General features: G+C 40.4%; 2 protein-coding genes and 1 long non-coding RNA gene across 37 annotated transcripts in view; all 3 read left to right on the top strand.

Annotated features, from left to right (window-relative positions):
- The first annotated feature begins 932 nt into the window (after window positions 1–932).
- On the top strand, window positions 933–34,998 carry PNPLA8 (patatin like phospholipase domain containing 8). Of its 4 annotated transcripts, none has more exons than XM_059655719.1 (10): window positions 933–1,080; window positions 9,117–10,128; window positions 10,279–10,428; window positions 13,643–13,794; window positions 16,392–16,486; window positions 18,633–18,804; window positions 21,658–21,715; window positions 22,414–22,608; window positions 28,148–28,343; window positions 32,957–34,998. In XM_059655719.1, the coding sequence occupies exons 2-10, from the start codon at window positions 9,370–9,372 to the stop codon at window positions 33,229–33,231; spliced, it is 2,052 nt and encodes a 683-aa protein (XP_059511702.1). In that variant the 5' UTR covers window positions 933–1,080; window positions 9,117–9,369; the 3' UTR covers window positions 33,232–34,998. The 4 variants fall into 4 exon arrangements, with proteins under 4 accessions (XP_059511702.1, XP_059511701.1, XP_059511703.1 ...); XM_059655718.1 differs by having other exon boundaries at window positions 944–1,080; window positions 8,983–10,128; XM_059655720.1 differs by lacking the exon at window positions 933–1,080 and adding an exon at window positions 1,463–1,612.
- Window positions 28,350–30,349, top strand: LOC132211136 (uncharacterized). The gene is made up of 2 exons (XR_009447424.1): window positions 28,350–29,324; window positions 29,431–30,349. It is a non-coding gene; the product is annotated as an uncharacterized LOC132211136 (long non-coding RNA).
- An 18,207-nt stretch (window positions 34,999–53,205) lies between the features above and the next one.
- Window positions 53,206–60,948, top strand: part of NRCAM (neuronal cell adhesion molecule) — a 246,870-nt gene continuing 239,127 nt past the window's right edge. For 31 of the 32 annotated variants that reach the window (XM_059712821.1, XM_059655684.1, XM_059655682.1 and 28 more), the window contains exon 1: window positions 53,206–53,387. The gene's annotated coding sequence lies outside the window, so the exon portion shown is untranslated. The remainder of the gene's footprint in view (window positions 53,388–60,948) is intronic. The other variant, XM_059712842.1, reaches the window with a different exon arrangement.

Here is a 60,948-nt window from a genome sequence, read left to right as displayed (position 1 = left end):
ACTGAGAAAAATGTAAAAACCATTCTTAGCTCACAGACGTCACACCACACACACACACACACACACACACACACACACACACACACACACAGCAGCGTTCTGGCTCAGTGGATATAGAGTATGGGCCTGCGGGCTGTAGGGTCACAGGTTTGATTCCCGTCAAGGGCATGTACGGTTGCAGGCTTCTCCCCGCTGGGGCCCTGGTCTAGAAGGTAACCAATCCATGTGTTTCTCTCTGTCTTTCCCTCTCTCTTCCACTCTCCCTAAAAATCAATAGAAAAATATCCTCGGATGAGGATTAAAAAAAAAAACAAAAGAGGGAGTGGGCCATATTTGCCCTAAAGGCCATCTCTAGTTTGCTGACCTGGTGTGCACAGAATGTCAGCGTTAGGAACATGTAAGCGTTAAGTGTGGGGCTTTCTGCGGGGCGGTGCATGCTAACTCCGCAGGCTCCCTTTCAATGAGCTAATATATGTGCAGGCGTCTCCCAGCGATGTTTGGTCGGTCTGGTGGCCAAGCCCGGGTAAGGTGCCGGCTCAGCGTTAGGGGCGCGGGCGCCTGCTGCTCGCCACCCCCTGGGCGGTCAGCAACCCAGCGTCCAGCTCCCAAGTCCAGACAAAACGCAGCCAGGGCCCTCAAGGACATGGGCACGGAGGCTGCGGTCAGCTGACGGGGGATGGAGGCCCAGAAACAGAAGAAAACAAACTCCCTCGCCCGCCCCCTCGTGGCGCCACTCCAGGCGCTGGCGGGCGCGTGCCCACACGCACGCCCACTCGCACGCCGCCGCCTCGCGCTCAGTCATGCTCTACTGCGCATGTCTCCGGGCGGGGGCGGCGCGGCCGCCGAAGGGGAGGCAGAGGCCCGAGCGAATCGGAAGCGCTCCTCCCCGGTGGGCGGGCCGACGCGGGCCGCGTGCGCGTCACTTCCGCCGGGGCGGGGCGGAGCGGGGAGGGGTGGAGCCCGGCTGCTGCTCCCAGGTTTATGTTGGAAGCTCAGCTGATGCGAGCCGCCTGGGTGGACGTCCGTGCCGGGAAGTGGCGCGTCGCCGCTGCCACCGAAGTAGTCGCGGCCTTCATTCGGGTGAGTGGCCGCTGGGGGCCCGAGGAGGAACGATGAGTTTGGGAAGCTGGAAGCCTGGGCGCGCCGGGCGCTTGTCCGGCCCTTCTGGTCGCCTCTGTCCACGAAGGGCGTTTCCAGAGGGAGGGCGGGGAGACTCCCAGGTTGCGGGAGGCCCGGGGACCGAGGTTCCGGAAGGCCGCCGGCCACCGGCCGGAGCTCGTGGGCGCTGAGGCTGTTGGCTGCGCGGTGCCCTTCGCCTCGCCCGCCCCCGTGCGTTTTGCTGGCTCCAGACGCGCAGGTTGTTTTGGTTCCTCTGGTCCCACCCCCACGACTCCCGGCCCAGTGACCCGGAGTCTGCTTGGCTCTCCCGGACGGTAGGTTTTCCAGCAGTTTGCTGGTGACGGTCAACAACGGTTTTCCCGTTCTGCCGCATTCCCGAATGTCAGTGCTCCGGGTGACCCCGTGGCTTGGTACTTTTATTTATCATCCACTTTTTTTGATCGCCACCTACGTGGAGCTCTGTCCCCAACTACGGCTGCTTACGCGGGCTCAGGTGTGTGCTTATTAAAAGGTGAAACTCTATGAATCATTACGTTGCATTGCTTCCCGTCATTGTCTTTTCTATCATCACACTGGGAGGAACCTGGTTTCTGTGCCTAATGCAATAATGTCAGAGAAGAGTGGTGACTCCTAGGAACAGCGGAGAGGTTTGGCATCGGGGACTGTGATCCTATTTAAAGTGGTGGTGTTACTTCCAGGAACAGTCCTAATGGCTGAGGTTTCAGAAGTGACAGCACTGTTTCTGTGCATCGAGGAAATGCTGTTAAAACAGTGAAATATTAAGAATGTAAAATATAGCCGAAACCGGTTGGGCTCAGTGGATAGAGCGTCGGCTTGCGGACTGAAGGGTCCCAGGTTCGATTCCGGTCAAGGGCATGTACCTGGGTTGCGGGCACATCCCCAGTGGGAGATGTGCAGGAGGCAGCTGATCGATGTTTCTCTCTCGTCGATGTTTCTGGCTCTCTATCTCTCTCCCTTCCTTTCTGTAAAAAATCAATAAAATATATTTTTTAAAAAAGAATGTAAAATACAAATTTTTAAAGCATGTTAAACCGTGAACTGACAGTTTATGCCTCTGATGAGGCAGTTGTTTCAAGCCCCAATTGTAGTTATTTTGTTAAATTGTGCAAGTTAGTTGTACTTGCAGTGTAAGAACATGTTCTGACTTCATAATTTTTATTTTTAAAATATTTTTAAGTTTATCTTTATTGTTGAAAGTATTATAGATGTCCCCTTTGTTTTTCTCCCCGTTGATCCCCTCCATCATAATTTTTATTAATCAAATTTTTTCTTAATGTTGCTACTGTTTTCTATTTCTATATGAGATCTAAGTGAAAATCTTGAAAGCAATATCCTTTTAACGAATGATGTTGAATGAAAGGATCAGTTTCACTAGTGTATATATTTACTTCCAGGAACATGCAAAGTTAAAAGTACCGCTTGTACTTTGACTTGTTTTTTTGGCTCAGGAACGACAAAGGAATTGTGCTGAGGGTACATATTGTCTCACTTGTGGGTCATATGTTTATGAAAACGTCAGAGTTAGAGTTTTGGGCCCCTCATGTCTTAGTTCTCATCTTTCCCATTTCTTATATTTTACTTTGTTCATTGTCCACCTCTCTTTAGACCTTGCTGTTGTATTCATTGCCCTGACTTTTTTCAGGCTGTCTCTCCCCCAGTGCTTTTTTGTTTTCTGGAAGATTTCCTCTTCCTAACTCTGGATGGCAGTCAAGGCTCTGCCCTGTTCTTTTGAAATCAGAGTTTTAACATTTGAAACCAAAGGAATATATTAGTAAGTCTATGAATATCCTGAAATGCCATGGAAAATGTAGTGTATATATGCAAATACGCACTTTTCAAGGAAGTTTTTTTTTTTCAGGTCCTGTGATACCCAAATGCTCAGTAATTATTACTGTAAATCCAAACATGATTTCAGCTGTCACTGTGCTGATAACTCCAAATGTACATCCACAGCCTGTGTTCCCATAGTACTCCTACACTTGAATGTCCCACTGTAAATACAGGAGATTTTTCTTTCATATTTAATTGAACCCCTTCCCATTATCTCCTATTTACAAATGACATTCTCCTTGTGTCTCTGATTAAAAATCCTTAAGTTGTCTTGACACCTCCCTCTCCTTACGCCATTCTTCTCTGCCCTGTGTTGTTGTTTCCCCACTTTCAAAGTGTGGCTAAGAGTAGCCCTCTATTCCATTATAGTACTACTAGAGGCCCAGTGCATGAAATTGGTACACAGGTGTGGGGGGGGAAGGGGTGTCCCTCAGCCTGGACTGCACTGATCACCCCTAACCACTCACCTGCCTGCCTGATCACCCCTAACTGCTTGCCTGCCTGCCTGATCACCCCTAACCACTCGCCTGCCTGCCTGATCGCCCCTAACCACCTCTGTCCCCACCACCGCGGCTTTGTCCAAAAGGATGTCCAGAAGGATGTCCAGAAGGTCGTTTGGCTGTCGGGTCTAATTAGCATACTGCGCTTTTATGTTTATAGATAGATTATCTTAATTAAAATCCTTGTAACTTTGTCTGCATTATTGCAATAACTAAGTGAAGTCCCTATAAATTCATTCTTTCTGTCCTCAGCAAAGCTTCCACTTAGAAATTCCCACATTTCTTCTTCATTCTATTTATACCTCCATTGTATTTATACAAACTGTCTTTGTATAAATAGGTAGTCTAAAGAGAAAATTTGAGACTAGAACACCCCTCCCACAATACTTTAAATAACAATGTATTACTGATGTCTTCAGTAAAGACTCATTGGTACACTGATAAAAAAAAATCGTCTAATCTCCCCTGTTCTTCTCCAAGTTGATGATGGTACCTCTCACTTTACATTGTTCTCGGTATATTTTTGCAAGCTAACCTCTTTCCCAGCTGAATTTACTCTCAAAACTCTTATCTACATTTACTGGCTTTGTGATTTGGAAGCAGTTAAATTAAGCGTGTTGGTTTTGTTAATAACTCTCTCTATTTAGTAATTTTTTGCTTGATAATTGTTATTTCTAATGAGGTACATTAAAATTGTTCCCCCCTTTTTGCTTTATATACTATATCTCAATGTCAGATTTATAGGCGTATTTATAATTGGTTATGAGGGTTATATCTTGTTGGAAAGAAACAATTCAGACCCCTTACTCTAGTCTGCGCTTATGTAGCTCATCTTCTGCTTGACTCTTGGCCAATCTCTACAATTTTTCCTTCAACCACCTTGTTGTTTTTGCTATTCTTGAATAGACATAGTTTATTCCTGTCTCCAAAGGTTGGCTGCTTTTCCTCTGCCTTGAAAGCTTTTACCCATATACTTTCAATAATTTGCTTCCTCACTTTATTCAGTTTGTCAGTAAAATGTCAACTCAATTCTTCTCCCCTCCTCTACTAAAATAGCACTCTGTGCCCGTTCTCCCCAATTCCCAGCTTTATTTTTCTTTATGGCACTTCTCCACCTGATATTATACATTATATTAGTTCTTTATTTGTTAATAGATTGTATTGTTCTCCAAGGCCTAAAAGACTGCTGGAGATTTAATAAATAAATGGATTATTCCTTTTACTATTATGTAGTAACCCTTTTTAAAAAATCCTTATTTCATGATTTTGCTTTAAATTTGCTTGAAAGTGCTTTCTTTTGGTTAGTATACCAGTATGCCTGGAATATTATTTTTCACATTCCATTATTTTCCATCCCATTCTTTGTCATTATGGTATAGGTGTGTCTAGTAACTACCATGTAACTGAAGTTTTCATTTCAAAAATTTATTTTTCCTGTTCACTCTTTGTATAGTTCTCTCTTTTTTGTCTCATTATTTTTATTCCCTCTGTTATATCATTGACATTGTCAATCTACTTAATGTTTTCTATTATTTCTAAATCCTGGTTACACATTACCCTGTTTTATAGCATGTGGTAGGATTTCCTTTCTTTTTAAAGGCTGCTTGTTATTGTATTTCTTTGCATATTTTATTTATCTATTCATCTATCCATGGACATGGGTTGTTTCCACCTCTGCTATTGTGAATAGTGCTGCTATGAACATAGCTGTGCAAATATCTCTTTGAGACCCTGTTTTCAATTCTTTTGGTGATACACCCAGAAGTAGGATTCATAGGATCATATAATAGTTCTATTTTTAATATTTTTTAGAAGCCACCATCTGTTTTTCATAGTGGCTGCACCATTTCAGTTCCACCAACAGTGCTCAATGATGTTGAGCATTTCTATAAAATAAAAGGCTAATATGCAAATAGACCAAAAGGCGGAACGACCAGTCACTATGACGTGCACTGACCACCAAGGGGCAGACGCTCAATGCAGGAGCTGCTCCCTGGTGGTCAGTGTGCTCCCACAGGGGGAGTGTTGCTCAGCCTGAAGCCAGGCTCACAGCTGGCAAGTGCAGCGGCGGTGGTGGGAGCCTCTCCAGCCTCCGTGGCAGCACTAAGGATGTCTAACTGACAGTTTAGGCCTGCTGCCCGTCAGTCGGACATCCTCCAAGGGCTCTCAGACTACGAGAGGGCACAGGCCGGGCTGAGGGACCCCCTCTCCCCCGCCCCCGAGTGCATGAATTCATGCACTGGGCCTCTAGTCTTTTCATATGCATGTTGGCCATTTGTGTATCATCTTTGGAGAGAAGTCTAGTCAAGTCCATTGCCCATTTTTATGATATTTTAAAAATATGTTTTTAGCTCTGGCCGGTTTGGCTCAGTGGATAAAGTGTCAGCCTGCAGACTCAAGGGTCCCAGGTTCGATTCCAGTCAAGGGCATGTACCTTGGTTGCGGGCATATCCCCAGTAGGGGGTGTGCAAGAGGCAGCTGATTGATGTTTCTCTCTCATCGATGTTTCTAACTCTCTATCCCTCTCCCTTCTTCTCTGCAAAAAAAATCAATAAAATATATTTTTAAAAATATGTTTTTATTGATTTCAGAAAGGAAGGGAGATGAGAGACAGAGAGAGATATCTATCAGTGATGAGAAAGAATCATAAATTGGCTGCCTCCTGCATGCTCCCTACTGGGGAACAAGCCCACAACCCCTGCCTGTGCCCCGACCAGGAATCAAACCATGTCCTCCTGCCTCATAAGTTGATGCGCAACCACTGAACCATACCAGCTGGGCCCTTTGCCCATTTTAATTGGGTTGATTTTTGTTGTTGAGTTGTAGGAATCTATAATTGGTTTTGAGCATGGCTGTTTAATCCACAAGTACTTTAATTGTATTTTATCAAATATTTCTGTGTTGGGGATTGTAGAGCTTTCATGTTATTTCAGCTTATTACACTGACTGCAAGTCCTGAGGAGTTCAGAAGAGCCAGGTATGTTTGCTTCTTTTCTCTCCTTACCACTGTGAAATTGGTGATTTTAAAATAATATGCTCACATGCAATTTAGAAAGAGTTTTAGTTCAGGCTACCATCTTCTGAACAGTCACAATAACTTCTTGGTTTCTGTCTTTCTCAGTTTTGTCCCATTATTCCATTCTGGCACAGATCTCCTGGAATCATCTTTTAATGTGATCCCTTTGCTTAAAATATTTTATTGATAGTTTGATTTTCAATTTCCTTGGCAAGATTTATAAGACTTTTCATGATCTGGTCCAAACTGTCTTTGTAATTGCATCTTCTACCTCTCCCTATTTATTCTTTTCAGATCCTGGAGCGAAATTACACTACTTGCAGTTTTTGCTGATTTTGTGTATGCTTTTTTAAATGCTTTTTTGTGTTTATTTTTTCTGCATTAATTAGAATTCTCTCCTTTCCTTCTCATCTTTATCCCATGATGAATTTCTTTTTACCTTTGCCCAGTTTTTAGCATATTTTTTTCAGACTTACCTGGATATTTACTCTTGCCTTGTGTCTTCCATTCACAAGGCACCATCTATTAAAGTGCTTTAAATTGTTTGATTTTTTTAAATTATAAAAGTAATACCTGTCTCATTGTAAAAAAATCAGACATTACAAAAATAAAAAGTAAGAGTCCTTCTGTTCTCTTTTGATCCTGTTCCTCAGTTCATAAGAATACATTAACTGGTGCTAATCCTTTCAGAATCATTCTCTCTGTGTCTATGTGTGTGTGCTTGTAGCAACAAATTTAAATTACATAAGTAGGTTTTTGTTTTCTTTTATTACATAATGTCTACATCTCCATGTCTTCATGTGTCTGTACTACATATAGTATTACAGCTTCTTCTTTTTTCACTGTATTCTGTATGGAGGATATGTCAGTGTACACAGATCATCTGGTTCTCTTTAACTTGTATGGTATAATTCATTCCATTGTATGTATGTACCATAATTTAACCATCCCTTGCCAGAAGACATTTAGAGTTGTTTTTCAGTGTGTTTTTTTATTGCAAGCAGTACAGCAGGGATTGTGTGTATATACCTTTGCATTCTTATGCAAATAATTCTTAATAGGAAAATTGCTGATCACAGAATATGCACCTTTAAAATGTCATAGATTGCATTTAATATTTCATTAGATACTGTCAAATAGCCCTCTGAGTCCCATTTCCCCCATCCATTATCAGTACTGGATATTACCAATCATTTAGATTTTTACCAATTGCAAAAACAAAATATCTGTTTTAATTGGCCTTTTTCTTTGATTCAAAGGATGTTTTCATAATTTTACTGTTTGTATTTATTATTCTGTGACTGGCCTGTTTATGTTATTTGCCTGTTTTTCTAGAGGATTATTATTTCCGTTCTTATTTATATGTGTTCTTTTTCTTTTCTTTTTAAATTTATTTTTTTGTATGTGTTCTTTTTATATTGTGGTTATGAACCCCTGAGCTGTTAGATGTTGCATATAGCTTCTTCTAGTCTGACTTCTTTAATTTAATAAGCACTTATTACTAGATAGTAAAATTCTATCTCTAGTTCTATACTAAAGTTCCTTAGTATCCTGTTTGTCTCTACGGTCTCAGCATCTAGCAACTTGTAGTATAGATTAAATATTCTATAAATGATTTGCGATGAATGAATTAGAAGACCTGACTCTTGTCTTCAAAGAATGTAAAGTCTAGCATCACACAAATTTGGCAAGACTTTAACAATAAGGAAGAAAAACAGCATTGTATCTAAATTAGCATATTCAATTAAGTATTGTAGAAAAACTTACCTTTGGCCTTAGCCTGTTTGGCTCAGCTGATAGAGAATCAGCCTGTGGACCAAAGGGTCCCGAGTTCGATTCCGGTCAAAGGCACGCACCTTGGTTGCAGACTCCTCCCAGCCAGGGACCTGGTCAGGGCTTGTGCAGGAGGCAACCAATCAATGTGTTTCTCTCACATCGATGTTTCTGTCTGTCTTTCCCTCTCTTTTCCACTCTCCCTAAAAATCAATGGAAAAATATCCTCGGGTGAGGATTAACAAAAAAAATAAAGCTGGGCTGGCATGGCTCAGCCTATGAATCAGGAGGTCACGGTTCAATTCCCAGTTAGAGCACATGCCTGAGTTGCTGGCTAGATCCCACGTGCAAGAGGCAACTGATCAATGATTCTCTCTCATCATTGATGTTTCTATCTCTCTCTCCCTCTCCCTTCCTCTCTGAAGTCAATTTTTAAAAAAATATTTAATAAATAAAATAAAATAAAAACTTACCTTTGAATAGCTTTTCTAAATTAGTGCTCATGAAACATCCTACTACTCACTTTCTTTTTTCATTGACTTCTGTACTGAAAGATGAATTCTTTTCTATTAGCTTAAAAGTGAAATCTGTAAAATCATAATGGAAATACTCTTTTTTTTTTTTAAACAAGTTGCTGAGTTTAGTTCATGTAGTGATGTGTTTTTCTTATACCCAATTTCAATTAGCCCTTGAATCCTAATTTTTGTTTTCTTGCCATTTCAGGTAAGACCATGAATTATGGCATTTCTTAAATGAAGCATTCAGGACTGAAGTGACAGTCATAACAGATAGAAAATAAGTGATTTTTAAGTTATGTCTATTAATTTGACTATAGATATATATATTTACCTCCTTAGTAATGCCCGAAGTCTTTATGGGAAGCAGAAAAGCAAGCAACTACATTTCTTGTGCTCACCTAAACATTACTGGAAGATAAGCCACATCAGTCTACAAAGAGGTTTTCATACAAACAAAATAAGATGTAAATGGACCAAAAGTGAAGCGCATTCTTGCAGTAAGCACTGTTACTCTCCAAGCAACAATGGGTTACATGGAATTTTGAAACTTAGCACTTCTGCTCCCAAAGGACTTACAAAAGTGAGCATTCGTATGTCCCGTATAAAAAGTACTTTGAACTCTGTTTCAAAGGCTGTTTTTGGAAATCAGAATGAAATGATCTCACGTTTAGCTCAATTTAAGCCAAGTTCTGAAATATTAAGAAAAGTATCAGATGGTGGTTGGTTAAAACAGAAAAACGTTAAACAAACCATCAAATCTCTGAAAAACTATAGTGACAAATCAGAAAAGAGTTCTGTTTTAGAAAAGCAAAGTCACGTTATAGATAAAGATAAAGATAGTGGCAAACAAAGCCCTTTACCTTACACAAATAGTATAACCACGAAATTTGGAGAGTCGTTCTATTTTTTATCCAATCATATTAATTCATACTTCAAACGTGTCGAGAAGATGTCTCAAAAAAAGGAAAACAAAGATTTCCAGGACAAGTCAAAGCTTGAAGGTAAAAAGGGTGAAGAAGGGAAGTCCACATCTGCAACTCCTGGTATGCTGACTGACAAGAAGCGAGGCTCAGAATCCTCTTCAGATACTGTGGACAAGCCCAAAAGTCCCAGTGGGACACCTGAGGTCCTTCCAGTTTCTACTAAAAAAAGTATTGCTAATTTTCTTTCTTATCCTACTGAAGGCGTACAAGCTTTAGTAGGTGGATATATTGGTGGACTTGTCCCCAAATTCAAGTATGATTCAAAGAGTCAGTCAGAAGAACAGGAAGAAGCCCCCAAGGCTGAGCAGGCTGACGGCGACGATAAAAATGCACTGGAGAAAAAGCATTTGATTCTTCAGAGAGAAAAGGCAAGTTGTTATTCATGCTGGTTTTCAGTTTTAATTTTTGTCAAATTGATGTTTTATTTTCTAATAGGACCTTAGAAACTTTAACCATTTGTTAGTACTACTAGAGCAGTTTCATTTTATAATCATATATATTTAAATATGTCTCTGTAGATTATAGCAAGAGTGAGTATTGATAACAGAACCCGGGCATTAGTTCAGGCATTAAGAAGAACAACTGACCCAAAACTCTGCATTAATAGGATTGAAGAACTGACTTTTCATCTTCTAGAATTTCCTGAAGGAAAAGGAGTGGCTGTCAAGGTAATTTTAATTTATTTACTCTGGTTTTGTTTTGGAATAAAAATACTAATAAACCTTCTAATTATTTATTTAAATATTTTTGTGGTTTTTATCATACATTTGATCTGTAATATCCAGTAATTGCCCCATTTTTTCTATGATATACGTAATCCTAAATGCTCCCTTTTATATAAATTATGCTATTGGTACTGATATCTATACTTTGAGATTAAACATTTTAAAATGGGAGATAAATCTCAGTGTGTTAGCTTCTCTTTGCCTCAGTTTTGTCAAATATAAAATAGTCAGAAGAATTTATACCCATTTAAATAGTCTGTTTTCAGAGAAGTACTATAAAATATGAATGATGTGTCTGGGCTGAGTCTCTGTACATCTGCACTACTAGAATTATTTGTAATATTTAACAAACAATTTGAAAACATAGTGAATAGATGATGTTGACATTTCATTGGAGATCTGTAGTGCTTATTTTTAACTTGCCATTCAGAAAATAGTATGTATTTCTTAGAGTTCTGAAAGCTAGAAGTTCAAGATCAGGGTGCTAGCATGATCACCTGGTGAGGACCCTCCTCCTGGTTAATAGCTGGTGCCTTCTCACTGTGTCCTTGTGTCCTGGAAGGGGCAAGGGATCTCTGTGAGACCTCGTTTGTAAAGGCACTAATCCCATTCATGAGAGCTCCGCTCTCATAACCTGAGCACCTCCCAAAGGCTCCACCTCCTAATAATGCCATCTTTGGGGATAAGGATTTCAACATATGAATTTTAAGAGGACATAAATATTCAGATTTCTTTGGTCTTACACATTCAGTGTCAGTGTCTTACACATTTTTCATTTGATTTTTAAAACATTAATTGCTATGTCTATGGTGTTTGGGGATGGTAATTTTGTTGTTACTTTAATTTATTTTATGTATTTGTTACTGATTTCAGAGAGAGGAACGGAGAGGGAGAGAGAGAGAGAAACATCAACGAAGAAAGAAAATCATCCATCAGCTGCCTCCTACTTGCCCCCTTCTGGGGAAAGAGTCCAAAACCCAGGCATGTGCCCTGACCCAGAATATAACTGTGACCTCCTGGTTTATGGGTCGAGGCTCAAGCACTGAGCCACACCGATCAGGCTGTTATTTATTTTAATATATTTTGTTGGTAGTTATATCAGGATCAGCTCTTGGTCTTTGATCATTTGGTACTGGTTTCACATACCATATATTTTTCTGGATGCTGGACTGTGAATTTAAAAAAATTGCTTAGGATCTAGATTATATCAAGTGATTTCTTTTTCCAGAGACAGTTTACTTCTTCCTCTGCTTGAAGCATAAAGTGGGGGTACTGATGACCTCAATTGAATTTGGGTCAGAGCTGGGTCAAGGCTGCATCACAATTTGGTGAAACCTCTAGTTTGCCCTCTTTTTAGGGTGTATTTCTCTAGGGCTTGCAGCTGAGAGCCCGATGTGTTCACTATTACCGCCCTCCTGAAATCTCGAGTACAAAAAAGTGTACTCTCATCTCCAGAGTTTTTCAGCTTTAACTTCCCATGACACATAATGAAAGAATTCACCTTAGGGTGAAACCAGCTATGTGGTTGAGGCCCCTCAAGTCCTCAGTTTTGTGGCTCCAAACCTGCGCGACTCTAAAAGATGGACTGTTTCTTTGTCCTCCATTATGGCCCTCTTTTTGAACCAAACCCAGTTTTTCAATCTTTAGTTTCTTCTCCAACTCAGCAAATGCTTCAAGGGAAAACAAGCTGTAGTTTATGAACTCACTTTCCAGCAATTATTCCTTCTCCAGAATCTTAGCCCCTCCTGTTCTTATTGCTTCTGCAGCTCTTCAGTACATTTAAGCAGATGACTTTTTTTTTTTAATCAAACTTTTTAGTTCTTACAAAGAGACTGTTCTACCCTAACTGGATTGGATAACATAGTCATGCTCCACCATTGCTCAGGTTCCTCTAGTGCAGTGGTCGGCAAACTGTGGCTCGCAAGCCACATGGGGCTCTTTGGCCCCTTGAGTGTGGCTCTTCCACAAAATACCGACTTCTGCGCGTGGGCCACGAAGTTTCAATCGCACTGTACATGCGCGCCCGCACATGGTATTTTGTGGAAGAGCCACACTCAAGGGGCCAAAGAGCCACATGTGGCTAGGGAGCCGCAGTTTGCTGACCACTGCTCTAGTGGGGCCTTTAAGCCAGAATAAATAAAGCAAAAAAAAATTAGAATAGTATGTATCTTAGATATGATTTATTATAAAAAAGAAACAAAATGAATGCTACATTGGGAAGTTATTTGATTTACTGGAGGTTACACAGCACAAGTGTAGCTGCCACTCAACTTATTCCTTTAAACTTTAAATCTGGGGTACTGACCAGGTAAGATACTTCAGTGCACAGAACCTAGAGCAGGGGTCCTCAAACTACAGCCCGCAGGCCACATGCGGCCCGCCGAAAACACTTATCCGGCCCGCCGGGTGTTTGCCACCGCTGTGTGCATAGGAATTTGTTCATAGTTTTTTTTTAAACTATAGTCCGGCCCTCCAGCCGTCTGAGGGACAGTGAACTGGCCCCCTGTTTAAAAAGTTTGAGGACCCCTGACCTAGAGCGTCTTTGAGAAACTCAACATAGCACCCTAGGATTTAAGTTCTTGCCTCTGATCAACAGTATGAAGTTGAATGCTTAAAATCTTGAATTCCCAGGTTTGTTTAAGCTAATTTTTTAATTGTAATGGTCAGCTTTTGCCTTCTACCTTAATTTTATTTATATATTTCATTGTGAGGTACCCTTGTGTCCCATGTGCAGTGTACACGAGATTTTTTTTTTCTTTTAATAGCAAGTTTAATAATTACTATGAAGCAGTTTCATCTTAACTTTGGAATTTAGACAAAATACTGTATAAAATTTATAATAACCTTTTGTTGTAACATTAGTAGTTTATAAATTTGTGTTAAGCAAATTACATTTTCTCTAATTCTTAAGCATTCCATTTTTTAAAAGAAATATTTGGATATAGGTTAATTTTTTACCTAGATATTAGGACAGATATATTCTAGATAGTAATTGACATTAAAATGTCAAAAATTAATGTATCATTTAAGATTGCTTAGAAAATAATAAACACTTGCACCTTGATTGTGGAGGTCTACACATGTTGGTTAAAAATAGTCATACATTTTCACATTTGATTTCACAAAAGCAACAAAAAGTCTTTTTTCCTCAATCCAGGAGAAAATTATTCCATATTTATTACGATTGCGACAAATTAAGGATGAAACTCTTCAGGCTGCAGTTAGAGAAATTTTGGCTTTAATTGGCTATGTGGATCCAGTGAAAGGAAGAGGAATCCGAATTCTCACAATTGACGGTGGAGGAACAAGGTAAGAATAGAAAAATGATTTTTAAAAACTATAGCTCCAACCTGGCTGTTGTTGCTCACTGGTTAGAGCGTTAGCCTGTGCACCAAAGGGTCAGGGGTCAATGCCTGGTCAAGGTCATGTACCTAGGTTGCAGGTTCAATCCCTGGCCCTGGTTAGGGTGAGTGTGGGAAGCAACTAGTCGATGTGTCCCTCTCAAATTGATGTTTCCCTCTCTGTCCCCCTTCTTCTCTCTGAAATTCAATGGGAAAAAAAATCCTCATTTGAGGATCAACAAAAAAATAACACAAAAAAACTATAGTTCCAATTCAGTCATAGTAATGTTTTTAAACTAATTTGGTATAATTATATCATTACAAAATCAAATTTTTTAAATAAAAGATGAAATAGGTTTTTTTTAATTTACTTCTTTATCAATCTCAAAGCTTCTTTAACATATCTGAATTTCTTTAACCTAGTATTTATATTTTATTTGGTCTTTTCAGACATTTTGGGTAGTTTAGGACAGTTTATCAACCAAGATTCTCTTAAAATCTTGGCAGTGTTTTATAATGTTTGCTTTCTTATATTTGTCTTACCCATATGTCAACTAGTCATTTGGTAAAGTAATGTTTATAAAAGAATTTTTTAAAAATATATTTTTATTGATTTCAGAGAGGAAGGGAGAGATAAAAACATCAGTGATGAAAAAGAATCATTGAACGGCTTCCTCCTGCATGCCCTCATTGGGGATCCAGCCTGCAACACGGGCATATACCTTGACCGGGAATAGAAGCGTGACCTCCTGCCTGGTTCATAGGTTGACGCTCAGTCACTGAGCGACACCACTGGGCTAAATATAGCCTTTTTAAATAGTTTCTCCTCATTATACAAGTAAAACTTGGGAGAAAAATATATAAACAAATCATAGCTCAATTTCAAGATTATTTTTAATATTTTTATTCAAATATTTTTCTATGACATATATACGTTTTATTTCATTTTTATAAGTAATGGAGGTCACATTATTAAACATATTTTTCTTCAGCATTATCTTTAATTCTTCATGTCTCACCTTGAATTCATAATGTGTATCTCTTATAAGCCATCTTATGTACTCGTATTACTCTTCAAATCCACATTACTTCTTGCAATTAAAAAAAAAAAATCAACATTTTTGATTTTTTACTTGAATCTTACAGTATTTTCTGGTGACTTCCTTTTCACAGTATCAAAGCACAATTTGGCACTCCAAATTTTATTTTGTGGTGTCTGGCTACCATTGTGTTCCAGGACTTCTCTACCTCACACCTTGTGTTGGGATTATAGTGCTTAATTATTTCTGTATATTCTCCTAGTATTAAGAATTATCCACATTCTAGAGAGCATTGTGCTAAGTGAAATAAATCAGACAAAGACAAATACCATATGATTTCAATTACATGTGGAATCTAAAAAACACAATGAACACACAAAACAAACTGATGGTTGCTGAATGGGAGGTGGTTAGGGGAATGGGTGAAAAGGTAAAAGGATTTACAAGTACAAATTGGTAGTTACAAAATAGTCACAGGGATGTAAAATACAGCATAGGAAATATAGTAAAAAATATTGTAATAACTATGGTATCAGGTAGGTTACCAGATTTATCAGGGTGAGCACTTTGTAAGTTACATAATACCTAATCACTGTTTTCACACAGGACACTAACATAATATTGTACATCAACTATAATTGAAGAATAAATTTTTTAAAATAAAAAAAATTATCAACTTGTTACATTCACCCTGAATTCGCCTACACTTCCTAGACTATTTCATCGTTCATATTCATTATGAAGCTATTTGCCACCTTTGGCAAGAATCCAGAAATGAATAAAGCCAGTAGCATAAATTAATACATCCTTAATGTAGAGTATTGTCCTAATATTGTTAAGTTTTAAAAAATGAATAAAAGCTTAAAAAATAAGACAAAATATATAAAACAAAGCCATATAGAAGCATCAGTGACCAGCTACATTGGTGAGAGAAGAAACCAATATATGGCCTCCCAAACTGGTGAGTGGAGGCTTTAAGTATTTTCCCAGTTGGGGTATATATTTTTAATCTTACATTGGATTATCTTTGTAGTATAGATACTAGTATAAATTTAAAGACGTGCAGCTATAGCACAGGTTTTGTACCATTACTTAGCTATTGGATATTCAGCCCTGGCCAGTGTGGCTCAGTTGGTTGGAGCATCCTCCCAATCACGAAATGGTGGTGGGTTTGATTCCTGGTCAGGGCACATGCCTAGGTTTCAGGTTCAATCCCTGGTCCAAGCATGTGTGGGAGGCAACCAATCAATGTTTCTCTCTCACATCAATGTTTTTTCTCTCTCTCCCTTCCTCTTGCAAAGTCAATAAAAGCATATCCTCGGGTGAGGATTTAAAAAAAAAAAAGGAAATATCAGATATTCAAAAGTTACCTTAAAAACTTAAGCAACTTTTACTGATGCTAAATTGTATTACTAGTTTTCAAGTTTGCATATAAGCTAGAAATGCCATTTTTAGGATTGTTTTGTTCAATAACTTAGCTTTCCTTGAAACATGAATTCTCATTTTGTCTTTATCTTTTCTGTAGGGGTTTGGTTGCTCTTCAGACACTGAGAAAATTAGTTGAGCTTACTCAGAAGCCAGTTCACCAGCTGTTTGATTACATCTGTGGTGTAAGCACAGGTAATTATCATTATGGGAATGCTACATCCCCAGCAGTGCATTAAGAAAAAGAACATTAAGGACTTATATTCAAGATCATTCTTTGAAATAATGGGTATTAATTTCATGTTTTGATGAATAATCCTTTGGTTTACCTAATTAACTTTTAAAAATATTTATTGGGAATAAATTAACATTAAGAGAATAGTTTGTACTGCGTTGTCTAATATTTTTTAAAAAGTCACAGTGACCAGTTATGAGTTATGAATTATTGCCTTATGGTATAGTCACCTTCAGTGATGAAATGTAAGGAAAGTAGGTACTTAAGTTGTACTTCAACCAATAGAATATTAAAGATGGATAAGATTGTACTTAGTTGTGAGAGGTGTCCCTCTGCGAGGCACTATTCTTAGTAGGTGGGTGCTCATGAAAGAGAATTTTAAGTCACAGAGATTTACTCATGGCATAGAATATCAGTTTATTTATTTATTTATTTATTTTATTGCTTAAAGTATTACAAAGGGTATTACATATGTATCCATTTTATCCCCCCGCGCTAGACAGTCCCCTAGCCTCCCCTATCACCCAGTGTCTTATGTCCATTGGTTATGCTTATATGCATGCATACAAGTCCTTTAGTTGATCTCTTACCCCCCTACCTCCTGCCCCCCAACCCTCCCCGGCCTTCCCGCTGCAGTTTGACAATCTGTTTGAGGCAGCTCTGCCTCTGTATCTATTATTGTTCAAAAGTTTATAATGGTCTCTATTGTCCATGAATGAGTGAGATCATGTGGTATTTTTCCTTCATTGACTGGCTTATTTCACTTAGCATAATGCTCTCCAGTTCCATCCATGATGTTGCAAATGGTAAGAGTTCCTTCCTTTTTACAGCAGCATAGTATTCCATCGTGTAGATGTACCACAGTTTTCTAATCCATTCATCTACTGATGGGCACTTAGGCTGTTTCCAGATCTTAGCTATGGTGAATTGTGCTGCTATGAACATAGGGAATATCAGTTTATGAAATATGTACATTTCTGTTTTAACCACAATATATCTTTTCCATTGTTTTCTAGTTTATGTTAAACTTAATTTATAATACAGTACTTTTTTCCATTTTGTATATTCTAATGTAGAAATTTTGTTTCATAATTTCTGAAAAGTTAATAAATTTATACTTAATTCAAGGTAACGTACTTACCAGTTTGATAAAATTCAGTTTTTTAAATGTCTGCTCATCTTCATAGTAGTTCTGCTTAAGAGGAAAGGAACTTACATTTTTGGCAAGTTATTTCTTATGTTAATTACAACTTTTCCACAAATTGAAAAATAGCAATTTCTATTATATACTTATGCCATACAGTGCATGCTATCTTACCTTTATTAGAATAAGACTTTTACTGTAATAAAACATATGAAATATTTAAAATACATTATGATAATAATTTTCTGGGGTTTTTTTGTTTTGTTTTGTGTTTTTTCTTTCTTTGCAATCTCAAAGCAAGCAGTGATGCTATACAGGTCTTTGCTTTGCCCCACCCTCTTCCCATTCCCTTAACCTTTCTCCAGTTTCTTGTTAGTTCAGGATTAGGGTAATTATGTACACTAGGTGGCAGTGTGTCCTACCAATTGCAGCTAGGATATGAAATCTGCTGTTTAAAAGGACATCCCAGAGACCTAATTTCTTTAATTACATTGGTTCCCAGGACCAATCTGAAGAAGCAGTTTTTTAATGAATTGGCAAATTGTTAAGTATACTGTATTCTGTGACCAAAACTAAGTAATTTATTAAGGTTAGAAAGGATATTCTCTACCACAACATCTTAATTATATATCTTAATTAATGTAATGTAAAATAACACATTTTTATATGTTTTTAAATTGTCATTATCATCATTGGTTGCCATTTATGTATCCTTACTGAGGCCTAGTAAATAAATCCCTTTACATCTGTTATCCTAATATAAGAACTTTATAAATTTTAGTTGTTGTAATTACCCTTATTTTTTAGATGAAAAAAATAGGACTCTGATAGGTTAAGTAGTTTGTCCCAGGTGACACAGTTTGAAAGTATCAAAGGCAGAGTTTTAACAAAGTCAGTAATTCAGAATATCTTATAGTATTATATCATCAACACTGACAAAAACAAAAGATTTTTTCTTTCAGGTGCTATATTAGCATTCATGCTGGGATTCTTTCATATGCCCCTGGATGAATGTGAAGAACTTTATCGAAAATTAGGAACGGATGTGTTTTCACAAAATGTCATTGTTGGGACAGTCAAAATGAGTTGGAGCCATGCATTTTATGACAGTCAAACATGGGAAAATATTCTTAAGTAAGTTATAATTATTCTTTTTAAAAAACATTTTGATGATCTAGGTAACATGTGCATATTAATTTGAAAAAATTCTGAAAAATATAAAATTAAATTATTGATCCTACTAGTTAGATATAATCACTCTTAATATTTTGGTGAATCTATTCTAGTCACTATTTTCTTGAGTTCATGCATGTGAGATTTTCATGTAAAAGTTGCAATTGCCTTTTTAAAATTTGAGACTATATTGTATATACACCATGTTTTGCATCCTATTGTTTTTACTTACCACATTAGTCTTTCTCCAGAGTCATTAACAGGTATTCTTTTAAAATACTAATTTTTAAACATTTTTTTCCTAAAACACAACAAAGCATTATACTCACTTTCCAAAAATGAAAGCCCCAGTGCAAAAGTACTTATCAAGCCTCCTATTTATTTATTTATTTATTTATTTAAATTCAAAGTGAATTGACAGCAATACACCATAAATTCTTTTTGACACTCACCAAAATTGTTACCTGGTAAACCGGCGTTTTGTAACAAAGTACAGAAAGCTTGGTAATATTAAATCACAGAGAACTAGAGAAAAATACTATGGCAAACTATAATGGACATGATATCCATAAAAAATTTTCCCAGTCTTTTTTGTAATGCACAGTACAATTGCTACATGGCAAATAAGTGTAGAATAGAAGTAAAAGCAAAAACAAACAAACCATAGAAAGAAAGCCACAAGTCTAAAATGGTTAGTTAACAGTTCAAACTCCATAATCAAATCTATCATTGGGTTCATTAAAACAAATCCTCCTACACTTTGCTGTGTATGATTCAGCTTTTACCTTACATGAACCAAGTTTAAAATTAGTAGTAGAGATTGTAAAAATTAAAAGCTTTTGCTAATGGTATGCCTGCTGATGTTCAGTTGACCAAAGCCACTCTAACTCAGCGTTATGTGGAAAGGAACTATATACAGGGATATAGATATCGGGAAGTGTGATTCATTGGGGAGCATTATTATTATAATCTGCCACACCTACTCTCTGGACTTTTTCTTTTTTTCTCTCATTGTTTATTTTTATCGGTGTTTTCTGTGATTATTTTATTTTAGGGACTTTTTAATTATAGCATCAGTAAAATCTAGAAATGTTGAAACTTTTTTTGTTTTATCTCTGTGAAATAAACAATGTTCCTGACTTTATTTTTGAATTTATATTTATAACTTAATTCACTAAGCATTTCAGTTCAGTTAATAAATCAAGGTCTAAACAAAAAGCAAATGCGAATTTTGCTTAAACTGTGAAAGCAGCTTCTAGATTTCTATGAAAAGATAAAGTGAAATACAGTGGGGCCCTGACTTACGAGTTTAATTCGTTCCGTGATGGAGCTCGTAACTCAAATTACTCATATGTCAAATCAGAAAGTGAACGAGTGAGACACGTGATGCTGGGCTGATGTTGTGGCGTTCACTGTGATATTCGCTACGCCAACTAGCTGTGGGGTATCTGAAGCTGGCTCATAACCCGAATTTTAGCTTGCAACTAAAAGCAAAAAATCGGCCGAGAGACGGCTTGTATCTCGAAAAACTCGTTAGTGAGGACACTCGTAATTTTATCCTTTACATTGATCTTCATGCAGAAGATCATAGGTCAAGTTGAGAAAGACAAAGATCTTGTCCGTTTTAGAAAGTATTTTACTTTGATATTTTTAAAAGATTGTGAAGGGTAGGTCACTACCTAATTTGTAAATACTACCCTTAGGTGAATTCACTAACATTCTAGTTGAAAAATATGAGTATCTTTTGAGGAAAATGTATTTGTCTTATGGAGGCAGGTTGGTAAAAAACATAGTTTTTATATTCAACTAGAGGCCAGGTACACAAAATTCATGTGTGGGTACGGTCCCTAGGCCTGGCCTGCAATCAGGGCCATCTTCCCCAGCTTCCTGCAGTTGGACTCACCCCTCTCCCCCATCCACCCCTGGTTTCCCCATCACCATCAGGAGATAGGTGCCGGACCGCCAGGGGAAGGGACCGAGAGGTAGGCTGTTCCCGCCTGCTCCCTGGCCCCGCCCCTGCCTCAGGTGGCCATCAGGCGATCGGAGCCTGCTGGCTGGGGAAAGGGACCAAGAGATGGTCAGTGAGCCTCATAGTGACTGGTCCAGCGGTCATTCTGGTCATTCTGCTGTTAGGGTCAATTTGCACATTACCCTTTTATTATATAGGATACAAGGGGAAAACATAATTTTTAAGTCAGGAAATAATCTGCACTGAAATAAAATTCCCCTATAATGAACTTGTAAAAATTGCTGCCCAAAGCACAATTTCTGTAATGTTGCAGTAATTCAAATGCCAACTCAGATGACTTAACAAATATTTTTTGTGGGGTGACATTGACTCTGTATTGCTAATACAAGCTTAAAGGCTGACTGTCCTGATGTGGGTTTTGGACTACTCTAACCAGCCCACCCATCCTACAGTCCAGCCTCAGCACAGCAGCTTTATTCTGTCAGGAGGACTCTGGAAACAACAAATTGATTCTGCCTCTGTGCCTTTCCCCTCGTAGGTCCTGACTTTGAATGTGTTACTTGCCATGTTTTGGAGTCCTTTTCAAGCTACACCTCCATGCATCTTTCCCAGATACTACAGTAGATACTTGTAGTTTGAGTAATAAATTAATAAATACTAACCACATATTGTTTCATATACATTAATTGGATGATAAGCCTCCTAGAGGAGATTCATATACTTTTTTTTAAATTTGGTTCCTCAGCACTTCGATAAAACCATGCGCAAACAGTGATTGCATAGCATATATTCCCTAATGTTAGGAGATAATTTTGATATAATTTATTTCTTCTCCTTTAATAAAGGGATAAAATGGGCTCTTCACTAATGATTGAAACAGCAAGAGACCCCACCTGTCCTAAGGTAAGTTTCAAGTATATAACACCTCGTTGGAATTGAAGGTTAGGTGAAAATAATTACGCTAAGGCCCTTTACTAAAGGAAAAATTTCTTAGGAACCTCTTTTTAAGGGTTATATTGTTCATTATATATTGAGTAATTCTATGAAGATATGGGATGTGATCATTAGACCTTTGCTGTATATAGTAAAAGTACAACAAAAGTTTAAGAACATAAAAAAACGAGACTAAAGATAAGGAAGACTTATCATAAGGGTTAATCAAATCCAGTGACTTAAGAAAAATTGTGTCATTTTCTCTCCTAGATTTTTAAAAAGAAATATATATATGTATCTTAGATATATATTATATACAAATGAAATCCCACTTTTAAAAATGTAGTTGTTACTAGAATAAGTCTCAGCATGGCTTCTCTTTTGATTTTGTTTGAAACACAGTGATCTGAGCATTGCTTAAGTTCCATGTTCTTTGATAATACTTACTTGATTAAAGAGTAGGATTTCTGCACCTAGGAATTCCATGCAGTTTGTATTTATTTTTGGATAACAAGCTGAAACCATGAAAAATCAAATACAGCTCCCTCTAGTGCTCTTTCACTCTTGCTTATTTATATTTTCTTTCATACTACTAAATAATATTTAATTTTTACAGATTCCAAATATTGCTGCTTACAATGGATATTATTCACTTTTTAATTTACTAGGTAGCTGCAGTAAGTACCATAGTAAACAGAGGGGTCATACCAAAAGCTTTTGTGTTCAGAAACTATGGTCATTTTCCTGGAATCAACTCTCACTATTTGGGAGGCTGTCAGTACAAAATGTGGCAGGCCATTAGAGCCTCGTCGGCTGCCCCCGGCTACTTTGCAGAGTATGCATTGGGAAGTGATCTTCATCAGGTAAGTTGAGCCTATGGCCTATCTTGTAAACCTTTACATGACTGAAAGGAATTAGCACTTACTACATGTCACTGACCTTATAGAGGCATCCACCGAGGAGACCTTCCTTTTCATGTCTCCATGTGGCAGAAGATGTGCAGTAGAAGCTATTTTTAATTGTTGGCTTTTCTTTAACAAGCTGCCTGGCTTAAAGAGCATATTTTAGGAAAGATTTTTTTTTTTCAGTATTTCATATAAAGTGATTGACATAGCTAATTATGATAGTTTTATTGTTAGAAAAAATGAAGTAGTACATCTGATTGGCTGTCTAAGTGTGGTAAAAATCACAAATGAAGCCCAGTCCCTGGAAATGCAGAATCCAGTCTGTTCGACAGTTTGGGTGATTTTTTAAGATAACTTTTGTTTCAGTTATCACTGACATATTAGTTTCAGGCGTAAAAGTAATTTAGTAATTTATATATAGACAACTACATAATTTACGAAATGATAACCTGATAAGTCTAAAATCCAATTGACACCATACATAGTCATGTAATATTATTGACTCTATTCCCTACGCTATACCTTACATTTAGTGGTCATATTTTGAAAGAGAGGATATAATAATATATTAATAAACACTTAAATTAGCTATGTTCCAGACACTTATATAGTTCTTTGCATGTATTATCTCATTTAACCATCACTGCTTATGAAATAGAGTTAGTTCCATTTTACAAATTAAAAATTTGTATCTTAATAAAGGGTAAGCATCGACTAGGATCACAACCGTTAAGTGACAAGATGCTTTCAATAATTATACTGTTTTAAAATTTAGGACTAAATGATATATAAAGTTGAATATTATTTCTGTTTCTCATAATTTATTATTTTTCTATTATATAGACTCATTTACTTATCATAAATTTTTTTCTCTGTTAAGTTTTTCCCACTATGGAAATTTTAACTCATAACTTATACTAAGTATTAAGGCAATAAAAGTTTTGAGCTGATACTTCTGAAATATATGTATTTTTATATATGCTTAATTTTTTACATGATATCCCACTTAATATTAGTCTCATTTGATCCAGTCTGTAGCCTTTCCTCTTTAGTCACTGATGTATGGTATGTTTTCTTTATTTGTTATTCAGATATATGTTAAGAAAAACACTAATACTTTGAAAGAATTTTCAGGTGTTATTCAAAATATACATAAATTATATAGTAACTATATAATTTTAATTTATATGTGTTAATGTTATAGCATTTTTATCAATTTTATCTTTTCCTATATTTTTATATTAGCTTAAATATATTTTAAAATGTTACTGTCAGCTATCTCACATTCTATCTTTGTAGTTAAGAGATTACAGTAGGATTTCTTTTGTCTTTGGAGTAAATTCAGACTTTTTTTGTCAAACCAGTCATTGTTGATTATGTAAGACACCCTTCTCTCCTTTCTCTTTTTTCTTTTACCCCCACTCAGGACAAAAGGTGCTAGCTATAGAGGTTTTCTCACATTGATTTCAGGCCTTATTGGTCAAAATAAAGTTTTTATTTTAATACTAAGGGCCCAGTGCACGAATTCATGCACCTTGAAAGGAACTGTGGGCTGCAAGGCTGCAATGAGCACAGGGGCAGGTCTTGGGCCATTCACCACGCCCCCGCCCAGCCCCGCCTGCTGTTGCCCTTGGTCCCCTCTCTACCAGCAGCCCTGCTCCCACCACCGCCGCTCCCACACACTGCCAGCACCGGCCCCAATCACTCTGCACCATCAGCAGGTGCAAGCGGGGCTGGCTCCATCAGCAGAGGCAATTGGGGCTGGCAGCTGCCACTCACACCCGCTGATGGCACCAACCAATCAGAACCAGCAGCTGCTGCTGTGCCCATCGCCCCTCAGGAGCAGGGGGCAGTGGAGAAGCCCTCAGAGGCATTTGGGGCTGGCAGCTGCCACTCGCACCCGCTGATGGAGCTGAGTGATCAGGACCAGTGCCAGGTGCCGGCTGCAGGTGTGAGTGGGGCTATCACCGGCAGCAGGTATAAGAGGCAGCTGCCAACCTGATCGCCCCTCAGGAGCCAGGGGGAGGTGGAGAACCCCTGAGGGGCAATCAGGGCTGGCAGCAGGTGCAAGTGCTGGGTGGGACCACAGCACACGGGAGCAAAGAATTTTCAGTAACCACCAGAGGCTCACCCCGATGACAACAACCAGTGCCCTGCCTTGGTCTGGCGCCCTGGCCTACCTGCCCCACTATCCCACTGTGGCCGACACCTGCCATGTTCCGCACGCACCCTCTGGTGGTCAGCGTACATCATAGCAACCGGTTCGGTTGTTTCACCGTTTAGTCTATTTGCATATTAGGGTTTTATATATATAGATGTAGCTTGCTCTTTTTAACAACTGTTTCTCCACATTCTTGCCATGTCATAAATGAGAAGTAACAGCGTATTCAAAATGTAATAGTTAAGTCTTACAACTTTAAGATGATTGTCATGCTACAGAATTGCTGTTATGACAAATATTAGTGAAAGTCTCAAATGGTAAATCAGGGCATTTCAGGGCCATATGTTTGTTCCCAGACTTCAAAAGAAGTGACCTAATTTGCTTTCTATCTAAGAAGTAGTAGTTCTAAAGTTTAATTCAACCTTGTAGAATACACATAATAAACCAAAGTAATTTAGTGGTTCTTTTTCCATTTCAGATAGATCAGCGGTTCTCAACCTGTGGGTCGCCAACCTGTGGGTTGCAACCTGTTTGGGGGTTGAACGACCCTTTCACAGGGGTCGCCTAAGACCATCAGAAAACACATATATAATTACATATTGTTTTTGTAATTAATCACTATGCTTTAATTATGTTCAATGTGTAACAATGAAAATACATACTTCATATCAGATATTTACATTACGATTCATAACAGTAGCAAAATTACAGTTATGAAGTAGCAACGAAAATAATTTTATGGTTGGGGGTCACCACAACATGAGGAACTATATTAATGGGTCGCGGCATTAGGAAGGTTGAGAACCACTGAGATAGATCAATGTTATTTCTTTTCATGCTTAGCCATTTTTGTATTGATGCCCATAATCTTTGAATTTAGGTTGAAATAACTTGTATAAATTTTATGTAAAGCACATGACTACGTGTACAAAGAATATGTTTTCATGTAAAACATTGACTTTACTTTAAAAAGATTGGCACATCGAATTTAATAAGAATATTCAAATGGAATCTAGAGTATAAACAAACCTTAAGGACATATTTTTTACTGCATATTCTCTTGCAATATTTGAGGAAGAAATGGGGTATTTTTTTCTTCAAAAGATACTGTGTAAGGTTGATTCGCATATTCTAAGGCATGAATGATATTGGTTGCTTAAACAAAGAAAACATTCAAACAAGTTTCTTTCCAATCTTTCAGTAGTTGCCAAGAAGTTTAAAACTAAAATGTGGAACTTACAATCTTCTTATTTGATAAGTTCTTAGAATATTCAGTTATTTTCATTCTCATTTTTAAAACCCCTTTTGACTGTCATGTCTGACGTGTTTTAATGTAAATTACTTTATATCCTTTCTGGAATTAGGAGAGTGTTATAGATTAATATTCTGTTTAAGCAGTTATTGCAAGTAGGACTATAATTAAGCAGTATGAGAGGTGTGTTTTGGAAGAGCTGTGTATGGAAAAGTAGCCCCCAAATGCCGAAAGAGCTGAGAGATCAAAGAACAAGGCAGATAAGTCCAGCCTTGTAGGTTAAAGAGTTTAATAGGGAACTTCTATACAGAAACACAGTCCTGGCAGTAACAAGACGAAATGGATCCCCTCAGATCATGTGCTTATATCTCTGAAACAATGAGAATGTGTGGGTGATCAAAGGTATATATATGGTGCTGGGAAGTTCTGGTGCCAGAGACAGACAACAAGTTACGAGATCAATAACACTGAGGGCAGCTGGTCCTGGAGAGAACTGAAATCCTGTGATCAGCCAGAGCTCTGTGTACATATTCCAGCACTCACCTGGGCCTCTGGAAATGCTATTCCAGCTTCCACCAGCATCTAGGGGAGACAAGCCACGCTCCCCTTTGATAACAGGACCTTCATTTAAAATATGTGTTGCATTACTGAATGACAATTTAAGGTTATATTTCTCTACCTATTATTGGGTAAGACATTTCAAATTTCTTTTTCAATATACTACTATAGAATTCAGTAATGTCTTATCTTCCAGTAGAAATGGATTGTTTTCTACTCAGTATGTTAGTATTATTTCAGTTAGGGTCTTAATAGAATAAATGACTCTTGGGCCATATTTTCAAGAATAAGTGGGGGTTCGTTGAGTAAAGAAGGAGGCCAGGGAAAGTGTGTTTTGAGATGACAACATGAGCAAAGGCATGAAGGCCAGAGAAGGTGGCTCATTCAGAAAACTGCAAATAATTCACAAATGGCTACATTGTGGGAGTAGAAGATGACCATTTCTGTGAAACTTCAAAATGCAAAATCTTAAATTAATAGGTAAAAGTTACAGGACTTGTATGCATGCATATAAGCATAACCAATGGACACAAGCCACTGGGGGGTAGGGGAAGCCGGGGGAATGTCAAGGGGCGGGGTGGGGGGGGGGGGCGGAGGAGACATATGTAATACTCTTTGTAATACTTTAAGAAAAAAAAAAAAGTTACAGAGAGAAATTTGCACTACATTCTACTACATTTTTATAGTACTCTATCAGCATTTTTTATCCTCTTTTGAATTCTTCAAAATAATATTGGTAATTGATAAATGCTTAGAAGTACAAAATTTGCCTGCTTTGTTTAGGTTATGTCTGCATTATAATGAATGTAATAACTTTAAAATTATACTGTTAAGAAAATTACAGCTTAAGTTTCATTGAATTAATTTGGTTATATTTGACTTGTGAAAGAAGAATTAGCTTTAATTGTTTAGGAGAACCATAATTTTTTTTTTTTTTCAGAGGGGGGCGGAGAGAGAGAGGAACATAAATGATGAGAGAAAATAATTGATCGGTTGCCTCCAGCACACCCCATACTGGGGATCGAGCCCACGACCCCAGCATATGCCCTAATCAGGAATCTAACTGTGACCTCTTGATTTATAGGCCGATGCTCAACCACTGAGCCACACCAGCTGGGCAGAGCCATAATTCTTTTCTTAGGTTTTATATAGGAGCTATATTAACCATTAAACAAGATAATATATCTTAAAAAGTAATTTAATTCATTTCAGTAGTTTTGAGCAAAATGTGCAAAGCAGTCCAAGAAGTTCAAAGAACTTTCATAATAAGAAATGAAAGCTTAATAAGGCCAGTGAGGCCTGTGAGTTTTTGCATGACTTCTTTGTATCTGTGGTATATAAACTCAATTCACCTTAAAGGAACCTTTTGTTTTTAAGTAATATGTTGTTGAATTTATTATATAATCCAGCTTTTCCTATGAGTAAATTTCAAACTGTTTAAAATATAATTTTTCTTTTCATATTTGTAAAATAGCATTTCACTTTTAAGAGTTCTGTATTATATTTTCTTAACTTATATTTTGCAGGATGGAGGTTTGCTTCTGAATAACCCTTCAGCCTTAGCAATGCACGAATGTAAATGTCTTTGGCCAGACGTCCCCCTTGAGTGTATAGTATCCTTAGGCACTGGACGTTATGAGAGTGATGTGAAAAACACCATGACGTCTACAAGCTTGAAAGCCAAACTGTCTAATGTTATCAACAGTGCGACAGATACAGAAGGTTAGTTGTTTGCTATTTTAGAGCACTTTAACTTCTAAAATTCAGCTTTTAGTAGAATATGCTCATGCTAACTGCAAAAAAGTATGTTATGTCTATATTTGTGTAGGCTTAGGAAGCACATGGGAGCAAGTCTTCTGTTTTTATTTCTCCTCACTCATTTCTTCTAAATGACCCTAGAATAGAGGCTATTCTCTATGCGGGAATTAGTGCTACCTTTGCCTACTTACAGTTGGAAAAGTATCTAAACCTGGATTAGCACAAAGGCTTGGTTTGGGGACTATTCTGCCAGTTGCGAAACGGAAAAGAAAAGGAATCAGGTTGGTTCAAATATACACATAACAGTGAGAAAATTAGAATACTTACAGAATTCGATTATTTAGTAACGTGGAGGCCAACTGGAATTAGAATAAGTTCTTCACTCTTCTACCCCAATGATCTAGTCTTCATATAAAAGCTGAAGTGATTTTTTAAAAAACATAAATCATGTTTTTTACCCTGCTCAAAACCCTCCAGGCTTTCTATCACACCTAGAACCAAATCCAGAAATATTATTCACTGAAATTTATAGGCCCTGTAAGACCCAGCTTTTGAATATATCTATTCTTCCCTTTCCCCTCTCAAAATGTGTCCCTTTTATAAAGTGTAGCTGGCTACACTTCCATTTTTTCTGTTCCCCAAACTTGCTAGATCTCTTTATTATTTTATTTTTAAGTCTTATGTGAAGTCAGTTAAATTTTTACAAAGAATTGTTACCACTTAGCTCCTTGCTTTTGAATGTCACTTTTTCCATATTACCATCTTATTAGTTAAGTCCTTAGCCTATGGGAGGATCTTAAACAACCCACTGAGGACTTTCATCTATTAAATGATAACCCAAGAAAAGCTGATATACTGGATTTTTCACTATGTGGAATTTTATTGTCAAGTCAATAAAATATTCTTACTGTAAGCAATCTGAGGGGGAAAAAAGAACTGTAATCAGTAAGTTTCATAATACTTAAACATATACTTTGTGCGGACCCTGTGATGGGCTCATTTGAAATTTTTAAGAAACATGAAATGCTGCTTTTATGTATTTATACTCTAGTTTATGAAGAATTTATATGGATATGCACAGGACCTAAAATAGCCAAGACAGTTTTTAAAAAGAACAAAGTTGCCCTAACTGGTTTGGCTCAGTGGATAGAGCGTCGGCCTGGGGACTGAAAGGTCCCAGGTTCGATTCCGGTCAAGGGCATATACCTTGGTTGTGGGCACATCCCCAGTAGGAGGTGTGCAGGAGGCAGCTGATCGATGTTTCGCTCTCATCGATGTTTCTCACTCTCTATCTCTCTCCCTTCCTCTCTGTAAAAAAATCAATAAAATATATTAAAAAAATAAAAAATAAAAAGAACAAAGTTGGAGTGCTTACATCCTTTGACTTCAAAACTATACAAATACAGTAAGCAAGGGACTGTTATTTGCATAAAGATAGGCATAGGTCAGTGGTATATAAGAGAATACAGAAATAGATCTATACACATAAGTTCAAAAGGCTTTTGATAAAGGTAACTCAATGAGTAAAGGATATTCTTTTCAACAAATGGTACTGGGACAGCCAGATAACTATATTCAAAAAATTGAACCTTGACCATTCTATATACGGAAATTAACTTGAATGGACCATAGACCTAATTATAACAGCTAAAACTGTAAAACTACTAGAAAAAATACCCTGGAGAAAAATCTTAATGGCCTTGATGTTTGTGAAGATTTTTTAGATAGAACACAAAAAGCATGAACCAAAAAAGAAAATTAAGATTTTATCAAATTACAAATTTTGATATTTCAAAGATACTTTTAATAATGAAAAGACAAGGTACAGACTGAAATAAATTTTAGTAAACCATTACCAGAAATATATAATCATATCCAAAATATAGAGAGAATTCTTACCTATAAAAGAAGAAAAAAATTCAGTAAAAAAAAAAATGAGCTCAATATTTGAACAGACATTCCATGAAGAAGATATACAGTGGGGCCTTGACTTACAAGTGTCCCGACTAACGAGTTTTTCGAGATACGAGCCGTCTCTCGGCCGATTTTTTGCTTTGAGTTGCGAGCTAAAGTTCGGGTTACGAGCCAGCTTCAGATACCCCACCGCTAGTTGGCACAGCGAACGTCACAGTGAACGCCACAACATCAGCCCAGCATCACGTGTCTCACTTGTTCACTTTTTGATTTGATATATGAGTAATTTGAGTTACGAGCTCCGTCACGGAACAAATTAAACTCGTAAGTCAAGGCCCCACTGTACAGATGAAAGACGTCTCAGCATCCTGAGTCATTAGGGAAATGAATATTAAAGCCACAAGGTACCACCACACATCCTTTGGTATGGCTAAAATTAAGACTGATAATCCCAAGTTTTGGCAAAAATGTGAAGTAGTGGGAACTCTGGTGTATTGATGGTTGGCATGCAAAATGGTATAGAAAATGGTTTGGAAAACAGTACTGTAGTTCTTTTAAAAAACAAAGAACATACTTTTACCTTATGCCCAGCAATTTCATTCCCGGGAGAAATAGAATCATCGATCCACAAAAATAACTTAGGTATAAATATTTCTAGGAAGATTATTACTAATATCTAAAAACTGAAGAGAACAAGACAGGAGAGAACAAATTATGCTATACTAGAGGCCCGGTGCACAACATTCATGCACTAGGGGCTGGGAGTGGGGTTCCCTCATCCCAGCCTGCACCCTCTCACAGCCCAAGACCCCTTGGGGGATGTCTGCCGCTTTGGCGGGAGAGGTTCCCACCACCTCCACTGCACTTGCTAGCCCCTGAACCCAGCTTCTCGCTGAGCAGTGCTCCCACAGGGGGAGCACACTGACCACCAGGTGCAGTTCCTGCGTTGAGCGTCTGCCCCCTGGTGGTCAGTGCATGTCATAGCGCCATTCTGACGTTTGGTCAATTTGCATATTAGCCTTTTATTGTATAGAACTAGAGGCCTGTTGCAGGAATATTCCTGCAAGATTAGGGCTTCCAGCGGCTGGAGCGAAGCAGAGAGGGGAGCGAAACCCGCTGAGGCGGGCTGTACTCCCACTCCGAGCTGCTGTGGCTGGGTTTCCCCTCCCGCTCCCAGCCTCTCCTGCTGGGTTTCCCCTCCTGCTCCCAGGCGCTGTGGCAGGTTTCCCCTCCTGCTCCCAGCCTCTCCTGCTGGGTTTCCCCTCCTGCTCCCAGGCGCTGTGGCAGGTTTCCCCTCCTGCTCCCAGCCACTCCTAATGGGTTTTCCCTCCCGCTCCCAGGCGCTGCCCCTTCCCCTCCAAGCCGCTGCTCCTCCGGCTCGCAGCCGCTGTGGCTGGGCTTGCCCTCCCGCCTCCCGCCTCCCACCTCCGCAGCCTTGGCTCCGTTTCTGTCCTCGAGGCCTCTACTTAGCTCCCTTCTGTACCGCTTGGCCCTCCATGTTGTCCTCAGTCTTCCCTTGCAACTGGTATATGCAAATTTACTGCCATATTTTAGCTTCTATAATTTAAACACTGTATCTTTTGGAGCTGTTGCTTCAGGAGCTCAGAGCCTGGTGGCGGCAGGTGGGGAACCTTGGCTTCCTCCATCACTGGAGCAAGCAAGCCTCATGTTCTGCTTCAGCTGCCTGGCTGCCGGCCGCCATCTTGGCTGGCAGTTAATTTGCATATCGCCCTGATTAGCCAATGGGAAGGGTAGCGGATGTACAGCTAATTACCATGTTTCTCTTTTATTAGATAGGAGGATTGTATAATGGAATACTAGTCAGCAGTAAAAAGAAAGGAATTATTCATATATGCTACAACATAGATGAATTTCAAAAGCATTTTGCTAAGTAAAAAACGCTTGGCATACAAGGGCTATGATTTTATGTGAAATTCTAGAAGAGAGAATGGTAAGAGGAACCAACTATAAAGAAGCATGATGGAAATTTTTAAGTGATGGAGATGGCCTATGTCATGATTGTTGTGGTGGTTACATTGTATATGTGTCAGAACTTGGCTTTTTCTTAAAATTGGTGAATTTTATTGTGAGTAAATTATGCCTCAATAAAGATAACTCCAGAAATTTTTTTAAAAAAAAAATGGAGGTTGAAAAGGCATTTCAGCAGTGGCTAACAGTATGACCAAAAACAGAGAGAAGAAAGTACTAGAGCAAGTATCCTAATTTAACAGAATTATATGAAGTATTCTGATAGGTGAATTTTATTTTATAGTATATTTATTATTACGGATTCCTTTTCTAAGGTTAATTAGCAGGAATGATAAAATAAGCAAGGCTTTATAATTTTCCTATAAGAATAGAATTCTTTAAGAAGATAACATTGGAGCCCTGGCTGGTTTGGCTCAGTGGATGGAGCATCAGCCTGCGGACTGGAAGGTCCCAGGTTTGATTCCGGTCAAGGGCATGTACCTTGGTTGCAGGCACATCCCCAGTGGGAGGTGTGCAGGAGGCAGCTGATCGATGTTTCTCTCTCATTGATGTTTCTAGCTCTCTATCCCTCTCCCTTCCTGTCTGAAAAATCAATAAAATATATTAAAAATAACATTGGATCACTGTAGAATAACTTTTCTTAACCACCCTATTGTCTCTGTTTGTTTTAACAGAAGTCCATGTAATGCTTGATGGTCTGTTACCTCCCGACACCTATTTTAGATTCAATCCTGTAATGTGTGAAAACATACCTCTAGATGAAAGTCGCAATGAAAAGCTGGATCAACTGCAGTTGGAAGGGTTGAGATACATAGAAAGAAATGAAGAAAAAATGAACAAACTTGCAAAAATTTTACGTCAAGAAAAAACAACTCTGCAGAAAATTAATGACTGGATAAAATTAAAATCTGACATGTATGAAGGCCTTTCATTCTTTTCAAAATTGTGATGAGTGTGTGCGTATAATTCCCATAAATGAAGGCCTGTTGAGAAGATCCACAGACCCAGTGAGAAATCATAGGGTTCAACATGAGTTAACTTTGAAATACTTATGAATTCTGGGGAATCCTGAAAAAGATGGTGCTTGGACTAGCTTGCACAGCACAGAGGCAGAATTTATAAGGGAATTAGGTTTTTATGATGTTAATAATTAGCTATATTTTAAGAATCTTATTGTGCTAGTTTGTTGTTGTAGATATCGATGTTATATTGTTTGATGTTTGAAAATATATTAATATATGCCAAACAACTGAAAAAATATCATACTTGATATTTTTGCTTTAGTCACCATAATCATGTTGAATTTATTTGATCATTGATTTTCTTCCATGTGGAAAAGCTAATTTCTTTTTAAATTTACATCACATGTATTCACGAGCTACATTCTGCTATCCAAATGTTGCCTTTTACTGTAATATCATTTAAACACATACAGAAAAGTGGAATTTTTTCTGTCAAAGTACTTTTACATTGGAAATATGAAAGAACCAGATACAGTTTTCTATTCAAACTTGATTGATTCAAAATCATAGGTGAGATTCCAGTCAATCACTTTTCACCCTTGAAATTTAAAGATAATGCTGTATGTTAACTTTTCTAACTCTAGCTTATTATTCAATGTCATAAAATTAATTTACTAAGAAAATATTCTTATTAACAAAAATAAACTATTGAAATAATTTGTTAAAAGGCTAAAGTCATTTTAAGATTATTATTCGTAATGTAGTTCCCCATTTCTTTGTAGCATTTGATTATACCTATCAAGAGTATGCTTTAAAAAATAAGTTAGGCTTGCCCTAGCTGGTTTGGCTCAGCAGATAGAGTGTTGACCTGCAGGCTAAAGGGTCCTGGGTTTGATTCCAGTCAAGGGCGCATGCCAGGGTTGCAGGCTTGATCCCCAGGAAGGGGCATGCAGGAGGCAGCCAATCAATGATTCTCTTGCATCGATGTTTCCATCTCTCCCTCTACCTTCCTCTCTGAAATCAATAAAATATATATTTAAAAAAAATAAGTTAGGCTTGTTTTACCATATTAACTCCTTTAACTGGATTTCACAGAGGTTAATAACATAAACCAACTTAGATCATTGTTTATACCAACCAAATTCATCTTTGTTGTATTATCTATCTGCCTTCTTAATCCTTATATCATGTTTAGATTTGTCAAGAAAATGAAAAAAAAAAGGTAAGTGTCCTTTGCTTTGTGTGTATGAACTAAAGCTAAAACCACAGTTTCCCAGGTTGTCATGTTGTTCTTTGCTGATTCACAGGATATGGTGTGGTTCAGGGAGTGCTGAGGGGAGCTGAGAGTTTGAATGCTAATCCTGGCTCAAGCTCTAATGCAGAGAGACCCATTTGTGACCTGGAGGAGGGCAGACAGCTTCTTGGTTTCAGATACGTCATTTGTAAAGTGAGGAAAGCTAGCTCTAAAATTTTACTTACTTTTCTTTATGGTAACCTAAAAAGTAAATTCTGAAAATGTACAAGCAAAAGATAGGAAAAGTTGTGAAAATGAATTTTCAGTCCTACACAAGTAAAATACCTGTTCTTTTTAAAGAAACCAAGAAGAGTCTATCTTAGAAATAAAATGTGATTAAATTCTCCAACTCATCAATTATATAAAAATATAGAGTATAAAAATTGTTTTGTTGCTTAGGCCTTGTTGGATGTCTCAGAATTCTTATTTCTGTAATAAATGGCATGCTGGTGATATTTCAGTTCTGTTTTTACTGCAGATATTATTCTTTATTAATAGTACCTCAGATAGAGTTGTCCCTAGAGGCATATGGGCTGACTGGGATTTCCCCTGGGGGTTATAATTACACTGTGTGTTTCTTACCCTCCCAAGCCTCATTTTATTCAGGATAAAGTAGATATCAAAGGATCTTCTGAGTGGAGAAGGATGTCACAAAATGTCTGCCTGCAGTCTGAAGGGATAGAGGAGGATCTTACAACTTTGTTTTGGTTGTATGATGGAAGGACTCCCTTTCCGCTCCCGCGCCCTCCCAGCACAGTGCCTGACAACTGCCTCTCCTTTTCACTTACTATCCAGCTGCTAATTACTGAAGTAGCTAGGACCTCTAGAGTTCAAAGATCAAAATTTTACCTAGCTCTAGAAATAATTCTAGTCACAGTTTTGAATATTACACAAGTATTAGAGCTAGAAAAACTGAGAAAGACAAATATCACATAATCTCACTTATTTGTGGAATTTAATGAACAAAATGTATTGACCAATAAAATAAGATCCAAAGCATGGAGGCATAGAACAGACTGAGATACCTTGATGTGGGATTGGAGGGACAAGGAGAGTAAACCAAAGAACTCATATACATAGCCCATGGACACGGGCAGTAAGGTAGTGAAGACCTGGGGGCAGGGGGATGGGGGATAGCTGTAATACTTCCACAATAAAAATATATTTTAAAAATAGTAAAAATTTTAAAAGTAATACTTGATGCAGCATTTTATTTAAATTATCAAAATAATTATTAAACATTGAATGCAATTAAAAACTGATACCTGGGGTGCACACCCAGCTTAAGTGACGGAAGACTGAGCCACCGGTCACCTACTACACAAGGCCATGCTACCAATTCCAGGAAACATAACAGCTCTGCCCTAATACATAGAAACAAACACAGGGAAGCAGCCAAAATGTGTAGACAAAGATACATGTTACAATGAAAGCTATTGAAGCATGCAGACCACTGGATACAGAGTTCAAAAAATGGTTTTAAGGTTACTCAGGGATCTTAATGAGATCTTCAAATGAATTAATGAGAGCATCAAGGGGTTAGTAAGACTTTCAAGGATCTTAGAATGTCAAAGACAAGGAGCAGTCAGAAATTAAGCATACACTAACTGAAATAAAGAATATTACAGGAACTCAACAGAGTAAAGGATTCGAAAAATCAAATCAACGATTTGGAATATGAGGAAGTATAAAAACATCCAATCAAGAGCAAAAAGAAAAAATCCAAAAATATGAAAGTAAGGAACCTCCAGGACAACTTCAAGTGTGCCAACATTCTCATTATGGGGGTGCCAGAAAGAGAAGAGAGAGAGAGAGCAAGATACTGAAAACCTATTTGAAGAAATAGTGACAGAAAACTTACCCCTTCCTGGTGAAATAGACTTACAAGTCCAGGAAGCGCAGATTCCCAAACAAGAGGAACCCATAGAGGCCCACACCAAGACACATCATAATTAAAATGCCAAGGGTTAAAGACAAAGAGATATTAGGCTTAATAAATGAATTTGGCAATGTAGCAAGATACAAAATTAATGCCAAGAAATCTATGGCATTTCTATACACCAATAGTGAACTTAAAGAGAGACTAACAAAACCCATTTACCATCACACCAAAAAAATTAAGATACCTAGGAATAAACTTAACTAAAGAGGTAAAAGACCTCTACTCAGAAAACTACAGGACATTGAAAAAAGAGAGAGAGGAAGACATAAACAGATGGAAGAACATACCATGTTCTTGGATTGGTATAATCAACATCATTAAAATGTCCATACTACCCAAAGCAATCTATAAATTCAACGCACTTCCCATTAAAATACCAATGGCATGTTTCACAGACCTAAAACGAACTCTCCAAAAATTCATCTGGAATAAAAAAAGACCCCGAATAGGTGCAGTGATCCTGAGAAAGAACAAAGTAGGTGGGATCTCAATACCAGATATCAAGCTGTATTACAAAGCCACTGTTCTCAAAACTGCCTGGTACAGGCACAAGAACAGACATATAGATCAATGGAATAGGATAGAGAGCCCAGAAATCGGCCCGAACCAATATACTCAATATTTGACAAAGGAGGCAAGAACATACAATGGAGTCAAGATAGTCTCTTCAATAAATGGTGTTGGGAAAATTGGACAGATACATGCAAAAAAATGAAACTAGACCACCAACTTACACCATACACAAAAATAAACTCAAAATGGATAAAGGACTTAAACGCACAACGGGTAACCATAAAAATCCAAAGGCAACAAAATCTCAGACATATGCTGAAGCAATTTCTTCACCAATAGAGCTCCTAGGGCATTGGAAACTAAAGAGAAAATAAACAAATGGGACTACATCAAAATAAAAAGCTTCTGCACAGCAAAAGAAACCATCAACAAAACAACGAGAAAACTCACTGTGTGGGAAAACATATTTGCCAATGACATATCTGATAAGGGCCTAATCTCCAAAATTTATAGGGAACTCATACAATTTAACAAAAGGAAGATAAACAATCCAATCAAAAAATGGGCAAAGGACCTAAATAGACACTTTTCAAAAGAGGACATTCAGAAAGCCAAGAGACATGAAAAAATGCTCAAAATCACTAATCACCCGAGAAATGCAAAACAACAATGAGGTACCATCTCACACCTGTCAGAATGGCTATCATCAACAAATCAACAAACGACAAGTGCTGGAGAGGATGTGGAGAAAAAGGAACAGTCGTGCACTGCTGGTGGGAATGCAGACTGGTGCAGCCACTGTGGAAGAGAGTATGGCGTTTCCTCAGAAAACTAAAAATGGGAGAAACCAAGATGGCAGCATAGGTAAACACCGGAGATTGCTGTCTTGCACAACCACTTCAAAAATGCAACTAAAAGACGGAAGGGACATCACCCAGAACCACAGGAAGGCTGGCTGAGGGGAAATTCTACAACTAGAAGGAAAGAGAAAAGCATACGGAGACTCAGAGGCGCAGTGCGGAAGTAAAATACTAAGGTGCAGAGGTGCATGCGGAACGGGCTGGCGGCTGAGGGCACGGTTGTCTGTTTCAATTGGGAGGGAGTCTCAGGCTCTGAGCTCCAGTTCTGGGTGAGTCTCTGGGGACCCAGACTCAGACAGGAGAAGCAGGACTGTCTGGCATCGGTCGGAACTGGAGGGCAGCTTTCTCTCTGAGGTTTGCAGCTGTTGCTGGGACTCTGAGAGGCAGAGCCTCTGGGGACGGGACTGAGAGCAGCCATAACTGCTCGCTTGGCCCGCCCTGTTGATCCCCTGGGACCCGCCCTGCCCAAGCCTTGCACAGAGGCATTTGTGGGATAGCCTTAGGCAAAGGCTAGATTAGCACCTCCCTAGAGGACAGAAGTTCTCCCACTGCAGACACAGCTGATTCTCACAGCCAGTTGGCCTGGAGGTCAAATCCCCCCCAGTGTTACCTACAACAATCAAGGCTTAACTACAACAAGACTGCACACAAAGACCATAAGGGGGTGCACCAAGAAAGCATAAAAAATGTGGAGACAAAGAAACAGGACACAAATGACAGAAATGGAGGATATAGAGTTCAAAACCACACTTTTAAGGTCTCTCAAGAACTGTCTAGAAGCCGCCAATAAACTTAGTAAGGCCCTCGAAAAGACTGGTGAGACGGCTGATAAATATAGTGAGATCCTAAAGAAATCTAATGAGACCCTCGATGTTGTGATAAAGAACCAACTAGAAATTAAGCATACACTGACTGAAATAAAGAATATTATAGAGACTCCCAACAGCAGACCAGAGGAGTGCAAGAATCAAGTCAAAGATTTGAAATACAAAGAAGCAAAAAACACCCAACTGGAAAATCAAAATGAAATAAAGAATCTGAAAATACAAAGATAGTGTAAGGAGCCTCTGGGACAGCTTCAAGCGTACCAACATCCGAATTATAGGGGTGCCAGAAGATGAGAGAGAGCAAGATATTGAAAACCTATTTGAAGGAATAATGACAGAAAACTTCCCCTACCTGGTGAAAGAAATAGACTTACAAGTCCAGGAAGCGCAGAGAACCCCAAACAAAAGGAATCCAAAGAGGACCACACCAAGACACATCATAATTAAAATGCCAAGAGCAAAAGACAAAGAGAGAATCTTAAAAGCAGCAAGAGAAAGAAACTCAGTTACCTACAAGGGAATACCCATATGACTGTCAGCTGATTTCTCAACAGAAACTTTGCAGGCCAGAAGGGAGTGGCAAGAAATATTCAGTGATGAATACCAAGAACCTACAACCAAGATTACTTTATCCAGCAAAGCTATCATTCAGAATTGAAGGTCAGATAAAGAGCTTTACAGATAAGGAAAAGCTAAAGGAGTTCATCACCACCAAACCAGTATTATATGAAATGCTGAAAGGTATCCTTTAAGAAGAGGAAGAAGAAGAAAAAGGTAAAGATACAAATTATGAACAACAAGTATGCATCTATCAACAAGTGAATCTAAGAATCAAGTGAATAAATAATCTGATGAACAGAATGAACTGGTGATTATAATAGAATCAGGGACATAGAAAGGGAATGGACTGACTATTCTTGGGGGGGAAAAGGGGTGTGGGGGATGTGGAAAGAGATGACAAAAATGGTGCACCTATGGATGAGGACAGTGGGTGGGGAGTGAGGGCGGAGGGTGGGGTTGGAACTGGGAGGAGGGGAGTTATGGGGGGAAAAAAGAGGAACAAATGTAATAATCTGAACAATAAAGATTTAATAATAATAAAAAACAAAACTAAAAATGGAACTCCCATTTGACCCCGTGATCCCACTTCTAGGAATATATCCCAAGAAAACAGAAACACCAATCAGAAAGGATATATGCACCCCTATGTTCATAGCAGCACAATTCAACATAGCTAAGATCTGGAAACAGCCTAAGTGCCCATCAGTAGATGAATGGATTAGAAAACTGTGGTACATCTACACAATGGAATACTATGCTGCTGTAAAAAAGAAGGAATTCTTACCATTTGCAACAGCATGGATGGAACTGGAGAGCATTATGCTAAGTGAAATAAGCCAGTCAATGAAGAAAAATACCACATGATCTCACTCATTTATGGATAATAAAGACCATTATAAACTTATGAACACAAACAGATACAGAGGCAGAGCTGCCTTGAACAGACTGTCAAACTACAGCAGGAAGGCCGGGGAGGGTGGGAGGGCCGGAGTGGGGGGGTGTAAGAGACCAACCGAAGGATTTGTATGCATGCATATAAGCATAACCAATGGACATAAGACACTGGGGGGTAGGGGAAGCCAGGGGATTGTCAAGGGTGGGGGGAAAAAAAAAGACATATGTAATACTCTTTGTAACACTTTAAGCAATAAAATAATTAAAAAAATGCCAAGGGTTAATGACATAATTTTAAAAGTAGCAAGAGAAAAGCAGTTTCCTACAAGGGAGTGCCTATATGATTGATTATCAGCTGATTTAGAATTGAAGGTCAGATAAAGATCTTCACAGACAAGAAAAAGCTAAAGGAGTTCACCACCGCCAAACGAATATTACATGAAATGTTAAAGGGCATTCTTTAAGAAGGAGGAGAAGCCCTAACCGGTTTGGCTCAGTGGACAGAGCGTCAGCCTGCGGACTCAAGGTCCCAGGTTCGATTCCAGTCAAGGGCATGTACCTTGGCTGCCGGCACATCCCCAGTAGGGAGTGTGCAAGAGGCAGCTGATCAATGTTTCTTTCTCATCGCTGTTTCTAACTATCCCTCTCCCTTACTCTCTGTAAAAAAAACAAAACAAAAAATATGAACAATAAAATGGCAATAAATACATATGTCAACAATTAAATATAAAAATCAAAATAAATGAACAAGAAATCTAATGAATAAAGTAAACTGATGAATAAAATAGAATCAGAGGCATGCAAACATGGAACAGACTGATGAATCTCAGATGGAAGGGTGTTGGTGGGAAGAGATTAACCAGAGATCTTATATGCACATATGCATTACCTATGGACACAGACAATATGGTGGTGAAGGCCTGGAGGAGGTGGGAACGGGTGGAGGAGTTAAGGGGGAATCTGTAATATTCTCAACAATAAAAATTTAATTAAAAAAATAACTGTCACCTGCCCAAAAATAATATTAAAAGAAAAAAACAAGTCATCAAATGTTCTATGCCAAGATCCACAGTTCTTAGGACTCACTATAGCAATCTTGCAAAAGAAAGTCTCACCTTTCATTATGTTTTGTCCAATTGGATCAAATTTTTAAAAACATGTTCTAGGATAACACACATAGTCACTCCAATTATGTGTTTGTAGTAACATATGTGAACAATAAGGAATTCTTAATCAGAATTTTCTCAAATAGAAAAAGTTAAAACCAGTGTAACTTATACCTCGCTTTGCCTTTCAGATTTATTTTTTTAACTTTATTTTTATGATTGACACTATCACAGTTGTCCCCATCCCAACTCCTTTGCCCACCCCCACACAGCTCCCACCCCACATCCTCCCTCCCCCTTACTTCTGGCCATCACCCCACTGTTGTCTGTGTCTGTGGGTTATGTATATATGTTCTTTGGCCAGTTCCTTCACCTTTCATCCAGTCTCTCAATTCCCCTCTCCTCTGACAGCTGTCAGTCTGTTCCATGTATCCAGGCCTCTGTTTCTATTCATCAATTTATTTTGTTAAAATCAGTGTAACTTACACTCTTCTCTGCCTTTCAGATTTGTTTTAAAAAGTTTTTTATAAAACTAGCAGAATTAGTGTCTTTTAAAATAGCTTCCCCTCCCCACCCTCCCCACCCCCACTCCTCACCCAGAGCAGTCATTAAAGCCACATTCTTATAAATCACAGGTGCTCTTATTTTGCTAATTTTAACGCATTTGGTATCAGGATACAGTTAATCCATACACATCTGAACATGCCTTCAGGCATCCATTTCCCATTTGAATTATGGGAAAAGTACCCAGTGCTGACACTCAAACACTGTAGAAGCAATGGAACTTTATAATTAGTATATAATGAAAATAATGTGTTTCTATATGCATATAGAATAAAACAAATATATGTTTTAAGGTTTTGGTGAAGTTTACTTAGAATTTTAATACAGGCTTTGTCAACTAATGGTCATTGGCAATTCAATACCAACAGGAATCTTCAATTTGGGGCACAGTGAAGAAAACTTTTAGTGCCGACAGCTCAATTATGACACATGGGTATGAAAACAGCAAGGCTGAGGAACAGCTCAGTAGCATTACAACTGGATTATGAAGCAGCATGGCTGTGAAACAGCATAGCTGTGAGGCAGCCCTGGGGCGAGGCGGCCCTCTCCTGCTAGACAGCTCTGCTCTGCCCTGTGCCGGTCTGTACTGCTCTCTTCCTGTGCCATTCTGCTCCAAGATGCCTCAGCTCTGGCCAAGGATATCCAGTCCTCAGTCTTTGGGGGGAAAAGGAAAGTGCACTTTCTGAGCCAGGGGAACTTATATAGACAGAAGTTCCTGGACCTGGTTCCTGATTGGTCTGTTCCCATGCAGATAGGACTCCAAATCCCAGCTTGATTGGTCCAAAAGGTACTGTCCTGATTGGTCAGAATGGAGCTGCTCTATTGGTCGGTGCAGATGCTGATGGATAAAGGTGTGCAACTCCAATTGGAGGAGTGGGGGCGGGGCGGCAGGGAGGGGGATCTTCAGTCCTATTAGTTGAAAGACTATTCCAAGAATTCCTTTGTAAGAAGTGGCTCAGGTGACAGAAACTCAGTGCAGTAAGGCCATTCAATGGAGGAGGCAGACAACTGCGTTGCAGGCTTCTCCCTGAGTGTGGTTTCCCCGTGTAGAAATGGCTGCTAGGCTGTTTTGTTTGTTTGTTTGTTTTAAATTTTAGCACAGTTGGCACCAGAAGCCCTTCTGGGAAGGCATCTTCTTTCTCAGGGTACACAGCTATACCAGTATCATTTTTTTAGAAGCATGGATAAGTGGCTATGTCCTGATATTCAGACAGTATCCTATGTGTCTGCAGTAGTGTGTGGAAAAGTACTCTTACATCCATCTCATCACAAGCATAATAATCAGCTCAAATAATAACTCAACCTCAATGCTCTTTAGAGTAATTTTCAGAGCCAGAGTTACTTTAAAAATAAGTATCTTGAATGCACTGCAATCATTTGAAAACATCTGCAAAAGTCATGATTACAATTTAAAAACATGTAGATAAAACTGTTACTGTGCTTCTTTATGAAGCATTAGAGAAAATGAAGGAAAACAGTCATCGGGTAACAACTAATTGAAATAATGTAGCTTTCTTTATTTTATCTAATTATATTATGCATCCCCAACTCATATGCTTCTTGAGAATATAACGTCTAGCACCCTGTTAAGTGCATTATAGGTCCTTAATATTTTTCTTAAGTTAGGCTTAATTGAATGATCTGCCTTATACCATTATGGGGAGATTGGCAAAATGAAAATGCTTTAAAAGGTACTTTCTGAAACACTTTACTTTTAAAATCTGAAAAAGGGGTGTGTTCTCTATGCTGGTTGTAGAATCACGGCTGGGGTCATTTTCTTCCACGTGAGTGAGACCCTTGGCAGACAATAAAAGTTGCAGTTTACAAACCTGTAATTTCATCCCACCCAGCACCTGAGCTAAACATTGTTCACACTGTTTGCATGTCTTAAGATGTTGACAGGGACTCAAACACAACCCTCTGGGCACAAAAAACGGTTGTTGTTGTTTTTTGAGATGTGAACTTTTCCTTTTTCCTACCTCTTTCTGATCAGTAGCTGTTCATTCTAAAAGCATATTCCTTTTCCTCATAACTGCCCCCTACCTTGGGGTCTTCTTCGTTTTGTCACCTTGAGGCTTTTTTTGGGTTACCTTGGTGCCTAAACCCTTAAAGATACACCTTATTTTTGTAAGTTTATAGGTGAGGAACTCTGTACCTTCCATAAACAATAATTTGTATATATCACTTATTTATAGTTGCATATAGCATTTATTTACTTTCCAAAACACCTTTAAACATACTTCTTCGTTTTATTCTAACAGCCATTCTGTGGGTTTGGCAAGGCCTGCATTGCTATCCCACAAGGAATATATAAAAAGCATTGCATTGAAAAATCCAAAGGCTTGTATGACCTCACCCTGTTCAATAAGATGGCTGGAGCCAGTGGATTCCCAGCCCAGGGCTCTTTCCACTGCTTTCCAACTAATAGTTTGGAGAAAGGAGATTGGATGCAATACTAGTAAATATGTTTGATCATGGTGGTGATTTGTATTCTTTCCCAATATTGCACAAGAGTCGTATTTCTGTGAGATTTGATTTTATATTTCTAAAATGGGAGTACTTCATCCTCTAAATAACATTTGTTAAGTGCCCGTTTGTATCACCAACCTTAATTTGAATGACCTCTATAGCATTTCACCTCTAAAGATTCTGTGATGATCTGGATGGAATAAAAGTACAGTGAGTAATCCTATACACTTTGGAAGTACACCAATGGAACAAGATTGGAGTAGGGTTATCCAGTTTTGTATTTACTTTCTCTAAAGTCCCTGGTCATAGCCCACAGGAGGCAATAGGTTTTGTGTTTAAGATGATGATTTTTGACAGAACTTGAATGGGTTCAAAGTGAAGTCTTAGACAAGTTACTTCACATCCCTGAGCGTGACCTCATTTGAAAAATGCACAGTTGCTGTGAGCATTAAGAATAGTGGAGGTTAAAGAACCTGGGATATAGTAGGTAGTCAGTAAATAATAGCTGTTATTTTTGTGTTCTGGGCAATTAAAGCACTGAGGGAAGTACATTAATTTTTACTGCAATGTATTGTTCTAAAATCAAAGTGTGTGTTTCTCAAATGCAATGTCACAGTTCTAAGCTGTGCCACAGTCCTCCCCTCCAATCCTTGAAAGGAGCATGGGATCACTTGATATGACCTCTTTGTATTTTTCTGCATTATCTTTTATTATTGTTATATTGTACCATATGGTGCATTGCTAAAAACATTAGTACTAGTATTAGATATAAATTGAGGATATAAATGATACCCACTTTTGTCAATGTGAAGATAATGTTATAGATCTTGGAGACAAATGCTCTTCTTGCACATGAATTAATGCATTCCATGCTATTTACTTCCAAATTATTTTAAACAATTTTCAACGCCCTTGTTTCTGAAATTGATTTTAAAATAAAACAAGTACAAACTTAGAGTGTAAATCTTAAATGTTTTATTTATGCCTAAAAAGATATCCTATATAATAAAGATGTAATATGCAAATGGTCATTACGACGTGAAGCATAATGACCAACAGTGTAACGACCGGATCATGGTTCAGCAGGAGGGTGGGGCAGCGAGCTACAAGCAGGCTGCAGAGAGCTACAGGAAGGGGCAGGGCAGCAAGCTATGAGGGGGAGACGGGGGGGGGGGGGGGGGGGAAGCTACAGGAGGGCAGGGCAGCGGGCGGAGAGCTACTGGAGGAGGACAGCGAGCTACTGGCCAGCTACTGATGCACAGATTCGTGGGCAGGGCTACTAGTTGTAAGATATTCGGCAAATTATATTTACCTGAGGTTGCAGAAGTTACTAACTGTGCAGGTCATGCTATGTGAAATGAAACCAGTTAGCTGTGAAGAAATGCATCACAGCCTTACTGTCGTTACCACCTCAGATGGAGACTGCTGACCTCAGAGGCTACTTCCTTCCCTCAGAGACTAACTGTTCCATCAGAAAATGGGGAAGCGCGGGGCACTTCCAGCTTGGTCCACCTTACCTGGCAGGAGCTTTGGCAGGCAGGGAACGAACAGTTTCCAGAGCCCACATTGGCTTTTGTTGTCCTGGATCTGGGGATTTAATCTTCCTCTGTATCTGAAGAAAGAAGATGTACTAACTTGGTGTCTCCTGTGTTTTTAAACTCATCTATTTTTATTTTAAAAAATACATATTTATTGACTTCAGAGAGGAAGGGAGAGAGATAGAAACATCAGTGATGAGAGAGAATCATTGATCGGCTGCCTCCTGCGTGCCCCACACTGGGCATGTGCCCTGACCTGGAATCGAACTGTGACCTCCTGGTTCATAGGTCGACAATCAACCACTAAGCCATGCCGGCTGGGTTAAACTCACTGTTTTTTTAATAGAGTGTCCTCCTTGTGGCTCATGCTAAACACTCTCTCTCCCCTTGACATGCACATGCCATGACCATAGTTCCTGAGCCCGATGAGTTCTCTGTGCTCACATTTCATTTGTTCCTTGAGTGAATATTTATTAACTGCCTAATCTGTGCCAGACATATTCAAGAAATTACAATAGAACAGTTAGGCGGAGTGGTGAAAGCACCACAGCACCAGACCATGTGCATCCAAAAGGGAGTTTCTTGGTCTTGAAAGCAGGCCAAGCTCTGCTAAGCTTTGCAGTTTTATCAGTGGTTTTCCCATTGAGACCTCCCTTGGAACTGTATTCCTGAGCCAGGACATATATATGTTTATATATATATAACAACTATGCATATGTTTAATTTTATGTAATTTCTTTACTAACACTGTGGTGGAAATAACTGAAACTTTGAAACAAAACAAACTTGAGTTTGAGAACACACAACCTGAATTTCAGGAAGTTATTTAACCCTTCCAAGTTTCGGTTTCTTCGTCTGTAAGGCTGTATTAACAATGGAAAATCATATGGTCATGAGGATTTATTTGTTATTATTTAATTAATCCAAAATGGTATCAGTGACATTGAATGCCCATCTTACTTGACAAAAATTTACCTAGACATTTAAAAAAATAAATAAGCCTCAATATTGCTTTTTAATCAGAAATACCTTCTAGATCCCACAGAACTTTTGTGCACTTTCATAGAAGCATGCATTGGTGAGCAACAGTATGTTAACGTGTCCAGCATATTTGGCTTTTATTTCTGCCTTTCAGTTTTTCTCTTTAAAAATATGCATTTCCAAAGAGAATCATTAAAGGGCCAAAGTCCAGGAGTTCTTTAAGCAAGTAGATAGTCTTTGCCTTGCCCATGTGGGCCTCCCTTATTATAAGCTTGAAGGATGGGGATGTCTTGTATGTCTGGACCCTCTTTTGAAGATCACCAGAATGCAAAGGCCCTCTACTCCTGGACATGGGAGCATGAACATTAGCAACCTCAGCTCCAAGTTTCCGTGCCAAGGCCAACCGTTGCCCAGGGGCCCACCAGGTCCCACGGTCTGACCTAGCGCATTCAAGTAGACAAGGGAAGAAAAGATAATTAGAAAATAGACCAAGATTTTGATTTAAAGTATTTTATTGGAAATATATAAGTCTAGTCAAACTTTAGACAAACGATTTTAACCAGTTAACTGCCACGATATTTTGAATTCAATTAAAAAAAAAAAGGTCCGCCACTTGCGTCTATAGACGCTGATGGGGTACAAATGGTTAAAATTCCCCGTATTTCTGTCACCTTAATAGAACTATTTTCATTTGCATATTGTCTTTCTCTTGCGTGCATTTTAGAGTTGCAGAAATAGTGCACATCCTACTATGTGCTCCACTGGTTTTTTGGGGGTTTGTGGCCCTTTCAGAGAGTTTGGGAAAGTTGCAGCACCAGCAGAGGCTGGCTGCTTGTGGAGAACAGCCACTGAAGGAGGTTTAAGATGGTGCACTGAGTGGGTGGGGTGGAGTCTCAGGTAATCACCAGGATGGGTCCAGTGGTCTTAGCCAGGTTGATGAAGACTCAGATTGGGCACCTGCATGTACCTGCCAGGAATGTGTAGAAAGGGTTCAACAAAGGATCGATGGTGCCTGCCAGCACTGCCTGGGAGAGAGCTGCCCCGCCCACCCTTGGTCTGAAGTCAGTCAGTTTAGTTCCTCCCCATATGTCCCTGGTGCTTTTTGAGCTGCTGTCCATTCACCGGCGCTCCGAGCGAGAGTTTGTGAGTGAGTGGAAATGTGCTTGGGCTCTTTAAGAGGTCACTTAGGTTCACAGCTCTCATCTCACCTGGACAGGGTCCCTGTGGTTTTCACAACTAGATGTGGGGACTCCTCTTCCAGGTACTGGTGCTCCAGGCTGGGGAGGCTGACATGGGGCTGGGACCCCTTGCTCCTCAGGGGGACCTCCACAGCTGAGATATTCTTAACCGCCCCACGTGGGTGTGGGACCAACTCGTTTCTCGTCTCCACGCCTACCAGTCTGGACATGGCTCCTTTGTCTCCTTAGTTATAGGTGTGCTGTTAAGCTAGCCTTCAGGTGGTTCTCAAGGGTGGTGGTTCTATAATTTAGTTGTCATTTTGATGTAGTCGTGGGAGGAAGTGAGCACAGTTTACCTACTTTGCTATCTTGACCGAAGAGGACTTTTAAGATGTACTCTCTTCGGGCACCCAGTGTTGCACTCTGGGAGAACAGTCCCCTGTTAGGAGAATGAGGAGGAGGCCTTTGCAGATCCTCATGGGATTCTGGGATCCTGGGTACCCAGACGTGGTACCCAGGTGGCATGGGCTACTGGCAAACCAGAGCAGGGCTTTCTAAAGCACAAGGCCCAGGGTAGAATGGTGCTGGACTTGTGTCCTATACAAATTTGCCATTTTAAAATATTGGAAGACCTCCTAGTAAAATTTAAGTCAAGTCTTAAAAAAAGAAAATGTAAACAGAAGTACTGTGTCAGTGTCTATTTACTTAATACCTTTGTTGTTCTTTTAAAAATGTGACAAAAACAAATAAGAAAGACTTCAAGTCAACCATTCATTTAGACCTCAGAGTATTGTATCTGAGTCATTTCCTTTCTTTTCTCCACAGTGAATTCATCTTCACTGTACCTGTCATCTGTTCCCTCTTAAGCCAGAAACAAAAGGCACATAGCAAGAGTGTTGCTCAGCATCTCCGTTTTGCAGAGCAAGTTTTCTGTCCCGGATGACCCCTACTGAAATGGCTGATTGCACATTGACCTTGGCTAGTGTGAAATCCATTCAGCAGAATGGATTTATATATCCTTATAGATCGAAACTGTAGGAACAGATGGAGGAATTGGCTGCAAGGAATATGCTTATTATGTTCCGCCTCCTCCCAGCTTGGTTCCTCAAGCACGGGGGTGGGCAGAAGGCCCTGGTGACTCATGGCTTCTAGAGAAGAAATCCACATATGGCAACCACTAAAATCACATCTCCCTCCAATTGCTTGAGCATTACATTCTTTAGATAGATGTAGGGATACTGTCTTGCTAAGAAACAGGCAAGGAATGGGTTGCAATTTTTGGTTTCTATTTGACACATGCCCAAGTGGCACGAGACAGGCACCAGAATTCTGTGTTTATTTGGCAGATAGCAAGGGGAGGCATGAGAGAACAATTGATATTTTGCATCTGTGGTAACATTCCTCTGCTCACTGGTCAGGCAATGTATGAAGCTGCACATTTTATTATTGACATGTTATCTATAACTGCACATCCTATGATTATCCATGGTGGTTATTAATCACCAACTATGAAACTTCAGGAGGTGTGGGCCAGCTGAGCCTGTGGCTGGCATCCAGAAGAAAGGAGCAGCTCTGGGTGGGCACCGTGGATGGGCAGCGCCAGGCTTGGCTGTGTGAGCGGAAGATGTCTTTGGGGTTTGGAACCAGGCGCTGCTGAGGTTAACCTTGGACAGGTCATTCTGATGTCTCATCTGTTTTCCACAAGTGCTTCTTTAACCAGCACCACATCTGCACCTTATGACAACCACCATTTAATCAATTTTCTCCTTTCCCATCCAGAAAATAGATACGATTTGTGTGGTCAGATGCAAATTTAGAGTTCTGAGACGCACTTACATAACTGTATCAGTGATGGATTTAACAGCTTAAAACTAGAAACGCTAGTTATCTCCCAACACAGATGAGCTGGGTGCTCTGGCTCAGGGTCTCTCAAAAGGCTGCAGTCAGGGAGTCAGCCTGGACTGGAGTCATCTCAAGGCTCAACTGAGGGGCACTCTGCTTCCACGCTCCCTTAGGGCTGAGGCAGGATTCAGCTCCTCACGGCTGTGGCTGTTGAACTGAGGGCCTCTTTCCTCACAGGCCATGGGCCAGAGGCATCCCCCATTTCCGTGACGTGAGGGCCACTCATAGGGAAGCTCACAACAGGGCCGCTGGCTTCCCTCTGAGCAAGCAAAGGAGCAAGACAGACGAAGCCAGAGTATTTTTGTAATAAAATCAGAAGTGACATCCCAGTACACTCTCCGTATTATATTCATTAGGAGTGAGACGCTAGCTCTGGTCTGGACTGAAGGGGAGGGTTAGGGAATGAACACCCAGAAGAGGGGATTGCTGGGAGCCACCTCGGAAGCGGTCCACCATAACAACTATGCCTTTTGATAACATTGGGCTATAATCAAGTCCTTTCAAAGAGAAGGGCTTTAAAAATTACTGTCTTTACCACATCCCTGTCAGAAACCTAATGCATGTTGCCCAGCCATGGAATATTATCTTATGACAACGATGACAGTAATGTGAGCCACTTGTAGCAGGCAACCTTGTTATGCTTCTATTGAACATTTTTAGTGATCTACTCTTTCTTACCTAGAACTCAGACAGCTTTCATATGAGTTTTACTACAGCAGTAAAAAAAAATTAAAAAAAAGCTCTTGCTTACCACCAGAATCATAAAGTGACACAGCTAAAAAACCCAATTTTTGTTTTCACCTAACCCAACTCCTTCCTTTCACAGTATGGAAACACTAAGAGAGGAAATAACTTGCTCATGGACACACAGCTTGGTACTAGCGTGGCTGGGTCCATGGTAGGTTTTGGTGAACTAAACATTAGTTTTAGGGCAGGGCCTATGGCACTGCCTTCCCTGGGTGGCCTGAACCATGGATGAAGATCAAGAAAGCTAGGATGGATGCCCAGCTGTCATGGCTCAGTGGTCAATCTTCAGCCCAGAAACCAAGAGATGCCTGGTTTGGTTCCCAGTCGGGGCACATGCCGGGGGATTAGGCTCAATCCTAAATAGGGGACTTGGAGGAGGCAGCTGATTGGTGATGCTTTTCTATTATCAATGTTTTTCTCTCTCTATCCCTCTGCCTTCCTCTCTCTCTAAAAATCAATTATATATTAAAGAGCTAAATTTAAAAAAGGAGAAAACAAGAATGGAGAAAACAAGGTTGAGGGTTCAATTGCTGGTCAGGTCACATACCTAGGTTGTGGGTTTGATCCCCTGTTGGGGCACATACTCTCTCTCTTTCTCTTTAAAAATCAGTAAGCATGTCCTCAGAGGAGGATTAAAAATAAAATGACATAAATAAATAAGGCGAGGGAAGAAAAAAGTGAAAGAGAAAAAGAGGAGAGGGAACATTCCGAGGAAGAAACAAACAGGGCTGCGAAAGAAGAGGAAAGGAGAAAGGCTCAAGACATATTCACTGCAGGTGCCACTGGAGGGCTCCATGACTTTCTGATACAGCAGCTTTCATGCGATGACATTCTGAGGCACCACACACACACACACTGAGTGTACTGTCACAGGAAGGCGGCAGAGCACAGTGGTTAAGACTGCTCTGGAGCCAGAATGCCCAGGCCTGCGTCCCAGCCCTGCCACTGGCTTGTGTGGCCTCTGCAAGTCACTGAACCCCTCTTTTCTTGTTTTCTAAAATGGGGGTACTACTAGTATATACTGCATGGGGTTGCCCTGGGATTAAGCAAGTTAATCAATGTAATTGCTGACGATACTGCTGGGCACATGGAAAATTCTTTTATTATCATCCGATGGGGAAAACAGACTAATGTTACTCTCTGCCCTAAACTGGGTTTGAGGATGGAGAGAAGCTTGGAGTAGAGGACAGGTAAGGCTTAGGGATGCAATAAAGAGTGGCAATTTAGGTAAGGAGGCGTACCCATAAGTAGTCAAATCAGAATGCCATATGCATCACCAAGCAAATCAAATGCATAGTCCTTTCGCCCACTCGGGCATCTTTCTAATCCTTTTCCAGATCATTCCTCGTTCCCCTGATGCTCTCTTCTTCTCAGCTTCTCATGCAGCAGCTCTTTGGTTCTTCCTGTCACTCATCCTCTCAGGAACTAATCCCCAGCATGTAGCGCTGCAATGCAGTTAGAACTACATAATAATTTTATATAATTATAAGTATCATGTAGTATCAAAATTATTTAATTTTAATTTTTGGTGCTGTCACTGGTCCCATTTCTTCTAAAGCTTTCCTCCTCTTCTTTGTTCTTTTTATTGGAGTATATATTCATATGACAAAACATCTGCTTAAACATTTTTTTTTTTAAGTAGAGAACTGAGGGAGACAAAGCTCAGGTTAAGCGGAGTGAGGGAGTGAGCGTGGAGCCTGCAGTAAATGGCCAAATGGCCAAGTCAGGGACACCTGGCAGCTGGGAGGAACCTCTGGGAGAGCAGGCTGCAGAGGAGAGTCCTGAGGACCTGAGTGCGGGCCCAGGGTCTTGGACACCATCTAGGATCCCGTGGAGAGAAGTCTCCCGACCCGACCTATGCAGCCTGCAGTCTGTTTGCTAAAATACTACATATTTAGAAAATCTTAACTCTCTTTTTACATTTCAATTCGTTCTCCATAATGCTCTCAAAATGGAAAAAAAAATAAATAAAGCAAACTTGAACTAATCCTGTTCTCTAGGACTAGGAAAGTCAATTCCTACCACGAATAGACAACATACCTTACCCTGAAGGCTCCCTTTCTGGGGGCTGTTTGGAAATAAACGCTAGCAAATAAACAAACAAAACAAAAGGAAATCATCTCAATCGTCCCAACTGGTGAGTTTCGAAGAAATTAAATGTTTTAGAAGAAAAAAAAATAATAAAAAGACCACAGACGTTGCACAGAAATCGAAACCCAGGAGCATGGCATTTAAAAACCAGCCATTTAATTTCTGGAACATCTCTTACAGCCAAATCCCAACCACTCTCATCCCCCGAACCCCCCTTGCCTCCATCCCCCGCCCCCACAACCCCCCACCGCCCGCCCCGCCACCTCACAGGCTCGCGGGATGACGTTGCTGGTAGTGGCGTGGTCGCTCAGGTGAGGGGACCCCCAGCTCCCCAAGGCGCAGGCGGCCAGAGTCCACTGGCGGCTGCCACCAGCCCAGCAGGGGTGGGAGGGGTGCCGGCCGGAGGGGAAGGGGCGGGGGACGCCGGGAGTGCGGGAGCCGGGAGGAGGGGAGCGACGCGGGGCGGGGGCGCGGCGAGGGCGGGAGCGGGAGCGGCGGGGGCGCGCGGGCGCGGGGCCGGCCCTGCTTCCCGGGTCGCCGGCTGGTGCGCGCCGCAGTCGGAGCCCCAGACGCGCGGGCGCAGGGACGCGGGGCGCCAGAGCGACAGCTCCCTCACGAACGCAGGGCATCTGCGCTCCGGGCTCTCCGGCCACCGCTCCGGGCGCCGCGTACGAAGGTGAGTAGCTCGCTGCGCGTCTGGTACGACCCCCGGTCCCGCCAGGGGCAGCGGCTGAGGCGAGGGGCGCGGGCTAGTGTGTGGGCACCGGGGCGCCGGCCCGGGCGGAGCAGAGCGCTCTCCTCGGCTCCAACTCCCTGCTTCTCCTTAGGCCCCGACCCCGGCGGGCGCCCGGGTGAGGGCACCGCGGGAGCACCGCATCCCCGGCTGCGCGGGCGGGCGCCCATCACCGCCTCCTGGCTGTCGCCAACTTATGCCTCCGCGCCCACGCCCCACGCGCTCCGGGAAGCCCTACCTCGCGGGCTCTCCATGGAAAGTTGGGCCTGGAGGGGCTGCTGAGCCGGACATTGGGCTTCCCGGAAAGCGGGCGCGGAGGTTTGGGGGTGTCCCGGGCCAGTGCCGGCCGGGCGGGGGGCGCGGCGGCCGGGCGGGGGGCGCCGGGGCCGGGCGGGGAGCGCGGCGGCCGGGCGGGTGCGCGTGCAGTTCCCGGCGCCCACAGCTGGGCGTGGGCTTTGTTCGGCTGCGCTCACACCTGCGCGGACCGCGGAGTTCCGGGGCGAGCCCACCTCCGCTCTCGCCGCTCTGGAGAGACCTGGGGGAGACTGCGGACGGCAGGCGGGGGCTTTCCTGGGCTGGTGGCCCCACAGGTGCGGGCCCGGGGGTCCTGGCGCCCCGCCCAGACTCCCTGGGCTGGGACTTGTTGGGACCGGCTCGCCGGGGCGTGGAGCCCACCCTGGCTCCCAGAGCGGGTGCCTGGCAGCAGCTGGGCCGGGGAGGCTGCGTGGAGCCGCGAGTGACGGGGGGTCCGGAGCATCCTTGGCGCGGCGAGCGCCATCTGCGCCGGGCCCTGCACGCCTCGCGGGTGGGCGCCGCAGCGGGCCGGTCCTCAGCCGGTGGCCGCTCCGCCGCTCTGGGCCCGCATCTGCCAGCGCCCAGAGCGGGGAGCCAGGGAGTCGTCTTTTCTTACAGAGCGGTCTACACCGGGCAGCAAGGAACGCGGGTGGGGTTCCAGGGTCCGGGGGACTGGAGAGCAAGCCAGTTGCCTTCCCTCCGGCTCGTCTCCCTGCCGCCTGCCTCCCGGTCTGCGGCTGCATCCTCTACCCCCGACTCTCTGTGGTCGCCCCTGCGCAGCGGCGGGCGCGGAGGGGGGGTGCGGCGCTGAGAGGCGGCGTCTCTTTCGCTCCCTGCCTCTCTCCTGCCTTTTGGTACCATCCGCTCCAGCCCGAGGCCTCTGGGGCTCGCAGGTGTCTGTCTGAGAAGGGGAGCGTTCTTTTCCTGCCGGGTCCCGCGTGGTTCACGTGCAGAGGTGCGGTTCCCAAGGGCCCGGCCCTTCCTCGCCCTACACTCTGGCAAGCAGAGGTGGAAGCCAGGGTGGCGAGGCGGGCGGCTGTGGTGCAGCCCCAGGAGCTCCCCCTGGGACTTTCCTGGGAAGGAAAACGGTAGCCCCTGAATGCAGACCGGGAGGCTGGGCTGTTTTGCTTGGGGCTGTTTGATATTAACCATGCCCTGCTATTAAAATATTGTAATAATAGGTCACGAGTCAATGAGACCTTCCCGAAGAACTGAAATGGGTTTAGATTTAGACAATTGGATGCTTTCTACTTTAATGATAATGAGAGTCAACATTTTTTTGGTTTGTTTGAAAAGCTGCAGATATGTTTGGTGCTGTGCAGTTCACAAGTATCATCTCATTTCCTTCCACAACGGTCCCATTTTAAAAACTGGGAGGTGGACACTTAAAGAAACCAAGTAACTTTCCTAAGGCCACATAGCGAGGAAGTGGGGGAGCAAGGGCTAGCTTCTTGCCCCTACACGTTGTCATTCAAGACTGTGAACATGTGGCCCTTGGGAGGCTTATTAGTTTAGAGGAAGCCTGAAACCATCCGGTGTTCAAAACCAGGGACATATTATAAGCCCATTTAATTCTAACTCCTGCAGACCTCACAGTAGCGAGCAATATAGTAATTCAGCGAATTGTATTTGTAGAGTAGCCTTTTATTGCCCTGTATTGCTCTTGAATTCCTTTACAAGTTCCTTTATTCTCGTTAGCTTTTAAGTACTTGGCTGTTAACCCACAATTCAAGTAGTTACAGCCACTGGACTGTGCTTACTGACCAGTGCCCCCTCTCATTACAGAGACTGAGAGATTCCTGGCATGTCGCAATTTTTGAGAAACTTTTAAAAAAAAATAAAGGTAAAGTTTCCATTTGGCAACGTTTCTATTTCAGGTTCCCAGCCCTGAATCTCTTTTGTAGACACTTTTGACTGTGGAAGATTTACTCTTCAAGTTGGATATTGAATTTAAATAGAACTTTTGTATAAAACCTTAAAAAAGCATTCAATATCCTAAATATATAAAACTGTGTGGTGCGTTTACAAAAATGCTCCATATTAACTACTCGAAACAAGAATTTGAACTAAAGTGAAGTCAGCTATTCCTGGAATAGCTTTTAGCATGGTTTTAATTGACGGATCACTTGGAAAAATGAGTTCTAAATTCTACTGACTCATGGTCTTCTTTCAGCCTGCTTTTACTAGTACCTTATTACAGGAATGTTGCTGAGCATGTCACACAATCCAGGAATTTTAGAGCTGTAAGAGAACACTACGTAAACCTTTGGGTTTCCAAGAAAGTACAGTGGGGCTGGGAGAGGTTACCCAGCTCCCTAATGCAGGGAAGTGATGAGGCCATCACACCACATCATTTAAAAAAATATTTCTATTTATTTCACAAAGGAAGGGAGAGGGAGAGAGAGAGAGAGAAACATCAATGATGAGAGAGAATCATTGATCAGCTGCCTCCTGCATACCCACCACTGGGGATAGAGCCTGCAACCCAGGCATGTGCCCTGACCAGAATCGAACCTCCTGGTTCATAGGTTGACATTCAACCACTGAGCCACACCGGCTGGGCACCACATCATTTTTAATCATTGCATCAGTGACGATAAATAGAAAGCTTTAGAAATTATACTTTCTGTGAGGCCGATGTGACAATGACAATAATAGTTGGGAGTGAGCGCTTTAGGAAGGTGAGAGGATATGAGAATGTATACCTGGGCCAGGGGTCCTCAAACTTTTCAAACGGGGCCAGTTCACTGTCCCTCAGACCGTTGGAGGGCTGAACTTTAGTTTTAAAAAAACTATGAACAAATTCCTATGCACACTGCACATATCTTATTTTGAAGTAAAAAAACAAAACAGGAACAAATACAATATTTGTATTTGCATGTGGCCCGCTGGCAGTAGTTTGAGGACCCCTGACCTGGGCGATAGAAAACTTCCTGAAGAGTCATTTCAAACAATGCTTTTGTGTTGGTATAGTTTTCCTTGTGTAATTGGTTGAATATAAATTGAATCTGGGGCTATTATTTGTGTATGCACAAAGGAGTTATTTAATGGAACCCCAAGCTTTTCTGATGAAGAGATTCATTCGTTCATTCATTCGTTCATTCATTCGTTCACTCACTCATCACCACTGACTGAGTACATGTTCTAGGGATACAGTGTACTGGGGATACAGTGGTGAGCAAAACAGAATTCCTGCCTTATGCCACATACTTCCACATACAGATATTCTTTTTTCACATTCTGTAAATGTACAGCTTGATGAACTTGCACAAACTGAGCACACCCGACTAATGCTCAAAACAAGGAACAGAGAACGTCATGAACATCAGAGAAAGCCCTCTTGTGGCTCCTACCAGTCATTACTCACCTTAAGGGTAACCCCTGAGAAACCCATGCTTTTTCCCCTGATGTTCTCACATGAAATCAGAGTCTTTGTCCTAGTTAGCTTAGGCTGCCTTAACAAAATACATACTGGGTGGTGTAAAGAACAGACATTTATTTTCTTACACTTCTGGTGGCTGTAAGTCAGAGATCCGGATGCCAGCATGGTTGGGTTCTCTCGAGAGCTCTCTTCCCAGTTTGCAGACTGCTGTCATCTCCCTGTGTGCCCATATATCCTTTCCTTTGTGTGTGCCTGTGTGTGTGTGTGTGTGTGTGTGAGAGAGAGAGAGAGAGAGAGAGAGAGAGAGAGAGAGAGAGACTGCTTCCCTTACTCTTCTTATAAGGCCACTGATCCTATTGGATTAGGACACACCCTTATTACCTTATATAACTTTAATTACTTTGAAAAGCCCTGTCTCCAGACACAGTTGTATTGGGGATTAGGACGTCAACATATGAAGTGGGGGGCAGAGGAGGGCACAGTTCAGTCCATAGGAGTCCTGATTTGCTGCCTCTGTCAGCAGCCTCTGGAATCTCATTCCCATTTACAAAGAACATTTTCCGCTTGAGAAGCATGGTAACTAATAATGAATTTAACAAGAATATAGAGTTCCTAAAGTATTCTTTTTCTCTATAACAGTGGTTCTCAACCTTCCTAATGCCGTGACCCTTTAAAACAGTTCTTCGTGTTGTGGTGACCCCCAACCATAAAATTATTTTCGTTGCTACTTCATAACTGTAATTTTCTACTGTTATGACTCGTAATGTAAATATCTGATATGCAGGATGTATTTAGGCGACCCCTGTGAAAGGGTCGTTCGACCCCCAAAGGGGTCGCGACCCACAGGTTGAGAACCGCTGCTCTAGAAAGTTTTGTGTGCTTGCATACAAAGACTGCTTTAGTCTTCAACTGCTGAGATGATTAGCAAAGAGGAAAATGAATTGAAATTATTGAACATTACTAAATACTTATAGATGTATTCCGCTTTTATGCTTCATGTTTTCCCACCTGAAGAAGCCTTGGCTTTCCTGCCAGTTGAAGTCAGAGGAGGTGGTAGGGATCTCTTAGCATCTAAGCATGTCAGGGGCAAGAATCCAGTAGCTTATTTTACTTAACCTTTTGTCCACCCAGGCAAACGAAAGGCCCCTTTAGTTTTAGAGTCTTTTATTGCCATCAGAGGCTAAGACTAATAAAATGTTCCCAAGTGAACTGATGGATGTTTATTTTTCCTCTCAAAATGTGAATGAGAGGGCTACAGGAAGAAAATATGGGATGGCTCTGCCTCCAGCAATAACCCTTTCAATAGCAGGTTGTCTTTAAATGGGGGAGCAAATGCATTACATGTATAGAAAATGGGATGTTTTTGCTAAGTTATTTCTTTATTTTGGTGAAATATATGTAACAGAATTTACTGTTTTAACTTTTTTTTTTAAATCCTTACCCGGGGATATTTTTCCATTGATTTTTAGAGAGAGTGGAAGGGAGAGTGAGAGACAGAGAGAAACATCAATGTGAGAGAGACACATTGATTGGTTGCCTCCCCCAGGCGCCCCAACCAAGGCTCAGGGCTGGCTCAGGGCTGGGGATTGAGCCTGCAACCAAGGTACATGCCCTTGACTGGAACCAAACCCAGAACCCTTCAGTCTTTGGGCCGAAGTTCTATCCTCTGAGCCAAACCGGCTAGAGCTGTTTTAACTATTTTTAACCTTATAGTTTAGTGGCATTGAATACTTCGCATTAAGTAACCATCACTGCGGTCCATCTTTCCAGAACTTTTCTTACCTTCCCAAACTGGAACTCTGTGTCCATTAAATATCAACCCCCCCATTACCCTTTTCCTGCAACCCTGGAAAGAATCATTCTACCTTCTGTCTCTATGAGTTTGACAATTTGAGTCACTGCTTTCAGCTTTTTGGGGCAAGTAGCCAGAAGTGGGATTGCTGGATCATATGGTAATTCTATTTTAATTTTTTGAGGAGCCACCATAATGTTTTCCATAGCAGCTGCAAAATGTTACATTTCCACCAAGAGTGCACAAGGGTTCCAATTTCTCCACATCATCACCAACACTAATTTTCTGTTTTCTTAATAATTAATAGCCATCCTATTGGGTGTCCAGAGCTATAGCAGTTACTTTTTAATTTATATTTTTATTGATTTCAGAGAGGATGGGAGAGGGAGATAGAAACAGCAATGATGAGAGAGAATCATTGATCAGCTGCCTCCTGCACACCCCACACTGGGGACTGAGCCCACAACCCGGGCCTGTGCTCTTGGCCAGAATTAAACCTGGGATCCTTCAGTCCATAGGCTGACGCTTTATCCACTGAGCCAAACCAGCTAGGGCAAGTTGTTACTTTTTAAAGTTATAAATTAATATACAATGTATTGTGAAAAAGTTATTCATAGTGTTTTCCAACTTATCAGTTTAACTTTTTAAAAATTACTAATTTCAGTGAAAGGAAGGGGGAGAGAGAGAGAGGCATAGAGACATCAATGATGAGAAAGAATCATTGATTGGCTGTTGGGGATGGAGTCCACAACCCAGGCATGTGCCCTAATCGGTAATCAAACCGTGACCTCCTGGTTCATAGGTCGATGTTCAACCACTGAGCAACACTGGTTGGGCTCAATTTAACTTTTATTAATAAGGAGATGGGTGGTTTTTAAGAAGTATTCATTGATTCTGTACTTCGCACAAAGCATGAAATAGAAGCTATATAGCATGCATATCATTGGCCAGGATAAGCCAGCATTGGGGACATACATTAATGTTATTATTTTTAAAGGTTGAATTAGAGCATATATGTCTGTAGTGCACTTGTGCTAAGTGATTTTGCTGTGAGGATAGGTTACATATTAGTATGCTTTTATTTTACTGAAGAAATGACACTATTATTTTAACCCATATCAAGAGCAGATTTGCCTCATATCTAGAATATGTTGGGATGTGCTGGAGCTGTAAATTTCAGGTCTGTGTTGGGCATTTTTCCCCACCATTGAGTCTTCAAAGATGACAGCACAAACCCTCACCACCCAATTATAATTGCTTAGCTGAGCTAATAAAAAAGATGTGGTGTCAATTTAATTGACCTGTTTTACTAGCCTACAAGATTGGAATTTCAAGTTAGAAAAAGGTAATTTTTAAAAGTCTGATGGAGGATTTCCCTTAATTGTAAAAAAAAACCAAACCAAACCAAAACAAAACAAAACAACAACAACCAAAAACTAGTGAATGACTACCAATGATAAAGGGAACAAACCTACAAACATTTTTGCTCATCTGCTGCACATACTGCCCAACTGGCCTATTCAACTTGAAAACAGGAATGACAAGTAAATCTTAATCTTGTCTTTTGTGCTCTTTGATTTTCTTCCTTACTGCCCTGTACTAAATGAAGCATTGCTGAATTTGCATGAGGATGCAAATGACAGTTACTGTCAGATGAAAGTGATCCTTTAAAAATTCTTCTTGTTAAATGACAGAAAGGGTTGGAAAAAGTATTTTGAATACACACACACACACACACACACACACACACACACACATATATATATATGCATATTTAAATGTTATAATGTGCATGGCATATTGGTTCAAAACGCACTGTAACCAGAAAAATATATTCCCAGGGCAATCTGAGGGAATCCTGTAGGAGGCCTTCTACTGTGTGATATGCAGTGAATTTGATTTATCTTTCTCAAGTGGGCTGAGAGCATTCGGAAAATTCAGTATATGTATTCAGTGTGTAGTACTCTTTTCTCCAAATTTCGACTTTAAAGCGACTTTCATGCCACTTTTAGATGCCCTTGGCATTTGAACAGTCT

The sequence above is a fragment of the Myotis daubentonii genome, chromosome 10, assembly GCF_963259705.1.
Source record: "Myotis daubentonii chromosome 10, mMyoDau2.1, whole genome shotgun sequence".
NCBI classification, from domain to species: Eukaryota; Metazoa; Chordata; class Mammalia; order Chiroptera; family Vespertilionidae; genus Myotis; species Myotis daubentonii.
This window is presented reverse-complemented; position numbering and strand designations above follow the sequence as displayed.

Coding starts and splice junctions, on each gene's coding strand:
- PNPLA8 (XM_059655718.1), top strand. CDS start 9,073: ATGTCTATTAATTTGACTATAGATATATATATTTACCTCCTTAGTAAT. Junction 21,716..22,413: donor GAGACCCCACCTGTCCTAAG/GTAAGTTTCAAG, acceptor TTAATTTACTAG/GTAGCTGCAGTAAGTACCAT. Junction 28,344..32,956: donor CAGTGCGACAGATACAGAAG/GTTAGTTGTTTG, acceptor TTGTTTTAACAG/AAGTCCATGTAATGCTTGAT.